We start from the raw sequence: 71,060 nt of genomic DNA on the forward strand, positions 1-71,060 counted from the left end.
TATCGCTTTTTTTTCCTGGATATTCATGTAGTTGGCGAAATAATACGGCGATAAGAGAGAGGGCATCACAATAGAAATCGACTAATTATTCATAATTTTGACACCCGAGGGACACCAACATGGCGGACACTAACTTCAGCAAAGCTTGTGACGTCACCTGAAACCCAACCATATGTTTGTGTTCAGAAGAGTCGTAACTGACTTAAACAATGACTGAAAGTCATTTGAAAGATCTTATTTCATTCCAGAACTGAGAAAAAGCAGTTCTTATTGCATCAGTTTTGGACTAAATTTTCTAGTTTACGCTATATTTGCTTTTCAGCCAAAATTATAGGGTCGGAAAGTAATAATTAACTTGACAAGTTAATCATTAACAGTCATTTAACTGACAACTGACAGATGGCCAAAAATTTAACGGACAAGTGCTAAATGGCCGAAATTGTACCTGACAACTGACATTCGTACCCCCGCCATCCAGACCCTCTAGTATTTGATTGGTTGAGAGATTGGCGCGAATTTTCTAAATCAGTTGAGGCAAGTGTTGAAGCAAAACTACTCTAAATGTGCACCTCTGTCACTTGTTGTATCATCTTTTGTTAGTGAAAACCCGTCTATCGTTCTAAGAGAGGCGGCCAACGTTTCAGCCATCCTCAACAGACAACTGATTCAGGAGAAGAGATGTTACGGCAAAAAGATCAGGCCCAACGTAACTGGTACATTGACTGATAACTGTAATAGTCAGGGAGCAGAAACCGAAAAATGGGAGTTTCGTTCAACCATCGCCACAGAAAATATTTGACACCTGATTCTTGTAGAGAAAGACCTCATGATCAAAGCCAGGTACTTCGTGAAGTTGAATTGTGGTAGACGTTTTGAGTTAAGGTGATGTTTCTTGCCCAGCTCACGGATCAGCATGGAAACGAGGCTACACACTCGAACGCAGTTTACATCGTTATTTCTTCGTACAAATCAACGATTTCAACCACTTAATCTAAACTTCGTACATACATCTGCTTTATTTGTAAGTGGTAAAGTATGTCACGTGACTAACACAATTGCACTCGCCCTACGGGCTCTTGCAATTTTGTTAGTCTTTTAAAAAATTTAGTCGTGCTTCTTCATTCCAAATTGCACTCGAAACCATGCGATTACCTATACTAATTTAATGTGTATTGTTGTTTGACAGGTTGCTGCTGCATGCTAAGTATGTTGCAGATAATTATGCAGAATGTTGTATTGTCTTACAATCCTCAGACATGGATGTTCTCGCTCTCAGCGTATGATGCGCTGAAAAATGGGATACGGTATCCTATTTTTCTGATATTAAATGCACTGAATTTTGGTTCAAAACTGGCGTGAAAGACCGTCTCCGTTATGTTGAAGTTCACGACGTATTGCGAGAGCTTGACAGAAAAATGTGTCGCGCCCTTCCGGCCTTACACGCCATTACTGGGTGCGACTCCACCAGCGGCCTCGCCGGAATCGGTAAGAAGAAGGGATGGCAAGTGCTATTGCACAATGATCAGCATCAAGGCAGTCTAGGTCTTCTAGGTTCCCAGCAAAGCCTAAGTGATGACATCGCAACCCAATGTGAAGCTTTCATCTGTGATCTCTACCCAAGGTTAAGGATGAAACCACGCACCCTTGGATGAGTTGAGATATTTTTTGTTTTGTCAAAACAGAAAGTAGAAGAACGAGCTTCTCCCACCCACATCTGACAGCCTACTTCAACACTTGAAAAGAGTTAAATATCAGACGTTTGTTTGGAGAGAGGCTCTGACTGCAATCCAGCATCTCCCGCAGCCCGAAAGTAATGGATGGGTGAGAGAAGACTCCTCACTAAAGCCGGTTTACATGTCAAAAGAACCAGCGCCGAGTAGATTTTTGCACGTTTAAAACAAACTTCTGCTTCTTTTATTCCGATCACGTCCAAATAAACGGTTACAACAACAGAGAGAGAAAACAGAATACACTATTATATATATGCTAATTCCTAAAAAACAAATTTTGAATAACAAAAACAAAAGACACACCTGGACCAATCATAGATCAAATTAACTATTCCTGTGAAATATTTCAAATTTAAAATAACAACGGCAAACATAATATGCATAATAACAACAGTTGGAACTGACGACTTGCACATGTCAGAGCGGGTCCTTCCTCGGTGACCGTAACCCAGGAGAAATAGAGCTCCGCTCGAAACAGCACAAGGGTCGAGTTTGCGAGGGATCATGTTGTCTGAAATCGATTGTAACTAACTTAAGCTTATGAGCCTGAGGTGCTACCTGCCAGAGCTTGTCCGGGTTGCATTGACCTGAAGCGAGTAGGAGTAGTTCTAATCTGGTACCCAGGTCCTATCCGATGTCACTGAACCACTCTGTAATTCATCAAATTTTTTTCACAGACCTTAAGAGAACTCAAAGTCAAAGATGGAGATTCGATGAAAGGGAAATTTGTACGGTAAAATAAAAACTGTCAGATTCATAATGGGTTAAAATCATAAAGTATGTGTTCGAGGGTTAAAAATATCGTTCCACAACCGATCGAAATGAAGTAAACAAACCGCTGTAGAATAATGTGCGAGAACTTATTTCAGTGAGTCAGATGAGTAAGCTGGAAAGCGAAACGACTCGTTTTAATTATTCATAAATAGAATAATCAAGACATAATTGTCTTATCCTCAGAATCTAGTTGTATATTTTATAAAATTACACTACAAATGATTTAAAAATACGTTTCATCTCTTGGCATGAAATGAAAGTTTGCAGTAAACGATGTAATGCAATGAACTTAATCTGAGATGACCGCTTTGTGTGTGCCTGAGTTTTTTTTCTCCTAAGCAACCGATCAAGTGCATTTGTCTCCATACTGTAGCCATTAGCACTGCTAGTGTTATGCAGAAATACCATTTCAGTTTCTAGCTCTTGGTTCATCAGTCATAGCATAAAAAAGTCATTATCTCCAAAATCATCGACTATCCGTACCGCATTGCTATTTTCAAACTTGGTTTCTTATACCAGCGGTTGTAGTTTGATTCATTTGTAAAGAAAACACGAAAAAGTTTCCGAGGGTTATAGGGGTAAGTACGATTTAAGATTCATTATACAGTGCACATTCTGTTTGGTGCCATTCCAGCATTATAATATATAATTTTGAACTGAACAGAACAGTATAAGCCTACACAACTTACTGGGATTACATTGGCTAAAATTCAAGTTCACGCCAAAACGACTATAGAAGTAAATGAAGAACAGATTAAATCTAAGAAGCTCAGCCGAGTAAAATTATTTCGTTAAATCTCGTGCATGATTCTTGAGGGAATTTTGTTTTTTCAACTGTTTTGATTGCGAGATGTGAAAAAGGTGAAAAGTGTCACGTGACATCGCATAATGTTTATTTTAATTTGTGTTTATCAGACATTTTGAAGTTGAATCGCCAAGATTCAGATTCGGCCAACAGAAGAATTCTTAACCATTGCAGTGTGAAGAAGCGGGGTTTTCATAGAAGATAACTGGGCTCTTATATATACCTCTGTTTTATTTCATTATGTTTTATGCCAGCAATTGCATGTGACTTATCACGCAACAGTGTTACGTGACAACTGAGTTGAACGAGTTGTTATCTAAGTTTCTACAAATGTCACGCATGGGCTTGAAATTTAACCGGGCGAATACTGATTTCATAAAAGATTGCCACCGAAAAGAAATCGTTCAAGCTTTAGCAACGACAATTCCATTGTTTTTGCAGGTTTATTTTATGTAATTCCTTTCTTTCTCCTCCAAATAGCCAGTACGTTGTATTTAATTAATATTTCGCGCGCAAAGATTCGGCAGTTTCATTTAAGCTTTTCGTTTCATTGTTAGTCATACGATTTGGACACTAATATACGCCGCCATGTCTTCAATTCTCTTTAACTAAAAAGTGATGGCCTTCATAACTAATGCTCGCCTGTTTTCATCAGCAGGTGCCCATGGAATCTTTAGAAATCAAAAAAATAAAAAAGGGAAATACGAGTAGGAGCGGTATGGCGAGGGTTTTTAACATTATATTCGAGCTCTTGAGAAATGAATGTTGGAATTAGATTTGACATCTTTTATAAGATTTTAAAGATTTCAATAATTTTCAAAAATAAATTCGGTGCTACTACGGAACGGTCAGTCAAAAATATTTCGCTTCCTTACTTGTTTTGTTTTTATTCATCGTAAAATTAGTACAGTGACATGGGCTATCTATTTACTAGGGTACAAATCTGAAGAGTAACAAACACTAAAATTAGCCTAACGTGTCATACGGCGAAGTTTTTTCCATTTTCCGCGCCAATAAAATTCTTTCGAAAAAGAAATATAACATAAAGCCTATTATTTAACGATGAAAACCTGAATTCAGCCCTAATTTGTTTTTTACCGTTCTCTAGTGACATGTCTGCATTATATTTTCTTTGTAGAGAAAGAATCGCTTTAATTTAATGATTTTGTTCGGTTTCATCAGTCCCGGACATGTCTCCAAAAATTTAACATATTCCTGGCTTCAAGTTGGTTTTGCATAAGTAATGCTAACTTTGTTTTCATTTCCCAATGGTAACGATTGGATTGGTTTGCGAGAAAAATAGTTTTGGTGGTGAGAAAAGAATTTCCAGGAGTTTGAGGGTACGTACGATTTTTCATTCAGATATCTTGCAAATATTTTGTAACCTAGAGCTTTCTAACTTTGCGATTTCAAGATAAGTTAAGATGAGAGAAAACGAAATTTTGCAATCTCTTTTTTTAAACTGCTCATCATAGGTGCACGTAGCCTGATGCAACGTTGTGACTATGTGGCAGTGCGAAGGAATTACGTCGACGATACAATACTTCAAAGAATGAAAAATAACAGTTTAAAACCAAAAGTGTTAAAAAATGTATTTTCTCTGCACAAAATCAACAGAAAATCCTACATAAAGGTTATGAGAATAGATCAACCTATCAGACTGATTGCGTGACTTTTTTCCCGCCTTTTTATATCCTCGTTGGCCAGTTGAAAACTCTTTTAAGGAACGGATTCCCGAAATTGAATCGGAAATTTCTTGCCAGGTGGTAAAGTTCGGCGCTATAGACAAAATAACATCAGCTCGACAATAAAGGAGGGATTTTATAAACGATTATAGATCGAAGCCAAAAGAAGTAAACGATCGATCGCTGAGACGATGAGGTGATGAACACAAACTTAGCTGTATGTGTCATGCTGGGAGCAGGAATGCAAAATTTTATCTTTTGCATAAAACTTCCAATTTGGAAATGCTTTGAAAAATAAACTCCTTCGCTGATTTTCCCAATTTTATCCAACCTTGTTATCTATATGATCGATCAAATTTACTTTTTTGTCTTATCTCTAGATGTTTGTGATGTTCTTTTAAGGAAAGATATCATTTGAGCTTTCTTATTCGGTTTCATCGGTGGGTAAAAACGGCGTGCCGATGTCTCCAAAGATATAAAGTACTCCAAGCTAATGGTTCCGTGTAGGTAATGGTCACTTGTTTTCATTTTCCAGGGATATGATTTGATTCATTCTATTTTGAAGGGTTTTGGAGGAGTTTGAGGGTAAGTGCGATTTCTAATTCATGTAATCTTGTATGTTCTCTTAAGAACCATTTACATTTCACAATATTCATTTTAATTCCCTTAAAAAACCATCTTTCTAGGGGTCTTTGTAGACTTCTGTCAGGGCTTAGAGTTATTATGGCACTTCCACGCAAGTGTCATGATTGCAAGTGAAATTCAAAACTGACAATCGTGATTGACATTTATTTTCTCTTCACCATATTGTTACATTACCCTGCCAAGGAGATGGGGAGAGTAGAGTGCAGAGATCATTACCAAATTCTCATAACTATTTTACATGGAAATGTATAGCAGCTGAAATGCAGAATCACAATTTAGAAGTTGTAACTTAAGGATACACAAATAAACTCAGCATTCACTTGGATACTGACGGCTTAAGTCAAATTCTCCGTTAAGAAATGTTTGTCGAACAGAACCGCACATCTAATGATTGCTACATCCCAGTCTCCGAGCTCGGCTAGCTTCAAAGCAACTGTAATAAAGGAAGCTTACAGATCAAATCCAGGAAGCCCGGTGAATTAAAACCGTTTGGTTCGATCTTGCACAATATCATAAATAATTTTAAGATTTTCGAAAATTAATCAACAGCTTGTCATGTTAGCTGCTAAATGGCACGTGACATCAACACGAGATGTATATTCTAACCAGCGTTTATCACGTGCTCGCAAAAACAAGTATAAAAAGAAAATTACAGCAAAACCAACAGGTGCCACCGGAATCCTCACAAAGAAAAAAATTAAAAAAGGGAATACAAGTTGGAGGGGTATGGCGAGGTTTTATTTATCATTTTATTCGCGCTCTTGATAAACAATTGCTGGAATTAGAATTGATATCGTTTATAAGCTTCAAAACTTCGTAAAAAAATTTCTGTGCTACTGCGGAAAAGGAAGTGTTAATTGTTTAGTTTTTTATTCAGCGTAAAAATGGGACAGTGACGTGAGCTGTCAATTCAATAAGGTGCAAATCTGAAGAGTAACGAACACTGATTAAAATTGGCTACATGTGTCATAGGAAGAGAGGGAAATGTTTTCCGCATTCTGCGCCAAAAAAAAAAAAAATACTTTTGGAAAAAATGTATAACATAAACCTCTTTTTGTTACAATGAGACCCGAATTCAGCCTTAATTTTTTTTTACCGTTCTCTACATGTCTGTACTATAACTTCTTTGCAGGGAAAGTATCGCTCCAATTTAATGATTTTCTTTCGGTTTCACCAGTCATGACATCTAAACACTAAATACGGTGCGCAAATGTATCCAAAAATGTAACACGTACCTTAATTTAAGTTGGTACTGCATAATTAACTCTAACTTTTTTTCATTTTCCAGTAGTAACGATTGGATTGGTTTGCAAGAAAAACAGTTTTGATGGCATGGTGAGAAAAAATCTACAGGAGTTTGAGGTAACGTGCGATTTCTCAATCAGATATCATGCAAATGTTTTGTCGACTAGAACCTTCTAACTTTGCGATTGCAAGATAGGTTAAGATAGGAGAAAACCAAATTTTGTAATCTCTTTTTTAAAACTGCCCATTTATAGGTCCACGTAGCCTAATGCAAATATAGATAATTTCGTTATTGTAGGATAAACTCTGTGCGATCATCTACTAATGGCACTGCATAGAAATTACGTTGACGATTAAATACTTCACAGTATCCAAAATAGCTCTTTAAACCCCAAAGTGATAAAAATTGATATTACCCGCACTAAATCAACGGAAAATCTAGAGTTATGAGAATAGATCAACCTGTTGGCTTGATGGCGTGACTTTTTTCCCGCCTTTTAACATCCTCATTGGCCGGTTGAAAGTCTCTTGAGAAGTGATTCCCTAAATCGAATTGGAAAGTTCTTTCTAGGTGGTGATAGTTCTGCGTTACAGACAAAGCAACATTAACTTGACAAATAAAGCAGGAATTTCACAAACGACTGCAGAAACCAAAAAATAAAAGAGATTCTGAAACGTGAAAGTGATGAACATAAACTTAGCTGTTTGTGTCATACCGGGAGCTAGAAAACAAAAGTTTCCCTTTTCCTTAAAAAATTACATATAGAAACGATATGAAAATAAACTCTTTTAAACCTCTAATGAGTCTCCGAATTTTATCCAACCTTGTCATTTATTTGATCGGTCAGATTTATCTTTTTTCCGATCTCTTGCTGTTTGTAATGTTCTTTTGAAGGAAAGATACCATTTCAGTCTTTTTATTCGGTTTCTCGGTCGCTTTAAAACAGAACGTTTATGTCTCCAACGCTATAAAGTACTCCGTGGCTGATAGTTCTGTGTAGCCCATAGTCACCTGTTTTCATTTTCCAGTGGTGTGATTTGATTCCTTCGAGTTCGAAAAGTTCTGGAGGAGTTTAAAAGGTTTGTCGGACGGAACCAGACATCTTAAAAAACAAACAACTTTGTGACTGCCAGTATATCGCAGTCTCCGAGCTAGCTTTAAAGCGACTTTCGCAAAAGGAATATTAGAGATCAAATCTAGAAAGCCTAGTGAATTAAAACCGTTTGGTCTGATTTTACACAATACCTTGAATAATTTCAAGATTTTCAAAAATTATTCAACAAGCAGGAGATGTTTATTCCACGCCACCTTTATCACGTGGTCGCAAAATCGACGAAAGACGGCGTCAGAATCAGATTCAGAGGGTGTTTCAAAAAAAGAATTGATGACTATGCTCTTTATTTGCCACTTTTTTTGTTTCATTCTGCCAACAATTTCTCTGAATTTGTCATGAAACATTATTTCATAGCATGTCGATCAAGTTGTTACAAAATCAGCGCTCGATGTCACCGTTGTCACGCAAGTGGTTTCTGTGAGCTAATACCTCATACTGATTCAAAGAAATATACCCCGTATCTTGAACGACATTAGGGACCTCTCAGATATCCTTAATTAATTAATTAAGAACGATCAACGGAACGATTGTATATAAATATAAGTTTTAATATATCACAAAAAAAAAAATCATGTAGGTCCTTTAACTTCTAGTCGCAAGTAAAACTGTTTACCGATAGAACTTACTTCCGGGGTGCAACACTTACGGTGTGGTAAAACGTTAATTATTTATTAAAAATATGAGTTATTAATCAACAGTCCTTTACAAATGCGTCATTATAAAAAATTACAGCCAAATTCGCGCGTGTAGTTCGTTTTAGACATTCCAATAAAATAACCGTCAACCGTCAAATTTAACCGTCAATCGTCAAAAGGGCTTATTTTCAACCTTAAACCGTCAACGTGAGTTACGTGACCACTCTCATTGAGACCCTGTTTATTGCCGAAAAACATTAATCAACTCCTTATGAGTCTTTACCTGATATGGATTTTCTTGAGTTACCAACGACGCTATTGCGTAGTTTATTCTTGACTCGCGTAAAAAAATTTAATTTTAGTTTCTCGTCATCCGGTTTTCATTCAGTCACACGATCAGGTCATTTACTCCGAATTTACACTCATAAATCTGTGTAGCTAAAGTTTACTTGTTTGCAATTTCCACAGAACGTGATGTGACAAGGAAGGTGCAAAGAATTTTGATGGTGAGAAAGTTTTTGGACTTGTTATGTTTTCCATATTCTGTCCAGTATGGACGTTACACCCCAAAATAATAACTCCAGGGGGCAGTGCTGTGTGACGTACTAAAGAAATGCTAGTATGTTTTCAATGGATGTTACACTCCAAACTAATGACTCCTGGGAGCAGCATTGCAATACATACCAAAGAACTGCTAATAGTGTTTTCAATGGCGTTGCCATCCTACGACATATACTTCCATTTGATATTTTTTAAAAGCTTACAATTCGCGCTCGATTTCTGTTGTCGATGACAGTCACAATGTAACACGCGGACTAAAATGCTTGGAATTGCATGAACTACCTGGATTCAGAAGAAGAAGGAATCAATAGAGGGGGAATCCATTGATTTGTAACGCCCTAATTTTTCGATGATGATTCGCCAGCCACATTGCAACACGATTGCAGAGAACATAATTGGATTAAAAGAATTCCTCTCACAGTCAAATTGGACTCGGCTTAAGGCCTCGTCCAATTTTTTCCAAATTGGACAGAATGTGATGCTACTACACATCCAATACACGAGTACAGAAAAACTTTAAAACGTGATACTGTTACTGGTATTTCAGTTGTTAAGTCAGAAAAATGTATATCAAATTTTTTATGGCTAAAAAATATTAAATGTTTAATTGATGAGGTTTTTGTATACGTACAAAATTGACATGAATGTTGAATTCTCAAAAATTTTGCAACTGAATAGTTTTCAAAATTGTCTAATTTTAGAGAGGATCCTCCAAAACCTACACTAGGGAACCATGATGAACAACAGGGAAAAATTCAAACAAACCATCCGTATAGGTACTTCTGTTGCTAAATTCATGCACAAGACCGAACGTGATCTACAAGCAATCGAGTTATCCAAGGAATGTTTAGTTTTGCTAAACAGCATAGCATTGGGGGAAGAAGATCAATTCATTATACAATCTATCATTTTGATCGATGCAATAATGATGTCCGCATATATCAACATCTCTGATTACATAAACGCAGAAAGATGCGCTAGAAAACTTCTTTTCGCACTCCATGATTTTGGAGACACAAAATCAGAGGGGCAAGTAAGGTTAGAACTGGCAGAAATACTTCGCAAGCAAAGAAGGTTTGAAGATGCAAGAAAACAGTATGAAATCGCAATACGAAACATGAAGGCAATTGGAGAAAGGGTAATGGAAGCCAATGGTTACAATTCTCTGGGAATTATGTTAAAATCACTCGGTGAATATCAGAAGGCTAAAGAATATCACGAGAAAGCACTTGCCATCCAAATGCAAATTGGTGACAAGAGAGGAGAAGCAACAACCTACGGAAACCTAGGAAATGTGTTACAATCACTCGGTGAATATCAGAAGGCTAAAGGATATCACGAGAAAGCACTTGCCATCGAAATGCAAATTGGTGACAAGGGAGGAGAAGCAGCAGCCTACGGAAACCTAGGAAATGTGTTGTGCTCACTCGGTGAATATCAGAAGGCTAAAGAATATTACGAGAAAGCACTTGCCATCCAAATGCAAATTGGTCACAAGGGAGGAGAAGTAGCAACCTACGTAAACCTAGGAATTGTGTCATACTCACTCGGTGAGTATCAGAAGGCTAAAGAATATTACGAGAAAACACTTGCCATCCAAATGCAAATTGGTGACAAGGGAGGAGAAGCAACAATCTACGTAAACCTAGGAAATGTGTTAGCATCACTCGGTGAATATCAGAAGGCTAAAGAATATTACGAGAAAGCACTTGCCATCCAAATGCAAATTGGTGACAAGGGAGAAGAAGCAGGAACCTACGTAAACCTAGGAAATGTGTTCGCATTACTCGATGAACATCAGAAGGCTAAAGAATATTACGAGAAAGCACTTGCCATCCAAATAAAAATTGGTGACAAGGGAGGAGAAGCAACAACCTACGTAAACCTAGGAAAGGTGTTATGCTTACTCGGTGAATATCAGAAGGCTAAAGAATATTACGAGAAAGCACTTGCCATCCAAATGCAAATTGGTGACAAGGGAGGAGAAGCAACAACCTACCTAAACCTAGGCGAGGTGGTAACATTACTCGGTGAATATCAGAAGGCTAAAGAATATAACGAGAAAGCACTTGTCATCCAAATGCAAATTGGTGACAAGGGAGGAGAAGCAGCAACCTACGTACAACTAGGAAATGTATTATACTTACTCGGTAAATATCAGAAGGCTAAAGAATATTACGAGAAAGCACTTACCATCCAAATGCAAATTGGTGAGAAGGAAGGAGAAGCAGCAACCTACGTAAACCTAGGAGTGTTACACTCACTCGGTGAATATCAGAAGGCTAAAGGATATCACGAGAAAGCACTCGCAATTAAAATCAAAACTGGCGACAGGTCGGGACAAGTAAAATGTTACTTGAATCTAGGAATGGTTTCTTCCAGACCCGAAAAATATATGAATGGCGAGAAATCACTTTCTATTGCCATAGAAATTGGTCACCGAGAAGGACAAGCAGAAGCTTTTGGTTTCCTCGGTGATGTGTTCATTTGGCGTAATGATCATCAGAAGGCCATGGAATGTTACAAGAAACAACTTGCTATCAGCGGTGAAATTGGCTACAGACATCAATTAGCACGTAGCTACCTAGGCCTAGCAAGAGTGTCTCTAATAATTGGCGAATATGAAAGAGCCGACGAATACCTTGAGAGAGTCCGCGTGATAAACTGTGATACTGGAGAAATAACTAATGAGTTAGAAACCCTACTCCTTTTTTCATACTTGAGGTTCGTGAAATCAAAACGCGAGGAAGCAGCTTCGTATCTTTATCAGTACATGGATAAATTTGAAACACTGCGAAATTTTCAGCATGGAAACAAACAATATGAACTGGGTCTTTTAGAAAGGCACGGAATTTTACCCTACCAGGCACTCAGTGAACTGCTATGTGCTGCTGGGAATCCTCAATATGCACTTTATGTCGAGGAGCTTCGACGGGCTAGATGCCTAGCAGACTTGGTGGCACGAAACTTTTCCGTTGAAAATCAGATCTCAGCTGATCCACAATCATGGTATGGGATGGAAGAGATTGTGAACAAAGAACGTGACTCTGCATTCTTGTACATTTCGTATCGTGAACGGAGGGTTTCTCTTTGGGTTCTGAAAGCAAACGGTGACACTTTGTTCCGACAATCCGAAGAAGTCGATGACAAAACTCTCATGGCTGAGGATGCTTTTAATTTGAATACTTTTTTCAACAAAAGTATCCGCAGCTTTGGCGTTTTACCCAAACAGAAGTGCGAGGATCGGTCTTTGAACGAAACCATGTCGATATTACCTCAAGATGAAAGCGAAGGAGATTTTAGAGGCGATGAAGCCAGAGACACTGAAAAGATGCTTTCTGTATGTTCCAAACTGATCATCGCTCCAGTGGCCGAACTACTCACCGAGCCGGAAATCATCATTGTTCCCGAACGTAGCTTGTACCGAGTCCCATTTGCAGCCTTACGCGACCACATAGGTGGAAAGTATTTATCAGAGACCTTCAGGCTCCGCATCGTCCCTTCTTTGACGACTCTGAAGCTTATCCAGGACTGCCCAGCGGACTATCACAGTCAGGCAGGTGCACTGGTTGTGGGTGATCCCAAGGTTGGCTGGACACTTTACAAGGGAAAACCTGAGAACTTCACATCACTGACCGGCGCGAGGAAGGAAGCAGAGATGATCGGACAACTGCTGGGTGTTCAGCCTTTGTCGGGAGAGCGTGCGACAAGAGAGGCAGTACTTCAAGCGATGAGTTCAGTGAGTCTGATTCACATTGCTGCCCATGGTAATGCCGACAGAGGAGAGATTGCCCTGTCCCCTTGCCCTACTGCTAAAAGTATTCCAGAAGAAGAAGACTACCTCTTGAGGATCGCTGACATCTCACAAGTTAAACTGCGAGCTAAACTGGTGGTACTCAGCTGTTGCCACAGTGGACGTGGAGAAATCAAAGTCAAGGGAGTCATTGGAATCGCTCGCGCGTTCTTGGCATCTGGTGCACGTTCAGTGCTGGTAACACTGTGGGCCATAGAGGACAAAGCAACGGAGCAGTTCATGAATCGTTTCTACAGACACCTTGTTGACGGATTTAGTGCCAGTGAATGTCTTTACCAGGCCATGAAGTGGCTGAGGAATATCGGCTATACCAAAGTTTCCCAGTGGGCTCCGTTCATGCTGATTGGAGACAATGTGACATTTGACTTTAAGGAACAAAGGTGAGTTCTGTTACCAAGGATAAAATGATTCAACCAACACTTTACTATTCACCGTACCTGTTTCCATTTTAAATGACCAGAATTAGTGTCTAGACGCGTATTTTGTTATCCTTGAAATGCTGAAAGAATCTTTCAGCCGTTTTGCAGATGCAGTGATAAAGAGTGCTTTGAGAATTTCAGAAAGAAAGATAGTTATATCTTATGTGGGTCAGTCAGTCGCTATGGTAACGATGATGATGGTTAAGATCCTAGAAATTTTTTGATTGATGCTTGTTATATGCTTAATATTTTCTTTATTGCAGTAAATGACTTGAACCCGGGGGTAACATGTGAAGGTGTAGTGTGATCGTCCGGGTGAGTGTAGTCCTGAGAAGGACTGTTGTCGGTGGTAGTGACTGACGTTTCGACAACCTGTGCGGAAGTCATCATCAGTCAAGTGAATGATTGTTGTCAGTAGAATGTTCTTATTCCAGTTCGTGTTCTTATTCCAGTTCAGTTCTTATTCCACGAACTGGAATAAGAACATTCTACTGACAACAATCATTCACTTGACTCTGATGATGACTTCCGCACAGGTTGTCGAAACGTCAGTCACTACCACCGACAACAGTCCTTCTAGGACTACACTCACCTGGACGATCACACTACACCTTCACATTCTCTTTATTCGTGATTGTTTTATTAATGATTTTTTGCATGTTTTGTTTTTGTTTAGGAAAGAAGAATCTGATCGTAAAGGACAAGAATGAAGCCTACAAAAAACAGTCAGAAAAGCCTTAATTATTCTTGGAATTTGATATCAATGTGTGTACTGAGTCTAATGAAGTACTATAAGACCATTTCCTTGCTTATGATCGATAAGAAGAGTTTTTTTCTGAGGTTTTTAAATCATGTTCGGCGCAAGATATGTACAAAGTATAAATGGTCTTTAAAAAGGAAAAACGAGAGGAATTGGAACGTTTAATTCCACGAAATGTCCTCACTTAAAAAAATCAAACAGAAGTTGAACAACTCAGCCTTAAGTGGTTGCATAGTATAACTTATGAAATTTAAGTGCTTGGTATTTTTTAAGGTAATAGAAACTCAAATTCTTTTTTATCAGAATTTTTTGCTGCTTGAAAATCTTTTGATAAAAGTCGAAAAAAAAAAAAAAAAAAAGAAGTCAGCTGAAAAGAAGTCGATCCCCTGTTAAATTTTAAAAGGCTCATGCACATATCGAGAAAGACAGAGAAGTTGGACGTTTCACTTCAAGTTTTAATTGGGGTCAATATTACATTTTTTAGTCAAGTTGGCAAGGCTCTTGCTGATTGAAATACTTTTGTTGAAAGTAAAAGGTTTTATTGGTCAACTGGATAAAAGTTTACTTTAAGTAGCCTCATACAGGCTCGTGTACAGATCGAGAAAAGACGGAAAAGTTGGATTTTTTTTTTCATTGAACTGATTTAAGGTGTAACTAGGGTCTCGAAAGTAAGAAACAGATACGATTTATATTTATCTTGAGTTATGTTCAGGAAAACTGTTCCATAGACCACTTTCATAAATGGCTACCGGATTAAAATTCTTTTGTTTACATATAAATTTGCCTGGGTGGCCTCGTTCTCCAGTACAAAATTCAAAAGAATACATTATCTCAAGCGAGGCCACTAGGGCAAATTTAAATTTAAACAAAAGAATATTAATCCGGCATGTCATTTATGAAAGTGGTCTATTGGATAATATTCTTGTATTGTACATAAGTATCATGGATGAAATGTTTAAACTGATTCGATTTTGTTCTTCAATTAAATTAAAGCAGAATTTAAAGACACTGAATTTTCTTTCCTCTTCACCCCATATATATTCGACTAACTCTATATTCCCCAGTCCCCTTTATACCTGATGGCGACGACTGCATGGTCCCCCTGCGTTTCCCTTGAAAACAATGCGGATCCCACAAAATTTCTCCGCCCCACCCCCCCGTCCCCGGTGATAATTAGGACTAGTCCTCAGCTGGATAAACGATATTTTCACTTCCTGTTTCGTTCAACCATTTTAAACGGATGATATTGTTTGCATTGAGGCCTTCAGTTAAAAATGGTCTCTGGCTTCTTGCGGATTTTTGTTCGCTTTCATTTAGCTTCTTCTCAAAACTCATTGTAACTGTTGTCGCAGTATTTCACCTCTTCCCATCCATCCTGATCTCATTCAGGCTCTGTGACGTCAGTTCCTCCGGTAGTTAGTTTGCAAACCTACCCGTGACGCAAGATGTCCTCCGAGTGAAATTAGGGATAAAAAAAAAAAAAAAAAAAGTCTTTATAGGATTGCACAATTACTGGTGAACCAGTAGTTTCCATTGTGGACCTTGCAAACAAATGCAACACATGGTCTAAATTGAACATAACATCATTAAGAACCCCAACCGGCCGGAGGCAAACCAGTTGGCAATTTACAAGCGTGGCCAAGGATCTGAACTCGGGGCTACCGTGAAACAGATCCAGTGGTCAGGGTGGGACTCGAACCCGTGAGCGGCGGATTACAAGTCCGACACTCTAACCACACGCCCACACTGCCTCCTAAATAATTAGCATAATATTAGTTCAGTGATAAGAGATGGTCGATAATTACGTCATATCTCGCAATAATCACCTTGCGCAGGGTGATTATGGCAGCGGCGCTAAATTTCAAAATGGCGGCCTCGCGTTTTGTCACTGTTACTGAGGAAGGGATAAACGCAATAGAAGAAAATACAATTCTGAAGAGCTCAAAAGATGTCTTTAGTTTGGGGTAACACTTTTTATGAAAAGAAAGACATGAAGTTTTTAGTGCTTGGATTAAATAAACCTGTTAAATTCAAGCAGAAATTGGCGGCTCGTCTCTATTCGAATAATGAATTTACAATGGCATCTGAAAGCACCGGAGCAATTATGATTAAACAAGTTTTCACCTCAGGCTAATTGAATATATATATCTTAGTAACCAAGCGCGAGAGCCGTACTGGGAGAATATCGGTCCGAGGTCTTGACAGTACGGACCGAGCGCAGCGAGGTCCGTAGAAGAAAGACCGATATTCTTCCGGTACGGTCCCGAGGAAGCTTGGTTGATAAGAGATTTATCATACGACTGAAGTTCAAAGGGACACAAGCGCGGTATCATTCGGGACCATTCGGGACAGTGCCCGGTCCAGTACTGAGAGAATATTGACCGGCAATAGAGCATTTTGATTGGTTGATTTTAGTTATTGGCCCTCTGACTGCCCGAGTCGTGTAATAATGTTGAATAATCCGTTCGACTTCGTCTCGGGGACTAATAAATTTCACTTCTCCCACGAGGGTTTTCAGAGGTTGCAAAAACCGTCCAAGTCACGCTGTGAACTGGGGAGAATCTTCTAACACTGGTCGAGAGAAAATGGTAACTAGTTGAATGAACACATAATGGCGGCCTACAGTTGTTGAAAACTGAGTTGTCAAAAACTAAGTTGTTAGTGTCGAAGAAAGCTTAGAATTCTCTTTGTGACTTCTTAACTTATGTATTGTGTACCCCTTGTGCGTAAGTTCATCTTTGAATCGAAAATATGAGTGATATTCGAGATATTTTAGAGTTGGATCAAGGGCTTGCTTCCGTGCCTACCAAAGAAGCTATCGTTGGGGGAAACAAGGTAAATTTGTACTTTATTCTGATATTTAAACGGGATTTCTTGCTTTAATATATTGATGATACAGGTCATGTTTGCATTCACACCGTATGTGATTTAGCAAACTGTAAAGTCATTTGTGAGATCGTTATTTAAGTTGGCAATAGACTTGAAAAGCAATGCTTATCGAGCTGGGAACTAAGAAACGCTTGTTTTTATTGATGTGCGGTATTTAGCGTCCTGAAAGAAGGGAATTGATGTTTCACACAGATTGTCCCGAATTCTTGCTCTTGACACCCTGGGGGGGGGGGGGGGGGGAGGGGGAGGATCATGTACGATGTTCATTATCGTAAAGCCAAAGTACTAAGTACTGATGTGTGAGGTATCACAGAAAAAGAAAGTTATTGTTTTCATTCAAACTGAAACAACATGCAAAGTATTTGTGCTATCTTTATAAAGTATACTTTTACATTTTATTTTAGCTTAACACCGGTTTTGTAAATGCAATTTACTCGTTTAATTTTGACCATTTAACCCATTAATGGCCGCAGCTTTTGTGGAAAACTGTGTTTTGAAGCTAGTTGAGCAGATTTCAGGTTACTGTTGTGGTTTTAAAAGCTCAAACTTACCAAAACCCCCTTGACAGCTCGTACACTTGATGGCCTTTCGATCCAAATGCAAAATGGCAGCCTGCAAATCTCGGGCATGTGCAGAAAGTAAAATTTTGAGATTTTTGGGTTGAAAAGTAATGCCCCACTTACGACTTTTACTTTTCTCTCTTTCTCCTACCCTTTTTTTCCCCTCTCCTTGCCTGAAGTTTCTCCTCACCTGCTGGAAATTTTAGTAGGCTTCATTTTGGTGTAGAGACTTTTTTAGGAAACTACTCATTATTTTCAAAGCACATGCTCAGAAAGGTAGGTGGGTAATGGAACAAGATTTTTGTGCAGATTTTCAGGTCAAAGTTACATGGTTTTTTGGCTATATTTCTCCAATCTCCTTCACTCAATTGCGCTCATTCTGGTATCATTGGTAAGATATTTTCAACCTGTTCAAGTACGTGCTCAAAGTCGTGCTCCAGGGTTAAAAGTGATGACGTCACAAGGCGTAGAAAGGGTGTGGGTCCACATGGGGGCATACGGGCGCACTGGATGTCAATAGGTTAACTGAATGGGAGCCTATTCTTTCATGCCCAGACATTTATAGTCTCCTTTGCAGCCCTTTCCGGTGTTGTCACACAAGCAATAACTCCCCCACCAACAGCTGCTCACATTCGAACAGCATTCCTTTCCGGAAATTGGCCAATCAGCATTTACTTACCATATTGTGGAAAGCGTTCGCGCCTCAATAATCAAACCAATCACAGACTTCATATTATCTGAGGATTGAAACTGACAAAATGAAGACGTTTTCGACTCAGTGCGAGATACTTTTGGTATTGAGAGCTTCAATTCACATCAGAGTGAAGCCATAACAGTAATTATCGAAGAGAGAAGAGATGTTTTTAAAAATTTGCCCACAGGATTTGGGCAAACAAAACAGCGATCATTATCTGATATTTTGTTCGGAGTTTCGATGACATCGCATTCCATCTTTAGCAACTAACGCTAACGCGCTTCCTGTGAATTTGCGGGAATAAAAATATCGCGTATTCATTGGTTGTTTGTCAGACAATATTTTTATTTTGATTGGATAACACATTACAATGGGAAAGGAATGTTGTTTGAATGTGAGCAGCCGTTGGTGGGGGAGTTTTCGCTTGCGTGACGACGCCAGAAAGGGCTGCTGCAAGGGAGACTAAGACATTTAATAAGATAAGTTTTTGCAACACAGCTTTTGATCATCATCTTTTGTTTTCCTTACAATGTGATCTCCACATACATTTATTGAACTGAAAAATGGTGTCTGGGATTCCTAAGTTCTCACTTTTTTGGAATAGGTGTCTACACTGAAAAGAACTAGGTAGAAGTAAAATAAATGTTCAAAAGATAAGAAAATGTTGAAGTAGAAATTACAGACATGTTTTTTTAGTTCAATTTGTTCGTGTCTTGTTTCAACAAAAAACAAAAGATTGCTGAGTCAAAAGTTGTTATAATTTTAGTTTCTGTCAATGATGATGATGATAATCTCCTTTATGTGATACCTGAGGGTGCAACTGGAGGCTGATTTGGTGAATTTTGGATAATTTTGAGATTAAAACATCTGATAACAGATTTGTTACAGTGACTTTAAATTTTCACATAATTTGTACTCAAAGTTCACAAAGTAACTAGGTGGACAATCAGACTTGGTTTGATGCTACTCTAGTTAAAGATTTAATGAATTGTAACTTCTTGGTTACATTCATAAGATCTTTAAACAGAGTAGCATTAAACCATGTCTGATATTTTGTACTTATTGACTGAATGTTTAATATTTTAAGATTAGTGTGGTGTTTCCTTCTTTGTATTTTCTGGATGATGTAGCCAAGAAAACTCAGAAGAACTGGGGAACAAAGTCTCAAACGTCCTGAGGGAATGCATCGTGAACTTTATGCCTTGCTATACAGTGACAGCAGGTCAGTTGAAAATTTCTTAGTGAAGCACAGTGTTGACTCCTAGCTTAGGAATTAGAAAGGCATTGGAGGACATCCCTCTGAAATGCACAGCAATTAGAAATTGCCATAATTATTATTTTTAAACCTTGCCATATTTTTTAACCTTTTGTTTACTTTTCATTAAAATGTAACCTTCCCTGCTATAACTCGGTTTTCAAGTGTTACTTACTAGGTACAACTTCAAAGTCAGATTATTTACAGTGATTTTATGGTAGGTGGAATAAAACAGTTTTTTTTACTTAATCTAGACTATTCAACACTCTTACTTCTGTTCATGTGTGCAAAGCCAAAGAAGCTCTTACATCATTGTTTGGAAACAACACCTCGTGAAGATAATTGTTCTGATAAATTATGCAAACATAAAGCTTGTTGGCTACTGCTAATGATATGTAAAAATTAGCAAAAGTTGTCTTTTTTCTGGTCATGGCTTGCTCCAAGCAATTCCAAAAAGCAATGCAAAGTAGTTTCTAATAGAGTTACAATTTAGCTTTTGCAATCATTACAGTGGCCAATTTACCATTTCAACTTTGTTGATATATCCAAATTATATTGAATTACAATTTAGTCTATGACAGTGAAGAGGATTTTAAAGTTTAAAAGCAGTTAAATGGTTGGGAATGTCTGTTTGCGGGGGAGGGGGGGGCATCTTCCAAAATACAACAGCTCTCTTGAATGCTGTTCATGATCTTTGAGGTAGTGGTAAATTTGGCATTTAAGGTTTGTCACTGGACTTTTTCAAGTGGAAACTTAGTTCAGATTTCAGTGTAATGGTTACCTAGTTATCGAACAAGAAGTTTTGATGTGTGAAATTGTTGTGTGTGTACATGTGCAATATGTGATCACATTTTCAACAGGGATGTGACACACATATAAACTTGTAATGTGCAGGTGTTGGCCATGTTCTCCTTTTTCCCCAATTGGCATTCGACTGTTTGTCTGTTTTGTTGCTAATCCTATACTTTGATTTGTAATCATTTAGAGACTCTCCACCACTGGCTTCATCAGACACATCTCATGGCTATAAACAGATGAAAGCCAAGTTAGGACGCAGGCACGTGAGGCCATGGAAGTGGATGCCTTTTACCAACCCTGCTCGCACAGACCGAGCAGTGCTTTACCACTGGAGGAGGGTAGCAGATGAGGGAAAAGAGTATCCATTTGCCAGGTTTAATAAGGTAAAGCTTTTCCTGTCTTAATTGTCTCTGATCAGGCAGGAATTAAGTTTGCATGACTAGCGCACTTTCTGAATATGTTTTTTTTTCTTACAATTTTTGTTCAGACGAGATCGTATATGCAGAGCTTGACACTAATGGTAGCCAACTAGCCACAGAAGTTCAGTTTTGGCGGGTGGGTTTTGATTTCCACAAGCCAGTTTGGCTAGTAAATAAACTGAAATTGTCTCAACATCTAAGTTGTCGCTAGCCACTTGGCTAATAAGTTGAAAAGTTAATGTTGAGCTCTGCATATGTATGATAAAGAGATATGTATGTGGTCAAAAGGATTTTTTCTGTTTGTTACTAACATTCTAAATTATTTATACCTGTATTTGAATTTTTATAGCTTTCCATTGAAGATATGTACATTGATTATTACCCATCAATATTCACATTGTACATACTGTATATGAGTAGCGTCAGATACAAGACTAGTTATTTATAGAGGATATCTTTTCCTCTAAAATTAATATTTAATTTTTGTATTTGTCAAAATGTGCAGAAGGTGAATGTTCCAAGCTATGCAGATGAAGAGTACCAGGTAAGCTCTGTCAAAATTTTGAACGAGAAGAAGTTAAAATTGGCTTGAAATGAACCATCTCCTTTTTACTCAGTGGATATTGTGAAACATGTTATGGTGTGTGGAGTTCAAAATGAAAATTTTATGACATTAATGCGGCTCTAGGAGTCAGGGGAGAGCTTGCATCTTATAAAAATACAATATGGATAATGATTATTACAGTAAATGAAAGGCTTGTGTCTTTTTAAGACCAGGCACAAAACATGATTTAAGGCCTTGCATTTAGTCATTCTGGCAGTTTACAACATTTCACTTAAAATTTGTAAGCAAGCTGTGATTACAGCTGTATGTAAAAAATTAATGTGTAGATTACTATTGTTTGTTTTCTTTATTTGTACAGTTGTACCTTCATGATGGTCCTCCTTCTACGTGGACGCGGGATGAAACTGATCACCTGTTTGACCTGTGCAGGTAAATGAGGGATTTGAACCCACCTCCAGAATTGAGTTTTAGGGTAATACAAACCTCAGACAGTGCCTCATGTTTAACCTCATGGATGAGTTTTGCTACAGTAACTCTAAATATACATTTTTAGGTTCCCAGTGTTTTTTCCAATTAAACTATTTTTGGTAGGATCTGGCCAATCTGGGATGGGTTACCTATACGACACATTGCTTCAATTGCTCATGACAGAACTGTAATTAATTACATTGAGTACAATAAGGATTATTAAGTTTTGAATTTTATTGGTTGTCACCTGTGATACTGTATAATTTGGAGGGTAGGCATGTTAATCATGTCACCATAAAATTTTGCTTTTTTTTTTGCCGTATAAATTTTTGCATTTTCCTTTTTTATCATGTAAATCAAAGAGATATTTCAGTTTGTTGTGTGTTTGTAACAGTTACTGTCAGTAATAGAATCATGGAGATCGCAAAAGATGTCAGAATATTTAACAATTATTCGCCGAAGGCGAGGTGAATATCGTCGCATAATCCCCGAGACAAAGTCAAGGGGATTCTTCGACAGTATTTACCAAACCTGAGACGAATAGTAATTGTTTTAGGATAATTTCAGAGCTGTCAACAACAGAGAAATGTCTAAAATCATAACATTTTAGTTACATTTATTAACATTTTATTTTAACATTTTTATATAAACTGCACGGAGCAGTTTATATAGTGTCATATAAGGAACCGCTCGATCAATCAGATTGCTGGAAACTCTTTGCTCAGCTCTGAAATTATACTAAAGTAAGATAATCAGTGCATGACACATACACCTGCTCCATGTCTGCCACTGTTTTTGTTCTTATCACATTTCAACATTATGACATCATCTGTGATCCGTTACTGAATGGAGCACAACAACACAGAGCCTGTTTTATGAAATAGTACATACCATATTTATTTAATTTAATGCTTATGATTTTTTTTTGCAGGCGGTTTGATCTGCGATTTATAACAATTCATGACAGGTTTGACAGAGAAAAGTATCAGGTAGTCAGAAGATATCCCATAATATTTAATGAATGCTTCTGGTCAATCATGGATCACCGGTTCACAAGTATCCTGTGCAGTTGGGTTTTTATTTATTTATTTTTAAAAAGTACACAAAGTTTTTTTTTTTTGTCTTTTGGTTTCTCATCTCATGAATAATGTAAATAATAATTACTGAACACCTTATATGAGCAGTGTATTCTGAGTTTACCAATTATCTGTGTTGTTACAGGCACGAACCATTGAAGAGTTAAAGGATCGCTATTACAGCTGTGTTACAAAGTTACTCAAGGTATGTTCAATAGCTGCCTGTAATTAGGGTTGTATGCTTAGCTTCTGTTTTGTCAGTAACATTCTACAATGCACCTTCTCTCCACTTCACGGTAACCTTCATTAAGTTTACAAGGTTGACACATAGGTCTACACTGGTCAACTTGTGATTAACCCTTAGCACCCTAACATCAGTATGCATATTCTCCATACTGTACTCTATACATTTCCTATTATTTTCTTTATTCTTGTGACCTTAATGTGTGATTCATGGGTGATATTGTGAGGAGAATTTGGATTGATTTGGATTTCTCTTGATGGAAATGTACAGAAATCGTTGTGGGGATTACGAATCAGGGCTTGACACTAATAGTAGCCAACCAGCCACAGACTAGTAGAAATTCAGGTTTGGCGAGTGGTTTTTGATTTTCACCAGCCAGTTTGGCTAGTAAATAAACTGAAGTTGTTGTAACATCTAAGTTGTCACTAGCCACTAGGCTTAGAAGTAAGTTGAAAAGTTAGTGTCAAGCCTTGTGAATACTTTTGTTAGATGTAAGGTTGTAAAGGGTGAGTATAAATTGAAATTGCATTGAATTAAGTAATGACTCTGGACAACACTTATCAATAGAATACGATGGAGCTTGTTCATGGTACAAAGAAACTCCTTTTTTTTGTCTTTTCACAATCATTATGGTAGAAAAGAGGAGAAATGTGAGCTCACTTGTTTTCCACAGGCCAGAGCTCCTCCAGGGCAAGAGCCACAGAACTTGCCAGCACCTTATGACAGCCAGCATGAAACAGAGAGAAAGAAACAGCTTTTGAAGTTGTTTAACCGCACACAAGAACAGGTACTGTACAGGTCTTTGCCATATAAACTTTGGTACACTCAGGAATTACTGAGCTTCGCCTAACAACTTTAAAACCAAAGCAGTTGAAATCGGATGAAAAAAGGATAGCATACAAGCACATGCGTTTTTTTTAATCATAGAACTGAGAAGTGTTTCTTATTCCTTTGACACCCTAGATTGACAAGAATCCAAATTCTCCTTACAATATCACCCCTGAATGACACATTGAGGTCACGAGAATAAAGGAAATGATCACCAGATAAAGAAGCCATCTTGTTAAGATCTGAACACAGATTTTCGGTACTGTAGAAGAATTATCCCGCCCCCTTCCCATGCTCCAGCTTTCTCTTCAAGCTAATACGTTGCCTTTATATATATATATTTGGCTCTTTGCCGATATTTAACCCCACCTTTGCTTAAGAGATTGCGTGATGTTTATTATATCAATGTTCTTGATGTTGGGTGAAATAAAAGTGTCACTTTTGTGGTCAATAATTTATCCCACATTAACAGGGCTGGTATTATTCTTATCTCCCGTCCATCTCGTTAGCAAACTAGCGCGATGTCACACAGAGCTTCGGTCCTGTTTTAGTAGAGACACAGGGGTTTCGTGATAAAATTGTCTTTGTCAGCACCTAAGGAAATGTATAGAAAACAGTATGGAGAATATGCATCCTGAGTAAGGGTGTTAAGGGCTACTGAAGACATGTGGTATAATTATCTCCTGAATTTAATCTTTTAGGTGCAAGAGGAAGAAATGCTTGTGGCAGAATTAAGAAAAATTGAAATGCGCAAGAAAGAGAGGGAAAAGAAACAGCAGGATTTACAGAAACTCATCACAGCTGCTGAGAATCAAGCAGACTCGTACAGATTGAAGTAAGTGCTCACTATTGCTTGTACTTTTGCTTTGCAAAACATACTATTTCCCTCCTGTTCCTCATCGTTTGGAAGGTGGCTGAACGTACATTGTACTTTTGGAGTATTTTTGTTCTTTTTCCTTGGACAACTTTTGTTTTCTCACTTAGCAATGAGAACATTCTTTTCGCTAGAAAATGAAACTTCTAAAGATTGATCAATAATTATGTCACTAAACATACGGTAGAACCTCTCTTTCGCTTAGGCTGGCATGAAATATAGTAGAACCTGTCAAAACCGGATGCCCCTGGGACTGGAGGAAATGTCCGGTTTAGACAGGTGTCCGGTGTACTGAGGTTTTACCCATAAGGCAATTTTAGGCAGCATAATGTACTGTCTGACTGTAAGTAACAGTACATGGTACACGAGCAATATTGTAGCACATCAGTAAAGGAACTAACAACATAGATTACAAGGAAGCTTTTCAAGGTCATTTCATTTAATCTACAAAAAAATTCAGTGTTACACACAGAGTAATATGATCATGGCTTTTAATTCATTTGTAGACTTTTTTCTTCTTCAAACTATCACCTACAGTTGATTTACGAATCCCAAATTTACCACTTAGAGCCTTCAGTGTTGGTTTAGGAACTGATTCCTCGCATTTGATCAACTCAATTCTCTCCTCAAAAGATAACTTGATTCTTTGGCGTTTTGCTGGTCTCTCAAACATAGTGATGTTTGCTCCTTGGTTTGTTTTCGCAAGTGATTTCACCTGCAACATGACAGTTTCTTAAGCTGACCCCTATTGTTGTCTTTCATTCAACCCAACAACAGCGGCATGATTGTTGACTTTAGATTCAGTACTGGTAGAACAATAAATAATTAGCTGATGCGCGTTTCTCACTTCTGATTTGGATTTCACAGCTGCATGATTACGATTTTAATTTTAATCACATTTTAAAATGTGTGTGATTTTGTCAGCAGCTTCAAACTTTCACATCCAGTTTAACTAGGTCATAAATTATTCTTTGTCAGTAATTTGTGATTACGGACTAAAAATAGTGTCTGGTTTCCGGAAGTGAGGCGTTCCGGTTTAGTGAGGTTAAAAATAGAGAAAATGTATGACAGAGATTTTGGGGCCGAAAAAAAGGTCCGGTTTAGAGAGGATTCCAGTTTAATGAGGGTCCAGTTTAGAGGGGTTCCACTGTAGTTGGCAATGTGCAGATTTTCAAGGTATATTGTGATTAATTTAACTTCTTGTTATTCTGTTAATTAACAGAAGAGACAAGAAACAAGTTAAAAAGAAGCAAACTAAGAAGAAGGGGGAACAAGGAGACAAACCAGTCAAGGTAAACATATAAATAAAAGGATTTAAACAGTGGACTGTAAAATGTACCATATGTACGTGGAATTTTTCAATTTACTTGTTGGCCTTTGAAACCCATCCTCTTTCTCTCTTGGTTCTTTATTCTCTGGTGAGTATTTTTCTATTTTGTTTATGTGTAATTTGTTTTTGTTTTGGTGATCATTTAAGAGTGCCCTCAATATTTAGTGCATATTTCTGGACATACAGCTGTTGTAAGGTAGCTCAATTCAGAGCTTCCCTTGAGTTTGGCATAGCAGAGGGAGTCGGGGCTTGAAATTGTGCTTGTATTGGGCACATTTGCAAATAAAGATTTCGCTTATGCGACTTAAATTTCTCCATTGGTAGCGATTTTGTGACTGTTTTACAGCCTAGCTTATAAATAAATTATATTTAACAGCCTTGTGTCTTACTTGTTACTGGTTGCTGTAGTTTTATCTGAAAAATCCTGTGAAATTTAAGTTAAATTTTGCATAACTTATCATTGATTTCTTGCTGAGAAATGTATCGCAGGCACACTTTTTCAGAAACTACGTCATGCAACGCTCATGAAATTTTTAGGAAATCTTCGTTTCTAATTTCTGCTTCCGGTACTTTTCTGACTAAAATTTTCGAACTTAGGACTAAATTCTAGGAATTACTCACAAATTGCAATCTAGAATTTTTTTTTAATTTTGAGCCCTGGGGCCCAATTGCAGTAAAAACCTGTTAAAAGCCAGTTACAGTCTAACGTTGATTATCCAGAACTCGATCTAAGAATGTTTATATTGATTCATATTTTCAATTACCAGACCCTTGATTGTCCAGACTGTTAGGCCCAGTCCCTACGAGTCTAGATAATTGAGGTTTTACTGTATTCCACATGTACCATTTGTTAATTTTCCTAGGCTGAACCATCAGGAGTCAAGTTTCCAGAGAGTAAAGGAGCTGGTGTGTATCTGCGCAGTACAAGGGTAAGATTGACAAATCTATCATCAGTCAACTGAGTTAAAAGGGGAGTAATAGCCTTAAGTACATTTGAAAAGTTTAACCCATTAACCCCCTAAGAGTGATTAGCATCTAATTTCTCCTTAGAATGTAACCCCTGAATCACACATTAAGGTTAGGGGAATGAAGGAAATGATCACCAACTAATTAGAAACTATAGAATTCACAATCCTTTAACTACTAGAAGTGATAAGGATGTAACTTCTCCCTGACATATCCATTATGCATTAGACAGGTAATAAGAATACTCAAATTAACATGTATCAGGTAGAAGTTGTTATCTTCTCATACAGTAACACCATATTCTTCTAACTAAGTTATAAGGAAATTTACAGCAGGGAGAGGGTAGAATTAACAATCATATCTTGGGAATTAAAGGAGCACTCTGATGAAACCGCCCTATAATTTGAAAACGCGAAAAATTCAGTTATTTGATTATAATTTGAAGTTTTAGTGATTAGTAAGGCCTTTTCAATAATAATTTTAGTTGAAAGTCAATTCTAGGGCAAGAAATTACGATTTGAAAACCGTTCCGCCATTAATTTTCATAATCACGGCCAACTTATCTTGTGACGTAGATTACTCCCAATTTGTGACGTAGATTACTCAACACACTTTTAAATTTATTCGGAAACCTCGTGAAATTTAATGAAATAGTCTTGGTCTTAGTGTTATAAAAAGCAATATATATGATCAAAATACTGGTTTTGAAAATTAGCCACGATCACGGCACATAAAATGAGTAATCTACGTAACAGTCCCTCCCATTGTGACATAGATTACTCAACACACTTTTATATTTATACAGAAACCTCGTGAAATTTAGTGAAATAGTCTTAGTCTTAGTGTTATAAAAAGCAATATATATGATCAAAATACTGTTTTTGAAAATTGGCCATGAGCACGGCGTGTCAAATGAGTAATCTCTAAACTCGCGCCAGTCTTCTTGAGCCTGCGAAGTGATTACAAAAATTAATGGTGGAACGGTTTTCAAATCGTAATTTCTCGCCCTAGAATTGACTTTCAGCTAAAATTATTATTGAAAAGGCAGGGTTGCCACGGTCAGGGAAAAGTCAGGGAAAAACAATAATTTTTCAAGGTCAGGGAAAAGTCAGGGAATTTTGCAAAAAGTCAGGGAAAATCTCAGTTCCTGTCAAAGTCAGTGAAAAGTCAGGGAATTTTGTTTTCAGGTTGGCGCAAGGTTTTGTGAAGATTATGAAAACATTTTCATTCCGAAAATTAAGCTGCAGTCGATCGAGTGGTGCGAGTTATGTGTTCAAATGCAAGGTTTTTGGTCAGTGGTTTTCATTGTGGATGCCTTCTTCCAAATAAGGAAGAGAAATCGGAAGAAGCTTGGGAACTAGTGTTTTCCTTCGGCCATTTTGAAACTGAAACTAATGTAAAAGTGGATTTACCAGTAGCTTATTTGGTAAGTCGCCTAATGCAAGGTCAGTGAAAATTGTTTTCAGGTCAGTGAAAAGTCAGGGAAAAGTCAGGGAATTTTTTGGGTTCTAATGAGTGGCAACCCTGAAAGGCTTTATTAATCACTAAAAATTCATATTATAATCAAATAACTGAATTTTTTGGTTTTTCAAATTATAGGGCGGTTTAATCAGAGTGGTACTTTAAAGGGTTTAACAAATTCTTCTTGTCAGCTACTAACTAAAGGAAATTTATAGAGAACAGTTTGGAGAATATACATACTAATGTTAGAGTGTAAAGGGATAAAGCTGTTGCAACACGTTGAAGTTTATGTGACTGCAGTGGTCTGCCTTCTCCTCTGCTCACTAAAAGTATTTTGATGTTAACAATGCTCAACTGATAAATTGTAACCAGTCACATAATTTGGTTTTATCAAATGATTTGATAAATTGAATTGGCAACAGTAGAAAATATCTAATGCTGAATGTTTCTAGTGTTGGCCATTCATCATTCTATTTCACGGAGGACTAATGCACAAAACTTCCGCCTGAAAGACTCTTCACCGTGGCCAATTGACATTATCAACTCGTCAAATTATCCCTTTATAGTGTAGAGAATATACATACTGATATTAGAGTGTAAAGGGGTGAAGCAGATGCAACACATTGAAATATATGTGACTGCAGTGGTTTGCCTTCTCTTTTGATCACTAAAAGTATTTTGATGTTAACAATGCTCAACTGATAAATTTTAACGAGATATAATTTAGTTTAATCGAATTATTTGTTAAATTGAATTGGCAACAGTAGAAAATATTTAAGGCCGAATGTTTCTAGTGTTGGCCGTTCATCATTCTATTTGAAGGAGGACTAATGCACGAAACTTCAGCCTGAAAGACTCTTCGCTGTGGCCAATTGACATTTATCAACTCAGTCAAATTATTCCAATATATCCCCCTACCCCCCCCTCCCCTCTGATGTAGCAGCAGAGCTTCATTAGAAATTTACTCCCTTGATATATTTTAAGTCCTGTCACTTTATTATTTCTTGACAATGCTCGCTAGATGAAGATGCCAGGATCAGTTGGAATGAAGAAAGCTAAGGCAGTTGAACAACTCCTGGAAGAGTTGGGAGTTGGTGGGTGAAACAAAAATACTGATTTGTTATTGTTTACAAATTTATGTTCTCCACTGCTGAAGTTATCATATGCAGTGATTCGTAAAATTTGATTTTAATCATTTTTCTCATTATTTAGGGGCAAATGTATTTTTTCCTATTATTTAATTTGAAAAGGAAACAACGATCATGTGAAAACTGATGTTCCTTTTTTTATGGGGGGGGGGGGGGATTGGGGGGATTTCTCCAATTACATAGTTCAACTGCGTTCATTCGAGTTTATTTGCCGCCTTGGCCAAGCTAATGAGCTAAAAACTGCAAAGATTTTAAAAACGAAATCCTAGATCAGCCATCAATTGCCAAATTATGTATTTAGAACAATGGGTGATACTCAATTTGAAACAAATTGCCTTATTGTTTCTTGTTCTGGTTGGGTAGATTCAGAAGCATTACTGATGTTTCTCAAATTTATTATGAATTTTATTCTTTATCAGATTAGCCATCAGTCGCCAAATTATTTAGAAAGATGGGTGATATTCAATTTGAAACAAATTGTCTTTAGTTATTGTTTCTTGTTCTGGTTGGGCAGCTTAAGCAGCGTTACTAACGTTTCACAAATTTAATTGGAATTTTATTCTTTGTCAGATCTTATGCCGATGCCAACTGAGCACATCAGCCACCAATTTAATGAACTGAGGTAAACCGCGAACACGAAGTTCTATTATCTTTTTGCTACAATTAACATTTGGAGTCATTTACTTTGCTGATATTCTGAAATTTATCCTGATCTTCAAAAAGCCGCCTTACAGGACTTTCTGAAGATGGCCCCCTTGGACTGATATTAATTGCAGTGCAGTCAATTTTTAGCGATGAAAGACTTGTGATTCTCAGTGCTCGACATAAGCGGTAGCCAAATAGCCACAGACTCGTAGAAATTTAGTTTTGGATAGTGGTTTTCAATTTCCACTGGCCAGTTTGGCTAGTAAACAAACTGAAATTGTTGTAGCATCTAATTTGTCACTAGCCACTTGGCTAGTAAGTTAAAAAGTTAGTGTCGAGCCCTGATTCCTATGATAAACTGTACATTGTTTTATTATGATTCATGATCATTAGTATTTATTGAGTTTTATCTGAACAGGAATGAAATGATTCTGCTGTATGATTTGAAGCAAGCAGCTGGGAACTGTGAATTTGAAATCCAATCTTTGAAGTAAGTGTTAACTCTAATGACGTTTGGAGCCATAACCTTCGTCAGAGCGAATGACGAAGGACTGACGCTCGAAACGTCAGCTTTACCGACTCTTCACAACGACCAACTGACGTCATCAACACAGTTATTAATGCCATATGTTCTTGTAATACCGCCATTGACGCAGCACCATAGTTTCTTTAGAAACCAGTACCCCTTTAACCATACTGAGCTTGTTAAATGAACATTTCTACACGAATCGTCCTCAACATTTATACCCGCAAAACACTTTTGAAACAGAGCGGGATTGCTTTCCCTAGGTGAAACTCTATCTAGCTATAATTAAGTGATCCACTTTAGATTCAGTGGATTAAATACCTGTACAGTGTACATCTCAGTTGGAGAAAAATGTGTAATGACTTCTCGTACACGGTGCAAACCACTCGTACTGGTCTTACTTAAGCTCATTTCAAATTTAATATCATGAATGTAAACTGTGTAGAAGAAACCCTTTCACACTTTCCTTTTTATGTTGTCAGAACATGTCATTTTAACTGCCTATTCTTTTATGATAGACATCGCCTGGAAGCATTGGGAAAAGACATATCTACCATAAACGGTATTTAGGAAATTGTCTTACATGCAGTTGTTCTGCACTTATTCTTGATTATAATGTTGCTATTACTGTCATCTATTGCTTTATCCTGCATTGTTTTTAAAAGAGATCGTTTCTTGTATGTAACACGGTTTTTATTGTGAATTTTTATTTTTGTTAGTTCCTGTGGAAGCCGTCACTGCTGTTCCGAAAGTGGTTGGTATTCCTTTCCGAGATCTCGTTTACTTTTCTGTGACAAACATGTGAAATATTCTTCAACCATCAGCACAAAATATGCTTTTATTTCCAGTTTATCACATCGACCTTATTCGATGATGTAAAGTATGATACGTGCAGATATCTTATGAGTTGCGTTGTATTTGTCCGAGCGCCGTTAGGGTAAGGATAAATACGAGGAATGAGAAAAATGTCCCCCTGTATTAAATGTTAAACCATCTAATAAGGGATATATTATTTCACTATTATTTAACCTTTTAATATTTTAGCATCTTCTTACTGTCTTATCAGAGTATCGTTTCAATCGTATAATACTTTTTTCCCTTTTTTTCAGCAAATTGCAGCTACTTCCTCCACACCTCTGATAGATGCCGTCACCCCTTCACCGGGAACTCCCAACGCTGTGAGTATGGATTACGAAATATGTTGCGGGAAATTTCGAACAAGCAGGGCCTCAAATTTCACCCTGTTTCCTCTTTTTCTCTGGCTTCAATTGTGGATGAATCGATGGATTCGCAGTCGGTTCAGACGTTCAATTACCAAATCGGAGCGAAATATTAAACTGCATGATAGTCGTGGTGGAGTGAAATAAGCGCGGGAGTTTAGGTCGGGTCGCGCCTCATTAGGGCGACATGACTTGGGTTTCGGGCGTTACGACTTAAAAATGTCGAGCGACATGACTCTGATTTCGGGCGACATGACCTCAAGTAAGATGACTTTCAGGCGACTTGACGGGTGACCGTTTTAAAATGTACTCGTTTGTAGTTCTGGTTCGATGTCGGAATAGGAAGAAACTGCAGTTGCTCCATCGAACTTGCACGTACCAGAATTAAGATATTTTTAGTAAGTTCAATTTAATTTGTTGCATCTCTGTTTCTCCAAACAGAGGAAAAGAAGAACGGCTGCGGCGTTTTTGGACCAAAATCCGTTGAAGAAAAACAAAAGACTCTAGGAGCAAAAACACTGCGAGGACCTTTCAGTGTTTGTCAGATACGGGATACACGTGGGGATATCATGAATATTAGATTTGCATCACGCATGCAGTTTGTAAATAAAAAAAAAAAAGAGGTTAACAAACTCCTTTCGAGTGAAATCTTTTCTCTGCAGTCTTTCTCGAGTGATATTTCTATTGCCATGTACAAGATAAATTTTAAGAAACTGGGTAGACGTTCAGTAAGAGTACTATAGTTGTTCTAATAGTCGTTCGCAACTGTACAACTTTTTCCCTGCAATTTTACGGGAGGATGGCACCCGCGATGAATTTATTGGGATCCAGTCTTTTGTGGACGTAAGAACCCTGAAGGTTTTCCTGAGCATGATGTACATTTTCTTCTCCCAACCCAAAAACTCAAAGCTCAACTTGTAAATGCAAATCTACATTTTAGCGAATTAAATCCGTGTTTAACCTACCCAGCTATGCCCATCCATTCTTTCTGATGTTTGATGTAAACATTTTGAAGCTACCAAAGCGATATGTTGCAGTTTATTTTATTAGCAGTCGGCTGGTGGTGAAATTATGGTGCAAATTAAGTTTCTTAAGAGGTGTTACGGCTTTTCTTTTGAGGAAACCCTTCCCATCTGTTGTATTAAACTGATGAATTCTCCTCAGTCTGTCAACACAGAATCCTCTTCGCCATCTTAATGATTGCCGTCCACAGCTCTCGGACACGCCAACAGTATAAAAATGGGTTGATGGCCGAATCACAGGAGTGGCAACACGCGTACCAACATACGTCTCTAAAAATTCCGTCTTTGTAGTGGATACGTCGACCTTGTCAAATAAAGAAGATATAAGGTGTGACGACGTGGGTGCTTGGTTATGCACGGGATCGAAGAAGTTTCTATACTCGAAGGACGACAAAGGAGTCTGTCACAAGCTGGAGGATAAAGGTGACTGCCCATCTGACCACGTTTTATACATAGTACAAAGGCAGTTTTTCAGCAACAAAAGCTTGCCCTCTTCGTGAAAGTCGATCATAAATGCGCGTCAGGCTTTATCAGCATCGCCTCACGACTCGGCAGTTATACAATACATTTTCACAGACGGCGAACAAGAAGTCTCTGTAAAAAGTCATGGGAACGCTAAAGGAATAAGGGCACGTGCCTTTAAGAGAACTATGCAGAGCATCCGAGATTTTATAAGAAATAAGTTAAAGGAATTACCACCACGTCAGGTCATTCATTCCATTGTCGAAGGACGAGGGGGCATCTTGAAGGTGGAATCCGCAGGAGAATTTCCCAGAGACGGAGGGCAAGTTTACAATCTGAAGAAACAATTGAAACGTCAGAATGTTGGTTGTGCCTCCTCCGCGGACCCTCTCTTGCAGGTATTGACAAAGGCAAAGGAAGAGCAGCAAGGCCCAAAAGAAAACATGTTCATAAGAGAATTTCCTCTTTTCCCAGAGCCGATGATATTCCTGGCCACAGAACAGCAATTAACTGACATAGTGCGCTTCTGCACTAATCCAGAAGCATTTTGCATTCTGGGGACTGACTGCACCTTTCAGATTGCAGATTTCTACTTCACGTTCTGCACTTACCGGAATCTGGTGTTAACTAACAGTAATGGAGTCCACCCAGTCTGCATCGGACCAGGCATTCTGCATAAGCAAAAGCTTCTAACATCCTACAAGACCTTGCCTCTTCTCATGACCAAATATAACAAAGAAACGAGTGGGGTTTTGGCTTTCGGCACTGACGGTGAGGAAAACTTATACAAAGCAATGTCTCAGGTTTTTGAAGACGCCAAGCATTTGCGTTGCGACATTCACTCAAGAGACAATGTCAAGAGAAAACTGAACGAGTATGGAATAACAGGAAGTGTGGCGACAGAAATTGTTTCCGACATTTTTGGCAAGGTGCTGGGTGAAGTCATGGAAGGTGGGCTTGTAGACTGCTCTTCAAGTCGAGAGTTTGACATTGCACTAAACAATGTAACAAACAAATGGATGCATTTGCATCCGAATGGTGGCAAGTTTACCAGCTATTTCGTCAAAGAAAAAGCAATGATTATCCGCGAAAGTGCAACAGCCGACATTCGCTCAATGTGCGGCCTTGGCTTTCCCCCAAAGGTCTATACACAAAATGCAAGCGAATGTATGAATCCATTAGTTAAAGCCGAAGAAGACTCCAAGTTCGCAAAGAAGGCAGATGGGCTTCTTCCTGCGATGGAACGAATAAGAACGGAAGTCAAGAGACAAAACGAAGAGCAGTTTCTGGCGGTAATCGGCCGAGGAGAGTACAACTTGACTGATGACTTTTTATTCCTTGTTGTCGAAGAGCAGAACTTCTACAGGATGACTGAACAACAGAAGAATTCCCTCAAGAAAAAATTCTTCTCGAGGTCAATGTCCGATCCTCTAAGACATGGACTGACTGGAGAACAAGGAACTGCCACGAAAAAATGTTTATCTATTACTGTGGAGAACTGTCGCATCATTGACATTCCCTTCCAAGTACTCGAGGGGATGTTTAGCAAGGCTGCCAAGGCAGTCGATGACCAATCAACATTGTGGAAAGTGCCGTCAGATGAAGGAAGTGACCGATCTGCCCCAGTCCGCATACTGGTCCACAGCCGATCATCGCGTGACCCTCATTCTGTACAAGTTTACCTTAAAACCGGCAAAGTACAGTGCGATAAAGGTTGCGCTAACTGGGCCACATACAATATGTGCTCACACACCTTAGCTGCAGCGGAGAAAATGGGTGTACTTAAAGAGTTCCTGAATTGGTTTAAAGGCAAGAAGCGCTCACCTAATCTTTCAGCAATTGCAAATGTGAATATGCCAAACAACGCAGGTCAAAAAGTTGGAACAAGAAAACGAAAAAGTGGCAACAATATAACATTGACAGAGGGAAGATAAACTGTTCGCAGTCGGGTCTTACAGCCTGCATTAGCACCTTTAAGCCATACGATCTGTTCAAATCCAACTATTCCTGGAATATCGGATCAAAGCAAGGAGGCAAGACGTCTTCTTTGTAATCAGGTATGGCAGCCTTCACTCGCGTCCGAGGCCAATACGGTAGCATCATGCCCACCTGTGCCTGGAACTTTCGCCTCTGACCAAAACATTGCATTTTGTCCTTTCAACGGACCCCATGCTCCGATCCAGCCTAGTCATGATCTTAATGTCTCAGAATCATCGCATATCATTTATAATCTCAACAGCATGAACCCATGCTGTTGAGAACAAACCGCCCACGTACCCTCAGCGTCCAAAGCCTACACCAGGAATCTTAGTTTTCGCCAGACTTCCGTTTCTAGACAGTAAGGTTACACGATGTTATGGCTGTGGCTACTCCTTGAAGCCTGACGGAACTATACCCAATCCACCTGATGACCTTGTGCTAACTACAAGACTTAATCGGCAATACTACAAGGCAGGTCAGCAACAAACGTCACCTGATATTTCAAATGTGTACTACCATGTCAACCCATTCTGCATCGGGGTGACCTTTCCTTTGTTCGACCCAAATTTATGCCGAATGCCAGCCGATCTCCAACCGTTTCTTCTCCAAGAACACAAACAGATGATCGTACAAAGGCTTGCTGTAAGGTTCTAGTTGGACTGTGGTCTGTCACGATCATTTCACCATATCATGTCCCGAGTATTTGAAAGCATGAGATTGAAAACTACGAATCTTTTATTGTTATTCACTCCGTTGAGCAGTAGCGTCTGGGATTGTTACTACAGATTACATTTACGCTAAACTACAATGTAAATCTCATTTGTAGATTTGTATTGTCCGTTACTGTTAGCAGTTATGATACCTCTTATTTCGAGGTAGAGCGTTAATTGTTATTGATGTCGTTGAACTGTTCAGAGATTTGTGTAGCATCTCGGATTGTTAGAAAACGAAAATTCTCGGCTCGCGTCTCCAAAGTTATGCAGTTTTTATTGCTATGACCCACAGTACAATCACGTTCATTTCTGGATACAACTATTTACTCGCCATAAGTGTTGTGCCTTTGTATGAGTTTTTTTGCTTATGTCCATCACCGTTTAGTTTTATTCGATTTACAAACATGAAAAAACATGAAAAAAACTTATTCAACTGGCTGCTGAATGATTCGATGCAACAAAATTAGGATTTTGAACTGGTGCTGAATAAAATTCTTTGTTAGCCTAAACTTATAAAATCGTTTGTATCTGGCGCATGTCAAGCCCATTTGTAGCTTAAATGATTGCCAAAAGAACCCGAATGATTTAGGGCTACAATTACGAGTTTAATTACGGGAAAATCCTCCTTGAACCTAACAATTTGATAGCGAGTGAGTTATGAAGAAAACAAATGTTATTCAAATTAAAGAGAAAGCTTTCGCCGAAACATTTTTATTTGTAAAGGTCGTTAAAAGGCTTCCGAACAAATTTTCAAACATTTTTGTGAAAAGTAACTGTCACGATGTGACACCTGTCAATTAAAGAGGAAAGAAGCATACGCTTTTGAAGAAACAGCAGTACTGGTGTGACAAACACACACGAGTTAACTGATCATGCGACGATTTTCTCGTAAAGAGAAAAACAGAGATCTTACGGAAAGTATTTTTTATTTCCAACAACGATTAATCTTCGAAGATTTACCTCTGTTCCGTTTTAAAATGTCACAGAAAGTCAAATTGTAAGTGAATGCAAATAGGTGTTTTGGAGTTGTCAGTCTGCTTGTTTGTTTTCCGTAATGGCGTGTGTAAATCGGTGTTTCTTCCACCGAAAAGCTGAAGTCAATGAGACTCTTTCTACCTAGACACAAGGAGATTTAATGCGACTTTTATTCATGGAATTCCTGCGTTTCTGCCGTGAAATTTACGACGAAATAAACAAATTTTAACATAAGAGAAAAATCGAGTTTCTAGATGAGAAATTTACGACGAAAGTGTATTTTAAGATTTTGAACTGCTGCTGAATAAAATTCTTTCGTTGTTAGCCTGAACTTATAAAATCGTTTGTATCTGACGCATGTCAAACCCATTTGTAGCTTAAAGGTCAAACAGGGATTGTCACTCACTGAATTGGCTCGCCATCAAGTCTTGTGATCGCCTTCGTATGAAATTGTTTTTTTTGTTGTTGTTGTTGTTAAGTCAGCGTTTTACTAGTCAGCGTTTTACTAGTCCGCGTTTTACTAGTCCGCGTTTTACTAGTCCGCGCTGTACTAGTCCGCGCTTTACTAGTCCGCGCTTTACTAGTCCGCCCTTTACTAGTCCGCGTTTTACTAGTCCAGTCCAGTCCAGTCCAGTCCAGTCCAGTCCAGTCCAGTCCAGTCCAGTCCAGTCCAGTCCAGTCCAGTCCAGTCCAGTCCACGAAATACCATATGCCGGCGAATTTCGCGGATATTTATTTACGAGGAGTAAATAAATGGCGAACAGTTTTAATTATTAGTAGCTATCTTAATTATTTGTATTTTAGTTTTTAATACTTCTCTTATTGTATTTTATTGTAGATTACTCCTTGTAGCTTTTATTGTAGTTATCTTAGAGTAAGAGATAATTTATTTCCATTGTAAAGTAAGTCGTATTTCAGCCGGCCCGGGGGCTGCAATGATGTTACTCCCCTAATAAAGCTATCTAAAGGAGTGCGTGACAGAAGTCTGCGAAGCGGAACGGAATTGGCGTGTTTTGTTGCTGTTTCTATTTTCTTCATTAAATGAAGACATTTTCTGGTCGTCAAGCTTTTTTTCTTTGTTCGATTCATCTAATAAACTTGGATCTATATTTGCCAGCCATCCTGACTCTTCGTCGTCGGAAATATTATCCAAATTGTCCACCACTTTTTTTTTTTCGTAACAACAATCCAATTCTTCGCTTGCGCGATGCGAGAAAACCTGTTTAACGGGTACTCTACAATAGACGAGTACAAATACCGCGTGGTATTTGTACTCGTCTATGGCGTTATTTGTACTCGTCTAAGTGCAGTTGGATAATAATAGAAAGTATTTTCTAATGACGTTTTGGATAGTCTTTCAGGCGATTCCAAGCGCATGTTGCATTTCCTTTCCCTGAGGACGTGTTCGAGCTAACGCTTCTTCGTTGTTTGTATTTGCCTTCGTTGACGGGAATTTTGCGTTTTCTAGAAATCGAAGCTCTTGGACGACTACTAAGAGTTGCCCCAGCGGCCATGGTAACCTCAATAGGGTCAATATCTGTATTATTTTCATTTTCCTCGTCAGTCATTTCAGCTTCTAATTGTGATGCCTCGCACTGCAGCAAATACCAAGATGATGGGCGGGAAGCTCTATTGCTGAAACAAATAACTGCTCGATATAAGTGCCGTTAGGGTAGCTGCTGTCCAGTTCGTGGGCGCACGTATTTTTTGAAAACTGTTTGTAAGAACGTACATAAAATAAAAAAAAAACCTTTTACTAAAGACCTTTTTTAAAGTTTGGTCAGTTTTTAACCATTTCTGGACTCAAAAGTTGCCAAAGAAGACAAAAGTTACTCTAGGTTGCTCGAAACACAAAAAAGTTGCTGAAAACGCTAAAAGTTGCTCAAAAGTTGCCGAGCACAATCTATTTATCCCTATAACTGATAAGTTTGAGGTAAGATTTGCTAAACAGTAGTCATTTATTGATATTGCTATGTGTGTGTCGCCAGTGTCTGAGCAACTGCACACCCACCCCTCCCCTCCCCTAACCTAATTCTGTTATCAGTTGACCATTGTTGGTTTAGGGGAGGGGTGAGTGCGCAGTAGCTTAGGTACCGAAATTGATCTGTATAATCAAGGCCAAAATGTATGAAATTCTCTGTCTTTTTTTTACAAGGAAATACTAAATCCATTTACTCCCCTTTCCTTGTTGTTTGGGAGCAGATACCAAAATAATCATTTTTGTTCAACCATTGCCCCTAAAAAGGTCTGACACTTGCTTTTAATAGAGAGAGACCTCTTGATAAACGTGAGGTACTTCGTAAAGTTGAATTGTGGTATAAGTTTCAAAATACAGGGTATCTGCTCCCTGACTATTGTGTTTATTCTGAGGGGGGGGGGGGGGTTAAGAGAATGCCTTGGTAAGGTTTGTATGTATTTATTTACTTGTTGAGTGAAGATTTAAAAAAGCAAACAAACAAACAAACACAAAAACAAACAAAAAAAAAGCTAGAAATAGAAGTGATGCTTGGATAGGGTTTTGCTCACAATCTTTTTGGCTGTGAATGGAGTCATATGTATTGTACCAAAAAATTAATCATGCCTTTCCATGAAGGAATTTGGTTTTATTTCCTCCGCCGCTCCCCCTCCCCACTTTAAAATTCTCAGTTTTAATGTTTATACTTGCTATGAAAAATGCTGGTTCTTATGACCTTCAACCTTTAGCTTTCAGCCACTCCTCTCAACAAGGGTTGGTTGAGTGGAAGGTGTCGCTTTGCATCAGAAATTGAGGAAGGGTGGGTGAAGGAAAACCAACCAGTTTTCTAGAAATATTTCATCATTCTTGCTGTTACGTATTTTCTCAGACCATTCGAATGTTTGTTTTCCTTTAGATTCGGCTCGAAATCATCTTGTAATTGATATCAGTGTTAACTTGAAAGCGTTCGAACAGAAAAGGTATTTTAGATCCAACTTGATATATATCAACACTCCATATATGATGTTTTTATTCTTTATTGACTGTCTCTAGTTTTTTCATCTTAATTGCAGGATTTTACTCTCTGCCGGAGGCTGAATTCCATTTTAGCTTTCTTCTTGTACGATCTTTTGTCTTTGATCGACAGAGGCTTTGTGTATGAGCTTATCTTGCAGTACTTTAAAGAGGTATGCAAATATCTAGTGCAAGCCCGAATCCTAGCTTAATCTAAGTCTCTGCTCTTAAGAGAGCTGCTAGTAGGGGCGGATACAGGTACTTTTGGCAGGAAGGGGATATTATTATTGTTATTATTATTTAGTTCTTATTAACCGAGCGGGAGGTCTGTATGAGAGAACCTTGACCGAGGTCGCCAGAACAGACCGAATGCAGTGAGGTCTGTACCAGCGACCGAGGTCCAGATTCTCCCATACAGACCGACCTAGCTCGGTTAATAAAATGTTTATTATATGGCTGTGTCTTATATGCCAACTTTTTATATTATTTGTACCTTTTTTTTCTAGACCGGTCAAGATGGGAAAATCTAAACCGCTTTCAATATTGATTTCAGCCAATCAAATTCATGAATTCGGTAGTTCCCAGTCCTTGTGAGACACAGCCATATAATAATATGCAGTTAAGACGTCTGTATGCCATATACGATGAAAGCAACATGAGGCGCCGAAGCGTAGCCCATGAGCTAATCAGTGAATAAAATAGAAGCAAAATCTAACAAAAAAACTAACAGCATTGTTATAAAGCCTATTAAAACCGATAAAATATATATACATATAGCGGTTATAAATTAATGACAGGAAGCTCGTTTCACCGTTACTCTGAGTTTCACGCAGCTTGTGCTGCGATCGTCAGACGGTTTTTATTATCGATGGAAAACATACCGTGCTATAAAGTCAATTTATAAATAGAAATTATATATATATATGTATAACAAGTTAACAGGCTTCGAGCCAATAGAGACGCCGCACCAGAAGGATCCAAAAGGATTCGCAGTCCAAACCTCGACAAATGATAGAAGAAGTAATGTGGCACACGAGGACGGACAAGTTCGAGCAAAGGAAGACATATACTCAATAAAAAGTCCAAAAAGTTTAATAAAATACTTTTCGGTCGGAGACCTTCATCAGTTGTAATACAATAAGTTACAAACTCCTTAAATAGGTTTACAAAGAGGGCGTGGTGACACGTAGTAACTTATATATCTATATAAGATTGTTCTTCTTTCCAGAGTTCGCCTACGAATTAAATTACGACTTTAAAGTGCGCGCAATATTTAGAGTTCCTGAGAGACACGGCTTCTCCATCTTCTTAACCACACCTTTAGCTTTGCTGCCTACTAGCTTCTGTAGAGTGACATCCAAGTTTTTTTTTTTTGTTTAAATATAAAAGCTTGGAGACCAGGCGATTTTATTTCGTCAATGATATCTATTTACAATTCTAACTGATTAAAGTATTCTAGTTAAATTATGAGTTACTTAGGTAATTACAGGTCTCAATTAACTAATGATATTTTCTCTTACAGGCGGCACGAACAGCGCTCAGTGGCTACAACAACCGGAGTAAGCGCCCAGTGACATCCAAGTCCTTGGACCACCCCCCCGAGTACATCTAAGATGATATTGCACTGGTTGATCTTGTACCCAGGGTATCTCTGCTTCAATTCCCATCTGAGTGGCGCATACTTCATGGTCTTCTCAGAAGTCTTCTTGTCGCGGTTGCTCACTCAGGGGCAGCTCATCTCCAATGCTATCACTTGCTTATCTCTGTTGTTAACGATCCTAGCGTACACTCTATTTGTTATGAGCTCTTGGTACTCTCCATATACCGGAACATCCCAATACGCCTGTACCTCTGCTGTTTCATAGACTGACTGTGGCTCGATAGGTGAATACCACGGGGGCACAGTGTCTATCAAGCCCAAGTCAGAGATGATCTCGAAGAACAGGAGCTTCAAGACGGCGTCATGTCTTGCAAGTTACTTGGTTTGTGCCGAGCGCAGGGCAAGCAGATAAGATGTGGGCCAATCCTCTGGCGCTGTACCACTCAGCCTACATGCTGAATCACTACTATCACTCACACGTGTCTTATGAATGGTGTGCAACCGTGTGGGTAATAGCTGTTCGTAAAGTTCAAACATGCCCGCAATGGTGTGTGTTGGGCAGGTTCGCCAGTCGCTCAGCCACCAAAAACACCGCTCAGCACTTAGCTCTTCGTCTCTTTCTCTTTCCGTCATCAACTTTCCATGCCATCTCTGTTCTCTAACCTCCTCCCGTATTCTTGATTCTCGATGTCTTTTGAGAAGATTCTTTACCTTTTTCCCAGGTATCACCTCTCCCTCGTCTGTGACACAGACTATTATTATTATTATCATCATTATTATTATTACTATCACTTATTACTATCATTATTATCATCACTATTATTACTATCATTATTATCACACTAGAGCCAAAAGAAGCTAAGAAAACTACTAAAATATTCCAAGAGATAAATAGTAACATGCGACCCTGTCTGTCTCGCAGAACATGTTAACCTTTATTAAATGAGACGTAGTCTTCGTAATAATAATAATAATAACAATGAGCTTTATTTGACCAGGGAACACCATTCAGCAGTCTATTCTCCCAGGTGTCTCTGAAAATGGCGTCTTCAAACAATAACAGCTGGACTCTTATATATGATTAATCTTATATATACCGAAACGTCACTCCTTGCGAATAAACAAATGGAGTTGCGTGACTACCCGCCGGAATTTTGCTAATTAGTTTCCTTAAACACAATTAAGTCGTACGGGAATTTTCTCCCGAACACTGTCGTTGCGAGAATTTTGTTGTTAGGCAAGTAATTCTGCTCTAGTGACAAGACGCAAAAACATCCTTTTAAAAATTATCTTTTTCAAGGCAGGGTTCAGTACCAGATTGAAAATATGTATTTTTATTTCTTTTCTTTTAGAGGGATTAACAGGCTACAATGGAACCAGTGGTAAACCAGCTAAGACTGAAATTCCTGAGGATCATTTGCAGCCACGAGCATTACGTACCCTCAATCTGGCATTCCGTAGTCCTCTTTTCCCCACCCCTCCCTCGTCACCTACTGCTTCTGTCTCGTCAATCGACTCGGCCATGTCTACCTACACTATAGTTATCGGTAACAGTACGGCGAAACTTTCAACAGCTTTCAGACAGCAGCACTTTCTGGCTGGTTTGGTGCTCTCTGAGCTGGCTCTGGCTTTGGAAGGCGGGCAAGATTTTTAGTAACTGACAAACATATGGTTAGATGTTGATTAAGGCATTTTTCGATGGAGTGAAGCAAAAACAAACCCAAAGACCTCGCAATAGCCGACTAGAGCATAAGGAAATCTCCAAGATACGACAATCTAGGCCAGATCACACAGGGTTAGTGTAGAATCTGATTTCAGATCTGAAGGCTGTAATAGAAAATTCAGTATCAGACTTGGTTTAATGCTACTCTTGTTTAAAGATTTAATAAATATAACCGGGGAAATTACAATTCATTCAGCCAACATTTCGACACTCCTGTCTGGTGCCTTCATCAGGGTTGATCTGATTGTCGCCACATGAGGCCCTTTTATTGGCTTTGAAGGACCTCTTTTTGCAGCGATCAGATCATCCTGAAGAAGGCACCAGTGAATAATATATATATATATATATATATATATATATCTTATTAACCAAGCGCGAGGGCCGTACTGGGAGAATATCGGCCCGAGGTCTTGACAGTGCGGACCGAGCGCAGCGAGGTCCGTACAAAAAAGACCGAGGGACGATATTTTTCCAATACGGTCCCGAGCAAGCTTGGTTAATTAGAGATGTATTAAACGACTGAAGTTCAAAGGGACACAAGTGGGGTATCATTCGGACCATTCGGGGCAGTGCCCGGTCCGATACTGAGAGAATATTGACCGGCAATAGAGCATTTTGATTGGTTGATTTTAGTTTCTGGCCCTCTGACTGCCCGAGTCGCGTAATAAGATAATGTATATGTTGCTGTTCAATTTTATCCTTTGTCAAATTTTATTTTCCTTTGTTTCAAACTCATTATCATACATTAACATGACGGAGAACAAAGGAAAATTAAATTTGGACCAAGAATAAAATTGAACTACAACATATACATTGCAGTAACTTATCTGTAATGGTAAGATTATGCATTGAATATTACAGCGTGATAAACTTTAATGGCGTGTATTAAGATTTAACATTAAACATTAACAGCCAATGGTTGACTCCAACAGCATACGAACTTTCAGTTTCTCATTTAATTTCAGGGACATGACCCTGACATGCCAAGCCAGAGACACCACACGTGACCTGATAGCCTGCCATGACTCAGACACCCGCTATGATAACGTGTCCTGTCGCTCAGCCGTGGCAGCTCTTTACTTTTCCCATCACCGGGTTGGTGGTAGGAGCCCTGCACCAGCTCCATAGATATGGTACCGAGGATAGCTTCAGCTTTACCCCTGATGTTGCCATGGCGATAGCCACGTCCAGTATATCAACCTTAATGGGCTCCGATGAAAGCAGGGGTGAATTTGCGTCACCGGTTGTCAGCAAGTTTCTCGAAAACTTTCCATTCTTTGTCTTAAAAGACTTCCGCAACTAATTACTACGACTCTCAGTAATTTTGACGTTAAAATCGTGTTGTTGTCACGGGCAGCTGGCTCTGTTTCTAATGGCAACGTGTCGTTCGCCTTCGTTTAACGGGCTTTCACGTTTAACGGTTGATGATACATGTTTCTTGAGATTCAGTTGCTATGGGCTACGAGGAAGGTTGTCCATGACAGCACCGTTGTTTTACGTCAAAACACCGTCACCAAACATTTTCCGCGCGTCACTTAACTGATTGTTGTAGTATGTTGTAGTTCAATTTTATACTTGGTTCCAATTTTATTTTCCTTTGTTCTCGGTCATGTAAATGTATGATAATGAGTTTGAAACAAAGGAAAATAAAATTTGAGGTTCCAGACTTGGGCTAGCCACTGCCGGTGTTGCGTTCTTGAGAAATACGCATTACTCTCACGGTGCCTTCCCTCAGGAATATGAATGGGCACAAGAGAATTCTTTGGGAAGCCCAGTGGGATACCCTTGCAATGGACTGGCATCCCATTCGGGAAGGGAAGAGGGGAGTGTAGAAATAGTCCTAGTTCCTTCATGCTATGGAAACCAGGATAATCTCTGGCTGGATGAACCGTTTGGCTCAAGTACAGACTTCACCTACCTACTGACCTACCTATCTATCTGTATTCTCCGACAGTTTGTTAGTTCTCATTTACACCTCTGAGTGGAGAAAGGCTCTAGAACATAGGACATTAACTCCGATTAGAGTCAAAGCCAGCCTCAGAGCCCTAGCCATGACATAGGATAATGGATCTTTCATGAGGAAAGGTGTTATTTCGTCTTGCCCCGAGGAAGACAAAGAAAAAAAATCTGAGCTTCTATGAGGAGCGCGGAATCCAAAGGTTTGATTTTTTTTTTCCCTCACGGGTCTCAGAATTATCTCTTTGTTCCACGCTCGTATTAGGACGAAGAACATCTTTCTTCATTTCATTTCGGAGCTCCAAATTCAGGATCTTTGAGGGTTTAAGAGTTAGGTAGCTAAAATCTCATATCGTGGTATCATTTCAGACTAGGCTTGTTGCTGGTTGCTCTCCGGCTGTGCATTACGCAGTTCGAATATGGCGGCAAGGTGCAGAAATCTTCACAGTTTCCAACCACTCCAAGACCGAAGGCGCAGCAGGATGTAAAAGCAAAAGTAGAAGAGATGTTGCTTGGAAATAAGGGAGCTGCGAGGGAAATGAGGCAGCGACATAGCAGAGTGATGTTAGGTAACAAAACTAAGTGATATAAACATTTGCCACAAAGGACGATTGGGTTCTATTTACTAAGTGAGCTTCGTGGAACTAGTAAGTAAGGCAGGCGATACGTCGGGCTATATGACAAGCGACTTTTTGCTAGAATCAGCGATGGGAAAAGTAATCTATAAAGAGATGAGAAATTGAATTTTAGATATTTATAGCTCAGTCGACAGAGCACGCGACTGCGAATTACTTAGGCGCACGGTTGACATTCTCGCAAGGCAATCAGATTTCTACTTAATTCTGCGCTCAGGAAAATTGCTTAAAACAAACTGATTAGTTTCTGAACAAACGGCAGTGTTACAGAGGCTAGAAAATGAAGCATTTAAAGCTGGTTCCACACAACAAGCTGAGGTACTTAACTCACACACACACACACGCGCACAAAAAGAAAAGAACACAACTCCGCAAAAAGGTACTCCCGTGAACTTTCATGTAACACGATAGTCTGTCTCAGATAATAACCTGATTCAGATTTTTCGCGTTTCGTGTCCAAACAGAAAAGGGCCAGTCACCAACTCCTGAGTCTCGATTAAGATGCCGAAAGGATCAAACACAGTGGAGACAGGCTACAGAGCAACAAGACAGGTACATACCGAAAACGTTTCAACAAGCCCCGTAGAGGGTATACAGATTCAGGGGGTCCAGCTGGAGGGCCTTTTTAGAGGGCGGGGTGAGGAGTGAGAGGTGTTCACATCTTATTGATAAGAGCAAAATTATTAGCCGATACTTTCTTTAAGTCGTCCAGTTTTACTGAATATTGGGTACCATCTTTGGTTGGGAATCCTACCTAATTATAAAGGGAACTTGGTGAAGGCTATCTAAGATAAATACATCTCGTGCTGAAACGTTATCTTCTGCGAGTGAATAACAGCAGTTACTTTTTTTTTAGGGGGGTGGGGAGATGAGAGTTTATTCAGAGAGGGAGTGCTTTTGAATTAAAACCCTAGACGGAGGCTATTACATTGGAGAGCTTATTAGAGAGTGTGGGATTATAAAAGAGGGAAGTCTCTTGGAGTGGGAGGCTTACAAAACAACAGAGCTTATCAGAGAGAAGGACTCTTTTGAGAGAGTGGTTTAACAGAGAGCGTTTATGGTATTCGTGTTATTCCTTGTAGTTAAATCACTTTTGCCAATTTTATTTGTTGCGTGTTTTCCGTAAAGAGTACGTCCTGAAGTTGAAGTCAATGCTCAAATCGAAGGAGGGCTTGCTGCTGAAGTCAACACCATTGTTCTTGACACGCTTGAGCTCTTGGTGCGGGTCAGTGTTTGTGGCAGTTAAGGACATTGTGTCAAGAGAAAATAAGTGGCGGCTCCTTATCCAGGCCTTTGAATATTCCATTCCTTCTAAAGTTATCTATGTTTGGTCTTACCAAAGGAAATCTGTTTCAAGACGTCGGCATGAAGGCTTGAGTGACTTTAATGTATAGTCCTGTATTGGCCACGGGATGTTACTTAAGTGGAAACGTTCTTTTTCAGACGGTGTCTACCTCAGAGTCTCTGCGTGTTGTATTAAGTGGAATCCTACGGGTTTTGCTCCATTCTTTGAACTGTAACCAGAGTGAAAGAGTCCTGCAGAACATATTTGCAACGCAAAGATCAATTGTCTACAAGGTAACGTAAGATGCACGATCCTCGCAGTAGAGAGCGCTATTTATGCAATAGCGAAAATCAAAATATATGAACTTCATATATCCATCGTAAGGTAACGTAAATACCTCCATGAGACAATGTCTAGAAGCGTAGACATCTGTAACAGTTTATTCGTTGGTTAGATAGCTGATGTCTCTATTGTTCTGTCGAGATATTTGTGTTGCATATAGACTGTTAACATACTACTTCCTTTTTTTAGTTCCCAGAGCTGTTGTTTGAAGATGACACCGAACTTTGTGCAGACTTGTGCTCCAGACTCCTAAACCATTGCAGCTCTGCTCTTAGTAGTATTCGGGCCCAAGCCAGCGCGTCACTCTATCTCCTCATGCGACAGAATTTTGAAATAGGAAATGTAAGTTGTAACTCTTCGGTGGACATTGGTGTTAAATAGTGCTGCTGCTTTTGTTTTGTCTTTTTTTGTTTTTTCATTGGTGTGAAACTTTTGGTTTGAGAGTAGTGGGCTTCTACAATAGGAAGCTTAAGCACAAATGTTTCTGAGAAATAGACGGCAACCGGAAGTTAAATTTCTCATTCCCGATGTTTAAAATGCTATAGCGACGACAGTATTGTCGATGTATTGGCGTCAAAACGCGCTAAGATCAGTTTTCCGGTTGCCTTCCGCGTCTCGATAACGTCTCTGCTTAAATTCTTTATTGTATGGGAGACGTAGTGACGGAGTTGTTTCGCCCTAGGGCCTGTTTTTTCGAACGTTCTGACAACGTAAACCAAAGGAATAGAAGTGTGTGGCTTAACTAAAAAACTGGTTCTTTTTGCTTCGTTTCTCGTATATTTATTGTTTGAGTTTTAAATCCATTTTTACACCGCTGTATAACGTAAAAAAAAAAGAAAAACAGCTTTTGAGGACCGGTAACCACTGGGTCGTCCTAATGAACGAATCAGCGAATGTTCCAGGTTTTGAGTTCTGACCGTGTCATTATCACATTGACCGCTCTGACGAAGAGCTAACACACGAGACGTCGGCTTCAGAAACCCTTTAAGGTCGCCAATTTGCGTTATAAACTCAGTTGATAGAACCGAATCATCTTCCAATACGCCCCACCGAAACAGCATCACGGTTTGTTTAAGAAACTTACCCCTTTACTCGTTTATCTGTTGTTTATTTGTACAAACGATTATTCTGTAGAATTTTGCAAGAGTCAAGATGCAAGTTACAATGTCACTTTCCAGTCTTGTTGGCACTTCACAAGTGAGTTCGTGAGTTATTTTGTTTCAGCCTATTTGTTAAGTTCACTACAATTATTGTTGCGAGGTGTCCCGCTATGATTGCGTTCAACTGTTAATTGAACTTTATTTTAGACCATCTAATTTTGATATGATTAGTCAATGCTTTTGTCATGATTCGTTAACGCTTTCCTCAGTGCAGTAATCGAAGAACTTTACAATCTCGTTAATTGCAGGCGTTTAATGAAGATCATCTCCGTCGGTCACTGAAAACAATCATTACATACGCTGAATCAGATCAGGAGCTGAGAACGAGCACTTTTCCGGATCAGGTGAATGTTCGCACAGCTATTTTAACCCTCAAACTCCCGAGTGTGACTAGCATCTACACTGTAATTTCCCCTTACAGTATCACCCCTAAATCAAACATTAATGTACGAGATTAAGGAAATGATCACAGACTCAAGAAGCTCTGGAGTGTCCAACAAATTCTCCTTGTCATCATTTAAGGAAATATATGGAGAACAGTATGGAAAATATGCATACTGATGTTAGGGTGTTAAAGGTTGAAGAAGTATTTTTTCCCAGCCATTGAAACTATTTTGAAATTTTATTTATGAACGTAGTTTGATGTTCCAAAGAGTCAAAATGTATTTTTGAGATTTCCTAAAAGTTCGACGATGGACGTCCCCGCTTAGTAACCTCTCAGTAGTCACACATACCGAACCACAACGCGCAGTTCACCACCAGATGTTGCTCTAGTTATGGCAAATACTTTCGATTTGAGTCAATAATCCCTTTTAGTCTAGTTTCTAAAAAGGAGGAGGAAAAACAAAGGACTCTGTTTGCATATCCATGAGCTTGTTTTATTGGTACTTTACACAATAAGTCTTAGGATTTTGGGTTACTACCATTATGATCCTTATGTTGTGAGGAAAATAACTTACAATCTTCTCATAGGTCCGGGAGTTGGTGTTCAATCTTCACATGATTCTGTCGGACACAGTCAAAATGAAAGAGTATCAAGAGGTCAGTCTTAAAATTTTGAGTTTCTGTTTTACAAGGTTTTGATTGGTTATTTCCGTTCTGTGAGGGCGTTGTTGTGAAGGCGTTGTATTTTCCGAAAAAAAGTCTTGTGGAAGACCACTCACTGTATATTTTTTATATCTAAACCACTAACTTGCATGATTTGATCACTTCGTAACATGAATTTTTCTCTTCTGTACAACCTATCGTCTGAAAATCTTACTCCTTGTTCTCAAATCTGTAGGCCGCGGTTCCCAGTTTTTCTATTCATTGACGTTAAGGTACGTTTCGCTTTGTTACCAAAAATTTTCAGAAAGCCAAGAAGATAGATACTCCCCGCATTCTTGTTAAGTTTTTGGATAATTCCAAAAAATTATTCCAGCTTCCTTTATTTCTCATCACTACTCATCGACTTCACGGAAAAATAATGGGAAAAATTTGAGAACTTGAAATAGCATTTTAGTAGCATATTCTTCTTGACTTTTATTAATACTGTTTTTATAACTTGCTATCCATTCTCATTTATTCAGGACCCAGAAATGTTGATTGACTTGATGTACAGGATTGCTAAAGGGTAGGTGATGTTCGCAGGATTTCTGATGCAAGTGCTCTTGCATTCGTCAAGCAAAAGTAATGAAATTGACCGTACCAAATATTGCGAACTGTTGTCCCAAAGTGGGAAAAACTCGGAAATTTATTTAGGATAAATATCAATGGCCTCCCAAACGCCCGATCGGATATCCCTTGAATGATTCGGACCTTCATCGGATGCCCTTCCCTTGCTGCACTGAAGTCGAGAGAGCTCGGGTGTATACCAAATTCCGATGATGAAACTATAAAGTGATGCTAAACGCACTATCGATAGAGAAACTCCAAGAGAAAATCCACCTCTCCCCCGTGGGTAATTGAACCCCAGTCGTTCGGATTTGCCGTTTGGGTGCTTTACTAATGAGCTATAGAGGTATCGCTTAAGAGCAAATCCATCTACGCATATGAAGTAGGCAATAGCCAGTGTTGTGATACTTTAAGGGAGGTTCTTAAAACACAGTCGAGGCAGGTGAACAGATGAACAACGTAACTTTTTTATCTGTATGGTTATTTTTACGTTAAGTGTCTCATTAAGCATTGTACAACATTTGTATTCCAGGCACTATTAATTGGTTCTAGCATTTAACTGTGTTCATCTTTTTCGTACTAGATATCAAAATTCACCTGACTTACGACTGACTTGGCTGTACAACATGGCTGCCAAACATGGCGAGGTACCAATAGTTTTAAGATTCGGTATTAATTTACCGAAGGGAAGCGGTGAAGCTCTATTTGGTTAATTCTTACTTCCTTTCTAAATTTCGAGTTTCTGACAATGCATCCTGTTGCGCTCGCGAAATACAGATTTCCGTACAGACGAAGGAATTGCCGTCATATGGAAACCAAATTTCTCAATCTAAAAAGTGGGCACATTCTCTTAGACATTGGGCTCCGCGTGAACGCTGCACCAAGCATAGGTGCGCCTTCATAATTGCAGTAATGAGTTAACTTTACACACAGGAAGTATTCGGCCGAGCTTTCAGTATGTAATCACTTTAAGTTCAAGTGCATCAAGAAACCATAATCTGACTGACCTCGAACGATGAGTTGTTGTCGTATTTTTCCTTTTGTTGTGTTTCTTTTGAGCAGAATAAAGTGGAAGCAGCCATGTGTTTAGTACATACAGCAGGTTTGGTGTCTGAGTGCCTGAGTATGTTGGAAGACAAGCCGTACCTACCCATTGGATGCGTTTCGTTTGAGAAGATATCACCGAATGTGCTGGAAGAAAGTGCTATTTCAGATGATGTAGTATCACCTGTAAGTCTTTACTTTGTCTTTCCCAAACGGGCCGCATGTGAAGCAATTTTATTCGGGCCCCGGTGGTTCATAGGATGAATAACGCTATCCACTGGATAAATCTCAATCCGGTTGATAGCGCAGTACGTTCGGTGTACACTTTTTCCGCTGGATTACGATTTATCCGCCGCATATCGTCATCTGCCATTTGAATAATTGTGCTCAGGAACAGACGCATGGCTGGAAAATGTTTCCTCTTCTTGCAATAAATTGAGTCGTGTGTTTCCCTTCGTAGCTTTAGGAATTTTTGGTTTTTGTTGTTGATGTGATGGTGGTCATTCTTCGTCAAACCATGTTCAAACATACCAGGTGTTAAATCCTTAGCTCTAAAGACCTGGGGACTTATTCTACCAACTGGATATCACATATTTCTTTGTCGGGGAGTCTTGTGGAATAGAACTGCAAGGAGAATTTACATGACGTTCAGTTGGAGTGATTGGATTAAGTGAGTGTTATCCTTATTATTTTCAGATTTACTTATATTGTTGTTGACATATTTTGCTTCTTTTATTCAGGATGAGGAAGGAATCTGTACCGGAAAGTACTTCTGTGAGAATGGATTGGTGTTGCTTCTAGAAACAGCTGCAAACACATTTTTCCGATCTCATTTATTTGAATGTGTAAACGAGGTGTATAAACTGTTGATACCAATTCTGGAGGCAAAATGTGATTACAAGAAGCTAACTCAAGTTCATCAGAGGCTTTCTGAAGCATTCGGCAAGATTATACAGACGGTAATAGATAGCTCTTATAGACCAATATTCTCTCAGTATTGGACCGGGCACTGTCCCGAATAGTGCCGAATGATACCGCACTTGTGTCCCTTGGAACTTATATTGATTATACAGACGGTAAGAGATAGCTCTTATAGACTGCAGGTTTGATCATGTTTTCTATGATTGCTGTTAGTAATTGAGGTGTTTGTGAGCAGTCAACATTTTTTGTCTTTTAAGTTAATTTAAAGTTAAGTTAAGTTTTATTTAATGTGGCACCACACTTAGCTACAAGCTACTTTCCAGGAGGCCCAGAAATAAACAACAGAAATAAATAATTCAAATTGAACATAAATTAAACTCGGGGCTACCGCGTGAAACAAATCCAGATAGTGGTCAGAGTGGGACTCGAACCCGGGAGCAGCGGATTACGAGTCTGACGCGCTGACCACTCGGCCACGCTGCCTGTCTTTTTTTTGTATTTACACGTACACAAGCGATAACTGGTTCCTTTAGACACCAGATTACTTTAGGGGTTGCAAATAATTGATTCCATTTTACTGGTTGTGAAGAGAAGTTTCACTTACCCTGCGATTGTTTTGTTTTGTTTTTTTGTTGGTTTTTTTTTATTTTTCCAGGAGGGAAAGCGTATGTTGGGAACATATTTCCGAGTTGGTTTTTATGGATCAAAATTTGGAGACTTGGACGGAGAAGAGTACATTTACAAAAAACCAGCCATTACAAAGCTTCCTGAAGTGTCGCATCGTTTACAGGTTAGTTTATTAAGCCTGATATGTGGCTGTCTTAGTGCACCTTGAAAAATTTTGTCTGAAATTTTCTAGTTCGCCAGTTACCATTCGTTTTAATCTTCTCTATCGTTAGCCATTCTTGTTCTTTCTAAGTTTATTACGACCACATTGGTGTGTTTTCAACTCAGTTGTTTAAATTTTGTTGATTTTTTCAAGTTAAAGGTTGTTATACCACCTTCCGAACTCAAATAGCCTTAAGTGTGTCGGATCGTTGCACCAGGCAGGGAAAAGAATTTTCCATTGGGTGTAGAAAGCGATCCGGGATTGCTTTTCCTTTTTTTTGCCTTACTTCATTCTGTGATTAGCCCGAAAAAACGCGCACTATTCTTTCAACCAATCAGATGCAATACTAAATACTTTAGACAGTTTGGTCTAGTTTACTTTGAGCTCTCACTGATGTAATTACTTTGGTTTTGGTTTTACGACTCTCTATCGGAAAGCGCTCTAATTAGAGAGAGAAATAACCAAGGAATAATAGACCACTTTCATTAATGGCTGCCGGATTAATATTCTTTTGTTTAAATTTAAATTAGCCCTTCTGACCTAATTCTCCAGTACAAAATTGAAAAGAATACATTATATCAAGCGAGGCCAGAAGGGCTAATTGAAATTTAAACAAAAGAATATTAATCCGGCAGCCATTTATGAAAGTGGTCAATGGTCAGCAATTTTCACACTGACAGTGCCTTACTAACTGCCATAGCTCCTCGTCTTGAAGCACTTTTTCTACTCCGGTTATGAGCCCCCTCGGATATAGGCCCCCTCGGATATAAGCCCCTTTCCTATAAAGCTCTCTTAAAACCCTTTACAAAGTCGTATAACCCCAGGGCTTGGCAGCAGATTCCGGTGCGTCAACAAGTTGTTATTCAAGCTGACAGACGATGGAATAAACAATTAAAAAACTGACTGTAACATCCCAGCGTTGGTTTTGTACAAGGAGAATGTGTCGTTGATACCAGCCTGGTTTAGTTGTTCGTTTTAAGAGTACTGCGTAGCGCTCTAATTAAAGGGGAAATAATCAAATAAATAATGGTCAGTATTTTTCGCACCGACAGTGTTCTACTAACTGAGCTATGTAGTCTCGTATCCTTTTCTCAAGTTCACAAAGTAGTAAATTCGAACATCTTCCGACTAAACAAGCGAGTCATCTTGTATGAAGCAACAACTTGCAAAAACTTTTATCCAGGCCTTCACCTATTTGATGTTGGAATTAAATTAATTAACGAAACAGGAGCTCACTATGGAATTTTTTTTTCCAGGCATTTTATGGTGAAAAGTTTGGGCCAAATGTTGTGGAAGTAATCAAAGATTCCAACACAGTTGAGCAAGACAAGCTCGATCCAGAAAAGGCATACATCCAACTGACCTATGTGGACCCATATTTTGACGAATACGAACTAAAGGATCGAATTACGTACTTTGACAAGAATTTCAACTTAAGTATGTTCATTACACTTTTGACAGTCTGTCTGATCTTCTTTTAGGCTTTCAGAGCAATTTTTAAAAGAGTGCTGGAACTGAGTATTCTGGAATTCCTTGTTTTTTTTGTTTTTGTTTTTGTTTTTAACTGCGCTCTCTGTTTGGTTTAGAAAACTCGAACCGTCCTCTCCACTAATCAAATGCTGATAGAAAACCAGTTTCAATTATGCAAATTGCGTTTTTTCCCGCGCTTGACGCAGGTTGCAAGTATTTATTTTGATTCGTTCCTTCTGTTGTCTAAGCCCCTTCTTGGTGTAGAAGACGCAGAGCACGTCACAATCGAACACCGCCTCCTTAACCAATAGCCCATTTTGGAATTACCTTTTTTTCCAGGCGAGTCCTGGTGCTCATCCTCTCATATGATAATACATGCAAATGAAACTCGTTTTCATGCGAGTGGTTGAGCACCAAATCTCGTTTTGAGAAAGAGGCCAAAGGTAATTCGGAAATGGCCTATGGATTTCATTATTTCCTTCGTTTTATGGTCGTTTGTTTTCTTTTGTTTTACATCAACTGTGTCTTCCACACCAAATATGAGCCGTTGTTAAACCACTGTTCTGATCGGTTGTTCAGTTGGGTTTCACGGCCAGCAATCAAGAAGTGCTCTGTTATCCCTAAAGAGATTGCGTTTTTAAACTCACAGGAAGGTTTATGTACGAAACTCCTTTTACACCGAGCGGGAAGCCTCACGGCGAACTGGTCACTCAGTACAAGAGAAAGACAATTTTGACTGCCGCCAACTCATTCCCGTATGTCCAGACACGGGTCAATGTTGTGCATCGTGAACAGGTCAGTTTTGGGTTGTTTTTTGTTGAGGTGCAGCTGTTTTTCTGCCAATGCACATGTGCGCATTTGGTTGCCTTTGGCAACTCTATTTAAGGAAGAATGTTTGGCTCAGTGAGCTCAGACATGACGTTATTTTTGCCCGTCCCCAGCCTCCTTTAAAGGCGTTACGTCATGATATTTATGGCCGATTTTTGCGACAAACATGATCACATTTAACTGAGAGGAAACCAGAGACGACTAGTTTGGTAAGATAGAAAAATAAATCAGAAAGCAACAAGAATGGTGAAGTATGGAGAAGATGGACACGGATTGGGAATGACCCGCTTAGCTCTTTAACACTAAGGGTGACCAGCATGTCAGTTCTCTCTACAGTATCACCCCTGAATTACACATTAAGGTCATGAGAATAAAGAAAACGATCACCAATTAAAGAAGCTCCTGATTGTTAAACGAATTCTCCTTATTAGCACCTAAGGAGATTTGTAGAGAACAATATGGAGAATATGCATACTGATGTTAGGGTTAAGGGATTGTGGTTTGACGTTTCAAGGCGCACAAACTCTTGACCCAGCTACTGTACAGGATCAATTTTCCTGTGGTGGTTCTCAATAAGAAACTTGGATGATCAATTTACTCTGATGAGTCGAAATTTCTTCCATGAACGCGATAAGTCATTTCCGAATTACGTTTATGCCTCTCTTTCAAAACGAGGCCTGGTTCTCAACTATTCTTATGAAAATGAGTTTAATTTGCATGTGAGTGAAAACTTATAATCGTATGAAAGGGTGAGCACCAGCACTAGGACTTGCCTTGAAAAAGAGGCCAAAGGTAACTCGCACTTAACTTGGTGATTCTTAAAGCATTATAATTGTCAATAACAGATCAACAGACACTTTTTTTTCTTCTAACATTGATTTATAACCGTCCACTTGATTGACATGGTGTAGATTACGTTGAGTCCCATTGAAGTCGCCATCGAGGATATGGAATTAAGGACAAAAGAGCTTCTGAACGCAATCAACCAAGAACCACCAAACCCTAAGATGTTGCAGATGGTGCTACAAGGTTCCATTGGCACTACTGTTAATCAGGTCAAATGTTTACCTCTCTTTTTATTGCCACTTTATTTTAATCTTGTCATGGTCCTCAGTTAATCTATTGATCGTAATTTGGTTTTATCAATTGAGTTGATAATGTAAATTGCCACCGTAAAGAATGTCCAAGCTGACGTTTCGAGCACTAGACCTTCGTCAGAGTGGAACGTCAGCTTTGAAACTCTTTACGGTGGCCAGTTACGTTATCAATTTAGTTGATAAAACCAAAATTACCTTGTTAATCCCACTGACTCAGAACCACAGTTTCTTTAGAAACTTACCCCATTGATTCATGGATCTACTGATCGGTCGATCAGTCATCCATTTTGTCTGTCCGTTCGTGCATACCGTAAACTGTCGTCTATAAGCTCCATCACTTATATCCCGGTTATAGGCTCACCTACTTCCAAAGAAAAAAAACAATAATCCGATAATAGCCCTCCCCCCCCCCCCCCCCACACACACACACACACACACACACACACACACACACACACACCCCTGATGTAAGCCCCCTTCTAGCTTGATAGGAACTTAATTTATTATGACTTTTTTAAGCTTAATTAAGGACCAGTAAATGCAAATTTGTGTTTTCATCAACACTGCCATAGCCCGTTGTGAAGCACTTTTTCTACTTCGCCTATGAGGCACCTCGGATATCAGCTCCCTAGGATATAAGCCCCCTCGGATTTAAGCTCCTCTGTTAATAATCTCTCTTAAAACCCTTTTACGAAGTCGTAAAACGCCAGGGCTTGGCAGCAGTTTCCGTTGTGTCCACAAGTTGCTATTCGAGCTGTTAGACGATGGGATAAACAATAAACAACTGACTGTAACATCCTAACGTTGGTTTTGTGGCACGGAGAATTTTTCGTTGATACTAGCCTAGTAGACGTTTCAATGTAGTTCTATCCAGCCCAACTGCGATTGGTTGTTCGTTTTACGAGTAGTGCTTAGTTCTGATTTAACCATGATTGTCAGTGTTCATGTCAGGTCTAATAAACCTCCTGTTTACAATCACCATTCTCAATAAAGTGATAAACTATTGTTTTGCTGGATAGCAATATAGTTCCTTTGAAAATTAAGGTTGACTTGTCTAACTGTCGCTTGGGTGATGTGCTGTATTTACAGGGTCCTCTAGAGATTGCTTTGGTGTTCTTGTGTCACGATAAGGACTCTGAAGATGGCGCAGAAACGCCAATGACCACGAGACACCATCACAGACTAAGACTCTGTTTCAAAGAGTTTATCAAGAGGTAATGCTAGTGTGTATAGCCAGGCAAACAACAAACCGAGACATATAAATCATTCAAGAGGCACTTTTTGTGTATAATGCAAGACTCGAATGATTAAGCAACTCAACCGAAGTTACGTGCATTACAAGAGCTAAAGAGTGAGCAAGAATCTTCTTCGTGCAAAATAAAAAGTGAGGCTTTGGGTGGGCAATCGCCATATAGAAGTTTGAAATGGGTGGCTTCTTGGGTCTCGTCGCCTTCTAACTGTTATCGCTGTAATTAAATATTTTTATTTTTAAAATAAGGCAAATAAGAGATAATGATGATGAATATTTTATGCTATCCAACTGGCAGCATTCTTGATCTTGGGCTAACTTTGCTACATTCGGGTATTTGTGCGGTGCATTAAAGTTCATGTAAGACACCAAATATCACGTCAGATACCGTCACTGAGTGCACTTCCTCCGACCATACCGCAACCGTCTGACTTTATCACTCCTTGGAGTTATCAATACCTCAATCCTTGTAGTGCCTTAAAACATTTTATTGCTGTGTATTAGGTGTGGAGATGCTCTGCATAGGAACAAGCAGCTTATCGCATCTGACCAACGTGCCTATCAGAAAGAACTGGAAAGGAATTATACACAGCTTACCGAACAACTTGAACCTCTCTTGAGGAACAAATATGGCACCTTACGTGGATCCACCAGGCAAAAGTAAGTTTATTTTCCACGCTGGTGATACACGATGGTTATTTTGGGTGGTGCTAGTGTTGCTGCTACGAGTCTAAGATGAATTTAACTTTATTAAAGGAGGCTTATGTTGAAAATTATCGAATTCCTCTGCCTTTAATAAGCTTCCTACCTATTACTTTTTAAATAAATCTGCTAGCGTTCTATCACAGATGCTGCAATCTGATTGGCTAGATACTCGAAGTAAATTCCGCCATAGACGTGAGTAGCCCAACGGTGCGCGGTTGTAAACAAAACGAAATAAAAGCATGAGGTTGTCTTGATGTTATAAACTGAATCAATAAGATTTTCTGCTTTCGATTTCTGCGCGAAGCCCACAACAGGTAACACGCATACAAATCTCAGTCGAGCGAATAATCTCATTGCTAATTGCTATAACATGTTTTTATATGCAACTGGTAAATAACTGCGCACTTTGTTATCGTTTTGCAGGGAAGGATCTGCCCTACTGAGGAAAGTCTCTAAGAGTTTTAATACAGGACACAGTATAGCTTAACTTAAAATTCCACTTAGAGCCTTACCTTTACCAAGTCAATTTTGTATGTTTTAATAATTGGAATTGATTGATTGAGTGATGGAATGATTGATGGATTTCATTCTCTGCAGTCTGTGAACCTCGTGTTTGAGAAATTCTTTCGAAGTTGGTTGTACGAACAGTTCACACAAAAAAATGAGAAACTTTTCTTTTTTTGATGGGGGTCTAAAAGAGCCCCTTCATATTCAAAGATTCCTGTAAATTTAGGGCATTAGCGAACAAATATTTTCCCAACCGCAAGATGTGTTTTGTACTTAGTGTGGTCATCAAAGAAAGGTAAAAAAGACAGTTTTTAGCTTAATGTGCCAACAATCCTGGCCAAAACGTTTGGAGAAACACACATCCCTTTTTATGAGTCCGTCCCGTGTTTCATGAGCAACTTGCGTTCGTATTCCATCCACGAAAACATTATACCCTCCCTCTTTCCCTTCCCCAACTCACACCATCTGTGTTCAACATTGTCCAGGGCGGGAGGGGTAAGTACATGTTTTTCCATTTACAAGGTGAAGCTATAGTGCCTCAGACGTTTTTACCAAGATTGTAGATTTTAGAGGTAAACACTCTATTGTGAATATTGTACAGGTACATGAAAGTAAACAAATTTTTTGGTCAAAAAGAAAATTCTTTAATTTCGTCTGTATTTGCAGAGTAACAAAGCTATAAAATTCCCGCTCCACACAGACATAATGCAATGTTTCCAATGTTGGAACGGATTTGTAATGTGTGGCTTTTGTTTTTTTGAAAGTTTTGGACAGAGAAATTAAAAGTCCTCTGGTTGATCAACTTTAGAGAACAGTTTCTTAAATAAACTGAACTCAGAAATGAGTGCGAAATGTTTTGGCTCAACTATTGTTATTGTAATTTTTTGTTACTTCAACGCCAAAGACGCGACATAACATATCTAAGGACACTGGGACAGGCATTGAGAATTGCGCACAACTACATGCCCATAGGCTTGTGAGAAATTATGTTATTTTTTATCTAGGAACAATTTCTATCTAGCGAAAGGAATATCTGAACTGCAAACAGCAACGGTGACAAGTTGGTGACTTCACTCGACTGGGGATGCGTCCGAGACAATAGACATATTTAGCACCGCGTTTACGTAAAACGTGAGCGGCAAAAGTGACCTATGTCACCTTTTTTCCCGCCATTTTTCACGTTTGCTGGTTGCGGTTTCACTGTTTCTATGTGGAAGTACCTGTTAAGCGTTTGCCGTGCACGTAAGATTTTCTTCACTTTTCCTCTGACAGAGTAGAAGTTAATTGCCGGAAAAACGGCACTAAAACTCTTCTTTGTAAATCGTTCAAGGGTAAATTATTTCAAGTTATAGTGATTTTCATTTATGATTATAAAATAATGGACAAAGTACTCGCGTTCTTATTAGTTAACCGGTCTGTTTCGATAAAGCTGTGACGTCACCCTTTTGATGTTTGCCGGCACAATTTAAAAACATCTCATACTCAAAGCTTTTGAAGTATTTGCAAAGTAGCTTCAAGTAAAAATAACAAGAATTAAAAACGGAGAAAGATTTGTCATATTTTGATTTGGGTTTAGCTTCTTCCCTGAGCCCAAAGACAAAAGAAAAAAGAAAAAAAGAACTTCAGTGTTTCGCATGCGTTAATAATCGTGAGCTAGATGATCTTGTCGAAAAACCTTGAGCATTTTTTACATTTTCCAAGGAGATTTTCGCTTGTAAAGTTCTCGAATTCTTCCACCCCCCCCCCCCCTTCCTGCGCCTTTAGATGACAGTATGTAAAGACATTAGTAATAGTCAGCTGTGGTTATGAGCATTATCGAAATATAGCAATAGGAAATCCACACTCATGAGATGGAAATGATCCAACATTATTGATTTCTTTATTAAAGGCTTTTTCATGACGGTCTAATGTTCTATCGAGACAGTTCACCTGAACGTTATGATAATTCTCAACACCTGTCTTTGAACCGGCTGTATTAAAAGTTTTAGGGAGAATTTATCAAATGATCACTCATTTGAACGAGAAGCTTCACAAAGATGTCGCACACTCAAATTCTAAACTTCATACGCGAAATGTGTCTTTTAAAGCTTTCATCAAATATTTTTCGCAGATCAAACCTCAGAGAACTCGAAAAAAGTGATGGAGATTCGATCAAAGTGAAATTTGTACTGTAAGATAAAAACTGTCAGATTCATAATGGCTTAAAATTCATATAATACGCGTGATCGAGTGTTAAAAATATCGTTACCCAACCGATCCAAAGGAAGTAAACAAACCGCTGTAGAATAACGTGCGAGAACTTAGTTTAATGAGTCGTATGAGTAGGGCGGAAAGCGAAATGACTCGTTTTTTTATAAACAAAATCATCACGACATAATTGTCTTATATCTTCAGAATCTGGTTGTATACTTTATAAAATTACACTGGAAATGATATAAAAGTACGCCTCATCCCTTGCTTAATGAGTCATATGAGTAAGCTAGAAAGCGAAATAACTCGTTTTATTTATAAATAAAATCATCACGACATAATTGTCTAATCTTCAGAATCTGGTTGTCTATTTTATAAAATTACATTGCAAATGATTTAAAATTACACATCATCGCTTGGTATGAAATGAAAGTTTGCAGTAAACGATTTAATGCAATGACCTCAGTCTGCGATGACCGCTTTGTGTGTGTTTTCTTTTCTCCTGAGTAACTGATCTAGATCAAGTGAACTTTTCTCCATACTGTTGCTATTGGCACTGCTAGTGTTATACAGAAATACCATTTCAGTTTCAAGCTTTCAGTTTCATTAGTCATATCATAAAAGAATAAAAAACAAAATCTTTTCATCTCCAAAATTATCAAGTATCCGTACTACATTGTTATTTTCAAACTTGGTTTCATCTACTAACGGTTGTCGTTTGATTTCTTTAAAAAGAAAACAAGAAAAATTTTCCAGGGATTTTAAGGGTAAGTACGATTTATGATTCATTATACAGTGCACATTCTGTTTGGTGCCATTCCAGCATTGCAATATATAATTTTGAACGCAATATATGCACAACTTACTGTAATTCCATTTCCTAAATTTCAAGTCAATGCCGAGGCGACTGTAGATGCGGATGAAGAACAGATTAAATCTAAGAAGCTCAGCCGAGTAGAATTATTTCGGTAAATCTCGTGCATGATTCTTGAGGGAATTTTGTTTTTTTCACTCTTTTGACTGCGAGATTTCAAAAAACTGAAAAGTGTTACGCGACATGACATGAAACACGAAATGTTCATTTTGATTTGTGTTTATCAGACATCCTTGAAAGTTGATCGATGGCTCTGCATAACTAATGCTATTTCGTTTCCATTTTCCAGAGGCTTTGATTTGATGTATTTCGCGGGAGAAAGTTTTTAGAGGAGTCTAAAGGCAGGTACGATTTTTTTTTCATAATGAGGTCTGGCATATTACGCTGTTGGTTATTCCAGCTGTATGATGTCAAGATAGGGATATATACAGTGTCATTCTCTTGAGCTGCCTATATTAAGGCCCTCGTCGATTTGTGCAAATGTGGATTATTCTAGTCATGGACGATGTTATCAAAAGTATAACTATGTGAACATATACTTATGACATTTCGCAAGAATTGCAAAACATCCGTGATCAAATGCCACAAGGCATGACAGATGCGGCGACCCTTAAACTCACTGATGTCATTGACAATTACAATCTGTTTACGATTTCGGTACAATCTCCAGCAAACACTAATGAGAAAACCTTAACCTATCAGCTTTAAGGTGTAACGATGAGATCATACCGAATTCTTCTGAATAGTTTACAAGGAATTGTAAAGCAGCTGGAAGTAAGAATCAAGCGCTAGATCTTAGGAGCACTGCAGGCTTAAAACGACTACACTCTCAGATTCTGAATCTAACTCGAGCGATAAATTTTATAAAGTTTGAATCTGATTAATTGTCAAGTGATGCTAGACGAACTAAACTAAACATTTTTAAAAAACCTGTGATAATTTGATTTCAGTAGTATTGCTCGCCATTAACATCATACTGGCCAAAACAGCGGACGCCGTAAGAGAAAGAGAGAGTCGAAACGCAAGCACAACTTGAATCCAAAAATGATCAAAATATTTGTGGTTACAGAAATATTTCCAAAGTTTAATATACCAAGCATAATGAGCATTTTACGAAATAAAGGAAAATCTAGCAAAACCAACAGGTGCCAATGGAATCTTCAAAAATGCGAAAAAAAGGGGGAAATACGAGTTGGAGGGGTCTGGCGAGGGTTTAATCATTCTATTCGCGCTCTTGAGAAACGAATGTTGGAATTAGATTTGACATCCTTTATAAGTTTTTGAAAGCTTCAAAAATTTTCAATAAAAATTTTGTATTACTGCGGAACAGTCAGTGAAAAATATTTCGCTTCCTTAGGTGTTTTGTTTTTATTCAGCGTAAGAATGGGACAGTGACATGGTCAATCTATTCGATGGGGTGCAAATCTGAAAGTAACGAACAAAAAATTTGCGTCATGTGTCATACGGTGAAAGCGAAATTTTTTCCATTTTCTGCGCAAAAAAAATGATAAAAAATATAACATAAACTCCTTTACTTTACAATGAGAACCCTAATTCAGCCCCAATTTTTTTTTACGTTTCTCTTCGTGTCTGCGTTATAATTTCTTTGTAGGGCAAGTATCGCTTCAATGATTTTTATTCGGTTTCATCATTCATAGCATCAAACCACTAAATGCGGCGTACACATTCCTTCGAATTTTGCGATTTTTGGATAAGTCAAGTTAGGAAAAAAAACAAATTTTGCAACCTCTTTTTTAAAACTGCTCACTTATAGGTTCGCGTAGCCTGATGCAAATATAGATAATTTCGTAATTGCAGGATAAACGTTGGTATTAATGGCAGTGCGAAGGAACTATGTCGACAATAAAATGCTTCAAAGAATCAAAAATAATTCTTTATTCCTCAAAGTGATGAAAATTTATCTTGTCTGTACAAAATTATTAGAAAAATTTGACGTTAAGGTTTTGAGAAAAGATCAACCTGTCTGCTTGATGGCATCACTTTTTTTCCCGCCTTTTTACATCCTCGTTAGCCGGTTGAAAACTCTTTTGAGAAATGAATTCCCAAAGTTGAATCGGAAATTTCTTAACGAGTCGTAATAGCTTTGCACTACAGACAAAACAACTTACATGTTTCTCTTTTTCCCGATCTCTTGATGTTTATGATGTTCTTTTGAAGGTAAAATAGTTAGCTTTTTCATTCGGTTTCATCGGTCGCAGTCTTCAAGAATAAAGAATAAAAAAAAGGGAAATACGAGTTGGAGGGGTATGGCGAGGGTTTTTATCATTTTATTCGCACCCCTGGCGGAAACGAATGTTGGAATTAGATTTGACATCTTTTATAACCAACAAAACGTTGTTAAAAAACATTTCTGCGCTACTGCGGAATAGGCAGTGATTAACTGTTTAGTTTTTTATTAAGCGTAAAAATGGGACGGTGACATAAGCTATCTATATAATAAGGTGCAAATCTGAAGAGTAACGAACACTAAATTAGCCTCATGTGTCATTACGTGGAGGGCGAAATTTTCTCCTTTTCCGCCCCAAAAAATACTTTTGGAGAAGAAATATAAGATGAACCCCTTTATTTTACAATGAGACCCGAATTCAGCCCTAAGTTTTTGACCGTTCTCTACTTGTCTGCATTATATTTTCTTTGAAGGGAAAGAATCGCTTTAATCTAATGATTTTCCTTCGGCTTTACCAGTCATAGCATCAAAACACTAAACGCAGTGCGGACGTCTCCAAAAATGTAACATTTTCTTTACTTCAAATTGATTCTGCACAATTAATACTAACTTTTTTTTTTTATTTACCGGTGGTAACGATTGGATTGGCTTGCGAGAAAAAATAGTTTTGGTGGTGAGAAAATCATCTACAGCAGTTTGAGGATGCGTAAGATTTCTCATTCAGATATCTGGAAAATATTTTGTTACTTAGAACCTTCTAACTTTGCGATTTTTCGATAAATCAAGATGAGAGAAAACTAAATTTTGCAATATCTTTTTTTAAACTGCTCATTTATGGGTGCACGTAGACTGATGCAAATATAGATTATTCGTAATTGTAGGATAAACTTTCTGTGATCACGTAGTAATGGCTCTGCGAAGGAAATGCGTCAACGATAAAATGCTTCAAAGTATCAAAAATAACTGTTTAAAACCCAAAGTGTTAAAAATGTATATTGTTTGCACAAAATCGACAGAAAATCCAACACAAGGGTTTTGAGAATAGATGAACCTGTCGGCTTGATGGCGTGACTTTTTTCCTGCCTTCTTACATCTTCGTTTGCCGGTTGAAAACTGTTTTAAAGAATGATTTCCGAAATTGAACTGGAAATTTCTTTACAAGTGGTAATAGCTCTGTGCTACAGAAAAAACAACATTAACTTGACAAATGAAGCAGGGATTTTATCAGCGATTGTAGAAACCTGAAAAATAAAAGATTTATTGAAACATGCAGAGTGGTGAATACAAACTTAGCTGTATGTGTCATACTGGGAGCTGGAAAGCAAACGTTTTCCTTTTGCTTTAAAACTTTTAAATTGGAAATGACAGAAAAAAAAAAAACTCTTCTACACCTGCAATGAGTCTCCAAATTTTATGCCACTTTGTCATTTATTTGATCGGTAAAGCTTATTTTTTGTCCGTTCTTTAAGTGCCTATGACGTTCTTTTGAAGGAAAAGATATCATTTCAGCTCTTTCATCGGTCGCAATCTTCAAGAATGAAAAAATAAATAAATAAAATAAGGGAAATACGAGTTGAAGGGGTATCACGAGGGTCTTCTATCACTGTATTCGCGCCCTTGAGAAACAAATGTTGGAACTAGATTTGACATCTTTCATAAACTTCAAAACTTTGTAAGAAAATGTCTGTACTACTGCGGAACAGTCAGTGATTAATTGTTTAGTTTTTTATTCAGCGTAAAAATGGAACGGTTACATGAATTGGTGCTAATCTGAAGAGTAACGAACACTAAATTAGCCTCATGTGTCATGCGTGGAAAGCAAAATTTTTTCAATTTTCCGCCCCACAACGGTACTTTTTGAAAAGAAATATAACATAAACCCCTTTATTTTACAATGAGACCCGTATTCGGCTTTAATATTTTTTTACCGTTCTCTACATGTCTGCATTATATTGTCTTTATAGGGAAACTATCGCTTTAACTTTAATGATTTTCCTTCGGTTTCACCAGTCATAGCATCAAAATACTGAATGCGGCGCACACATGTCTCCAAAAATGTAACATGTACCTTACTTCAAGTTGGCTCTGCATAATTAATGCAAGCTTTGTTTTCATTTTCCAGTGGTAACGATTTGATTTGTTTGCGAGAAAAAAATAGTTTTGGTGGCGAGAAAAGAAATCTACAGGAGTTTGAGGGTACGTACGATTTCTCAAACTGATATCATGCAAATATTTTGTCCATTAAAACCTTCCAGCTTTGCAATTTCAAGAAAAGTAAAGATAAAAGAAAACCAAATTTGGCAATCTCATTTTTAAAACTGCTCATTTATAGGTGCATGTAACCTGATCCCAATGTAGATTTTTGCGTAATTCAGTGTAGGAAACATTATGTGACCATGTACTAATGGTACTTCGAAGGAATTGCGTCGACGATAAAATGCTTCAAAGTATTAAAAATAACTGTTTAAAACCCAAAGAGATAAAAATGTATACTATCTGCAAAAAATCAACAAAAATCCGGCACAAAGGTTTTTAGAATAGATCAACCTATCAGATTGATTGCGTGACTTTTTTCCTACCTTTCGCCATTGGCCGGTTGTTACACTTTGAGGAGTGATTCCTGAAATTGAATTGGAAATTTCTTATCAGGTGGTAATAGTTCTGCGTCACAGACAAAACAACATCAACATGACAAATAAAGGAGGGATTTTATAAACGATTTTAGAAACCAAAAAACGTAAAAGATTGTTGAGACGCGAGAGCGATGAACACAAACTTCGTTGTATGTGTCATAGCGGGAGGTAGAAAGCAAAAGTTTCCCTTGTACTTGAAACTTTACATTTTGGAAATGATATGAAAATAACCTCATGTAACCCTGCTATAAGTCTCCGAATTTTATCCAACCTTATCATTTGTTTAATGGGTTAAGCTTATTTTTGTCCGTTCTCTAAATGTTACGGATGTTCTTTTGAAGAAGACATCATACGTATGATGCACGATCCTCGCAGTAGATAGCGCTATTTAAGCAATAGCGAAAATCAGACCTGAAAAAAATCAGGCCTGTACGGGATTCGAACCACTGACCTCTGCGATACTAGTGCAGCGCTCTACCAATTGAGCTAACAAGCCAACTGGGAGCAGGCCGTTAAGTTGATTCGTTATAAACCCGTGAAAGTGATAAATCAGATACAATAAAATATATGAAATTCATATTTTTTGAACCGCGGTATTAGATACGTATGATGCACGATCCTCGCAGTAGATAGCGCTATTTAAGCAATAGTGAAAATCACACCTGAAAAAAATCATCCCTGTACGGGATAATCCCGTACAGTCCTGATTTTTTTCAGGTGTGATTTTCGCTATTGCTTAAATAGCGCTATCTACTGCGAGGATCGTGCATCATAAGTATCTAATACCGCAGTTCAAAATATATGAATTTCATATATTTCATTGTATCTGAAGAAGACATCATTTCAGCTTTTTCATTCGGTGTCATCGGTCGCTAAAAATGGCATGTTTACGTCTCCAAAAATATAAACTACTTCATAGCTTATGTTTCTGTCTAGCTAATGTTCACCTGTATTTATTTTCCAGCGGTGTAATTTCATTCATTCGCGTTTGAAGGATTTTGGAGGAGTTTGAGGGTAAGTGCGATTTCTGATTCATGTTTTCTTGTATGTTCTGTTAAGAACCATTTGCATTTTACAACATTTATTTTCATTCGCTTAAATCATGTTTTTAGGGTCTTTGTAGACTTCTGTGAGGACTTAGAGTTATTATTGCACTTCAACGCAAGTGTCATGATTGTAAGTGAAACTCAAAACTGACAATCGTGATTGACATTTATTTTCTCTTCACCATATTGTTACATTACCCGGCCAAGGGGGTGGGGAGAGTAGAGTGCAGAGATCGTTACCAAATTCTCATTACTATTTTACATGGAAATGTATAGCAACTGAAAAGGAGAATCACAATTTACAAGTTGAAAGTTAAGGATGAATAAATATATATACTCGGCATTCACTTGGATACTGACGGCTTTTCTCCGTTAAGAAATGTTTGTCGAACAGAACCGCACACCTAATGATTGCTACATCCCAGTCTCTGAGCCAGCTTCAAAGCAGCTGTAGTAAAGGAATATTACAGATCAAATCTAGGAAGCCCGGTGAATTAAAACCGTTTGGTTCGATCTTACACAATATTATGAATAATTTAAAGATTTTCGAAAATTAATCAACAGCTTGTCAGTCTGCTAAATGCCACGTGACATGAACACGAGATGTTTATTCTAACGAGCATTTATCACGTGCTCGCAAAAACAAGTGTAAAAGGAAAATCGCTAGCGAAACCAACAGGTCCCACCAGAATCTTCAAAAATTAAAAAGTGAAAAAAGGAATATAAATTGGAGGGGTATGGCGAGGTTTTTTATCATTTTATTCGTGCCCTTGAGAAACATTTGTTGGAATTAGATTTGATATTTTTTATAAGTTTCAAAACTTTAAAAAAATTTCTGTGCTACTGCGGAAAAGGCAGTGATTAATTGTTTAGCTTTTTATTCAGCGTAAATATGGGACAGTGACGTGAGCTGTCAATTCAATAAGGTGCAAATCTGAAGAGTAATGAACACTAAATTAGCTACATGTGTCATAAGAAGAGAGGGAAATGTTTTCCGCATTCTGCGCCAAAAAAAAAATACTTTTGGAAAAAATGTATAACATAAACCCCTTTATGTTACAATGAGACCCGAATTCAGCCTTAATTTTTTTAACGTTCTCTACATGTCTGTTTTACAATTTCTTTGCAGGGAAAGTATCGCTCCAATTTAATGATTTTCTTTCGGTTTCACCAGTCCTCACATCAAAACACTAAATACGGTGCGCACATGTCTCCAAAAATGTAACACGTACCTCAACTTAAGTTAGTTCTGCATAATTAATGCTAACTTTTTTTTATTTTCCAGTGGTGACGATTGGATTGGTTTGCGAGAAAAACAGTTTTGATGGCATGGTGAGAAAAAATCTACAGGAGTTTGAGGTAACGTACGATTTCTCAATCAGATATCATGCAAGTGTTTTGTCCACTAGAACCTTTTAACTTTGCGATCGTAAGATAGGTTAAGATAGGAGAAAACCAAATTTTGTAGTCTCTTTTTAAAACTGCCCATTTATAGGTCTACATAGCCTGATGCAAATATAGATAATTTCGTTATTGTAGAATCATTAAACTCTGTGTGATAATCTACTAATGGCACTGCCAAGAAATTACGTTGACGATAAAATACTTCACAGTATACAAAATAACTCTTTAAAGCCCAAAGTGATAAAAATTAATATTACCCGCACAAAATCAACGGAAAATCTAGTATAAGAGTTATAAGAATAGATCAACCTGTTGGCTTGATGGCGTGACTTTTTTCCCGCCTTTTAACATCCTCGTTGGCCGGTTGAAACTCTCTTGAGAAGTGATTCCCAAAATCGAATTGGAAATTTCTTACCAGGTGGTGATAGTTCTGCGTTACAGACAAAGCAACATTAACTTGACAAATAAAGCATGAATTTTACAAACGATTGTAAAAACCAAAAAATAAAAGAGAGATCTGAAACGTGAAAGTGATGAACATAAACTTAGCTGTATGTGTCATACCGGGAGCTAGAAAACAAAAGTTTCCCTTTTGCTTAAAACCTTACACATAGAAATGATATGAAAATAGACTCTTTTAAACCTGTAATGAGTCTCCACTGAAATTTTATCCAACCTTGTTATTTATTTGATACGTCGGGTTTATCTTTTTTCCGATCTCTTGCTGTTTGTAATGTTCTTTTGAAGGAAAGATACCATTTCAGTTTTTTCATTCGGTTTCTCGTTCGCTTTAAAACAGCATGTTTATGTCTCCAACGCTATAAAGTACCCCGTGGCTGATAGTTCTGTGTAGCCCATAGTCACCTGTTTTCGTTTTCCAGTGGTGTGATTTGATTCCTTCAAGTTCGAAAAGTTTTGGAGGAGCTTCAAAGGTTTGTCGGACGGAACCAGACATCTTAAAACAAACTACGTAGTGATTGCTAGTATATCGCAGTCTCCGAGCTAGCTTCAAAGCGACTTTCGTAAAAGGAATATTAGAGATCAAATCTAGAAAGCCAAATGAATTAAAACCGTTTGGCCTAATTTTACACAATACCTTGAATAATTTCAAGATTTTCAAAAATATTTCAACAGCTTGTCAGAATGCTAAGTGGCACGTGACATAAGCACGAGATGTTTATTCCACGCCGCCTTTATCACGTGGTCGCAAAAATGGACGAAAGACGGCGTCAGAATCAGATTCAAAGGGTTTTTCTAAAAAGGAATTGAGGACTATGCTTTTTATGTGCCAGTTGTTTTGTTTCATTCTGCCAACAATTTCTCTGAATTTGTCACGCAACGTGATTTTATAGCATGTCGATCAAGTTGTTACAAAATGAGCGCTCGATGTCACCGTTGTCACGCAAGTGGTTTCTGTGAGCTAATGCCTCATATTGATTGAAAGAAA

The 71,060-nt window shown here is 38.4% G+C and overlaps 3 protein-coding genes and 2 pseudogenes across 6 annotated transcripts; 4 read left to right on the forward strand and 1 right to left on the reverse strand.

Moving 5' to 3' along the window:
• The first annotated feature begins 11,456 nt into the window (after window positions 1-11,456).
• Window positions 11,457-15,201, forward strand: LOC148720624 (tetratricopeptide repeat protein 28-like). The gene is made up of 2 exons (XM_088739869.1): window positions 11,457-13,389; window positions 14,105-15,201. Exons 1-2 carry the CDS (start codon window positions 11,564-11,566, stop codon window positions 14,136-14,138), a joined length of 1,860 nt encoding a protein of 619 aa, XP_088595995.1. The 5' UTR covers window positions 11,457-11,563; the 3' UTR covers window positions 14,139-15,201.
• A 1,603-nt stretch (window positions 15,202-16,804) lies between these two features.
• LOC148720625 (DNA methyltransferase 1-associated protein 1-like) lies at window positions 16,805-32,786 on the forward strand. 4 transcript variants are annotated; one of them, XM_088738635.1, is made up of 18 exons: window positions 16,805-17,023; window positions 19,462-19,553; window positions 20,572-20,767; window positions 21,309-21,347; window positions 21,727-21,797; window positions 22,768-22,825; window positions 23,058-23,117; window positions 23,830-23,943; window positions 24,686-24,819; window positions 26,081-26,150; window positions 27,052-27,117; window positions 29,637-29,709; window positions 30,334-30,385; window positions 30,827-30,898; window positions 31,453-31,496; window positions 31,654-31,688; window positions 32,044-32,112; window positions 32,596-32,786. In XM_088738635.1, exons 1-18 carry the CDS (start codon window positions 16,940-16,942, stop codon window positions 32,659-32,661), a joined length of 1,395 nt encoding a protein of 464 aa, XP_088594761.1. In that variant the 5' UTR covers window positions 16,805-16,939; the 3' UTR covers window positions 32,662-32,786. The 4 variants fall into 4 exon arrangements, 3 of the variants coding, with proteins under 3 accessions (XP_088594761.1, XP_088594763.1, XP_088594762.1); XM_088738636.1 differs by lacking the exons at window positions 16,805-17,023; window positions 19,462-19,553 and adding an exon at window positions 19,663-19,803; XR_015993249.1 differs by lacking the exons at window positions 30,334-30,385; window positions 30,827-30,898; window positions 31,453-31,496; ... (1 more) ...; window positions 32,044-32,112; window positions 32,596-32,786 and adding an exon at window positions 28,342-28,580.
• A 57-nt stretch (window positions 32,787-32,843) lies between these two features.
• Window positions 32,844-36,409, forward strand: LOC148720626 (uncharacterized; annotated as a pseudogene).
• A 5,112-nt stretch (window positions 36,410-41,521) lies between these two features.
• Window positions 41,522-42,645, reverse strand: LOC148720627 (uncharacterized; annotated as a pseudogene).
• Window positions 42,646-42,816: 171 nt separating this feature from the next.
• LOC111319302 (dedicator of cytokinesis protein 7-like) lies at window positions 42,817-60,122 on the forward strand. Its single transcript, XM_088737654.1, has 23 exons — window positions 42,817-42,832; window positions 43,227-43,515; window positions 44,563-44,692; window positions 45,333-45,487; window positions 45,923-46,122; window positions 46,653-46,740; window positions 47,317-47,413; window positions 47,632-47,766; window positions 48,005-48,157; window positions 48,950-49,012; window positions 49,224-49,319; window positions 49,948-50,016; window positions 50,544-50,587; window positions 51,212-51,275; window positions 51,691-51,858; window positions 52,413-52,631; window positions 53,249-53,383; window positions 54,679-54,859; window positions 55,542-55,687; window positions 56,632-56,775; window positions 57,907-58,031; window positions 58,571-58,726; window positions 59,195-60,122. Exons 1-23 carry the CDS (start codon window positions 42,817-42,819, stop codon window positions 59,256-59,258), a joined length of 2,937 nt encoding a protein of 978 aa, XP_088593780.1. The 3' UTR covers window positions 59,259-60,122.
• The last annotated feature ends 10,938 nt before the right edge of the window (window positions 60,123-71,060 follow it).

Source organism: Stylophora pistillata, chromosome 11 (assembly GCF_964205215.1).
Source record: "Stylophora pistillata chromosome 11, jaStyPist1.2, whole genome shotgun sequence".
Classification (NCBI taxonomy): domain Eukaryota; kingdom Metazoa; phylum Cnidaria; class Anthozoa; order Scleractinia; family Pocilloporidae; genus Stylophora; species Stylophora pistillata.

Excerpts from the sequence above, each read along its gene's own strand:
- LOC148720624 (XM_088739869.1), top strand. The coding sequence starts at position 11,564 with ATGGTTTCTTCCAGACCCGAAAAATATATGAATGGCGAGAAATCACTT. Across the intron at positions 13,390-14,104 it reads TTTGACTTTAAGGAACAAAG|GAAAGAAGAATCTGATCGTA; the intron begins GTGAGTTCTGTT and ends GTTTTTGTTTAG.
- LOC148720625 (XM_088738635.1), top strand. The coding sequence starts at position 16,940 with ATGAGTGATATTCGAGATATTTTAGAGTTGGATCAAGGGCTTGCTTCC. Across the intron at positions 29,710-30,333 it reads CCTGGAAGAGTTGGGAGTTG|ATCTTATGCCGATGCCAACT; the intron begins GTGGGTGAAACA and ends ATTCTTTGTCAG. Across the intron at positions 32,113-32,595 it reads CACCGGGAACTCCCAACGCT|AGGAAAAGAAGAACGGCTGC; the intron begins GTGAGTATGGAT and ends TTCTCCAAACAG.
- LOC111319302 (XM_088737654.1), top strand. Across the intron at positions 43,516-44,562 it reads GCTCTGGCTTTGGAAGGCGG|GGACATGACCCTGACATGCC; the intron begins GCAAGATTTTTA and ends ATTTAATTTCAG. Across the intron at positions 50,588-51,211 it reads ATGTACAGGATTGCTAAAGG|ATATCAAAATTCACCTGACT; the intron begins GTAGGTGATGTT and ends TTTTCGTACTAG.